General features: G+C 43.8%; 1 long non-coding RNA gene across 1 annotated transcript; it reads left to right on the forward strand.

Moving 5' to 3' along the window:
- Window positions 1–13,299: 13,299 nt before the first annotated feature.
- Window positions 13,300–37,248, forward strand: LOC125115158 (uncharacterized). The gene is made up of 3 exons (XR_007131992.1): window positions 13,300–13,762; window positions 27,988–28,184; window positions 35,609–37,248. It is a non-coding gene; the product is annotated as an uncharacterized LOC125115158 (long non-coding RNA).
- Window positions 37,249–72,089: the final 34,841 nt, after the last annotated feature.

Here is a 72,089-nt window from a genome sequence, read left to right on the forward strand (position 1 = left end):
ATTCTGAACCTTGCAATTTTCAGAATTGCTGTCCATAGACTGCCTATACTTCCTGCCATCAGCTGCATTCTTTTCAGTGCTTTCTGCAATTCTGAACACCCCTCCCTCTTCTCTGAGCAATATTCAGGCTACTTTGGATAAGTGTATCTGCAGGAGAACACAATCTAATTGGTTATCTCATGCACGAATTTCATCATGCTCTCACTAGCAACTCTATTAGCCTTTGGAAATGGAGTTTTTCTGTTTTTTTGTTTTGGTTTTTTTTTTTTTGCTTTTTTAGGGCGGCACCCATGGCATATGGAAGTTCCCAGGTTAGGGGTGGAAACAGAGCTATAGCTGTGGGCCGGAGACACAGCAATGTGGGATCTGAGCTGCATCTGCGACCTTCACCACAGCTCATGGCAATGCTGGATCCCCGACCCACTGAGCGAGGCCAAGGATCGGATCGAACCTGCATCCTTACAGATACTAGTCAGATTCACTACTGCTGCACCACGGTGGGAACTCCAAGATGGAGTTCTTGAAGAAAACATATGGCTTAGCTCACTTTTCCAGTAGTGGAGCCCTAGGTGTGATAATCCCCAGAGGAAGCAGACATTTCTGGCTATGAGCCTCTTTTATCTCTCTTCAAATTGTTGGGTACAGGCAGGCACCTACTCCTGATCGGTACTTTATCAATGTTAATATTCTGAGCAAGATATTATATAACCTTCCTTGGAAACACACCCGGATATTTAACAGGATGGAGTCCTCAAGACATCACCACACTTGCCTTCCTCCAAACCCTTGAATAGAATGAAGAGATTTCTTTTGGGGACTGACATGGAATATCCATGATTTAGGGCTGCTAAACCGCAAATTCATTGAGTCTCTTGGAACTGAATATGATCTACCTTCCTAGGTGCCTTCTTAGCATGCTTCCACCCCACTCTGATGTAGTCACAGGCTCTGCTGTGGCACCTTCCTTATTAGGGAATGGAACGTCTCAGGAGGTCCAAGAGTCTCTCGCCCCTTCTCCCCCAGTTCCCTAAGAAGAAGACTAGGGCTGGGATCCTCAGTGATGAACCACAGTCCGTTTTCCTCTCCCCAGACCTCTTTCCATCTTTTATGACTTTGTTTTAGAGAAAGAAAACCACCCTTCAAAAGCTCTGCTCCATCAATTTCCCCTACCTACCTCGTGTTTGTATTTAAAATGTTTATTTAAAATCCTTGCCCTCTTCAAGCTCTTTATCTCAGGATTATGACAGGAGGGGTGCCATCTTCCAACAAAGCACACGGTAAAGTATAACTTATCACTTCAATTATTTAAAAATATGGGCATAACACATACATGGCTCTAATCATTTTCGAAGACATGATAGTATCCTCGAAGTATTCTCGACATCCGGCAGGAATGTTCGAGGTCATGCTATTTTCAGACTAGAAATATATTGAATATATATGAGCTGATGTTAGGGTCACACTCCTTGTTTGTTACGAGAATGTGTGAACTATTTTCCAAGGCTGATAAGCTGCTGGCATATTTTAGATGTTTTCCAATTGTCTATAATTTGTCCTTGTTAGACACCTACGGCCACTTGAAATCCTTTGATGACGGTATTTTAGCAGAGGGGTGATGTGTATTCAGATATTAGCATGAAAAGCATATGGAAAATAAGCTATTTCCATGAAATGTTTTGGCTGCTTATTAAGGTAATTATTCTCGCTGTAAAAATTTGGGGAAATACTGGAAAGTGTGAAGAAGAGAAGTATCCCGTCGCCCACTTATAACAGTGCTGACTTTCTTATGTACATGCGGACACATGAACATATAACCCCATCACATACGCACACATGTAAACAAGGAAACCAGAAGTGCTCTGGTCCTTCCATTGCACGTGTGGTTTTGTATACTTCTATTAACATTGTACCCTGAGCACTGTCTCCTGTCCACACAGAATTGGTTATAAACAGTTTTAAGGGTCTGGTGGTAAAGCATGACATGAGCGCCGCATAATGTTACTTTCAGCCATTATACAAGAAGGCTGTTTCCAATTTTTCACTATTATAAACAATGCTACAATAAGCATCGTTGTCCCAGTCCTGTGGATTGTGTGAGGATGAAATGAGAGGATCCAAGTGCAGTTTCTAATATAATAGTGATAAACCTTCAAAATGTTGTCCTTTCCAACCCTCTTTCTGACTTCTCTCCTTCTCTATTTTTAATGCATTTTCCCCCTAAGAACAAGATCCTAGAAGTGAAGCTATTTAGTTAAAGCATATACACATTTTTGGAAAAGGTCTCAATGTGGGTCATGAGGTGATTGCACCAATTTTTTGTCCACACCGAGTGCTGTTATTTGAATCCAGTTCTTGGTCTCTTTGTGCCCCTTGGTTATCTTCTTTGCAGTCTCTGCCACTTTAAAATACAAAGGGGCGAGGGCAGGGTGTGCTCTGGAGTCAATCATCAGGGGGGTGGGAAGATGTGCGAGCTGGCTGCCATGTCAAATCCTTGCCCTCTTCAAGCTTCATCCACTGAAACCACTGGAGGGTGAGCCCAGCCGGTTCTTAGACCCATCTGGATGAGACTGGCTGTACATTAGCAGTTTCACTGGCTCTGGGGGGTCTGGAATTGGGTTCTTTGTGGGTGGTGACACCCAAACAGCTTCCTGTCCACAAAACCCACCTGAGTCCACCATATTTATTTGGTCCCCCAGTTCCTGACTGAACACTTCACTTTCCTCCTTGCAATGAAAACCCTGTCCTGAACATTAGCCCACTTCTCTGGGGCCCGGAGGCCCTGTCTGGTCCCTGCTGATCCCTGAGGATAAGGAGTCTGTGGCCAACGGGATGGGCCACATGCAAACGCTTTGCTGTCATTGTGTCACATCAACTTCGACATTTTTGCTCCTGTGCCCCACCCCAAAGAGCCAATCTCCTTGTGTATTTTCAGTATTCCAGATGGAGCTCAAAATTTCCGTTCCTCTTTGGAGTTTTGGCCACCTTCTCTCCCAAAGCACTGGCCGTGAGGCAGGAAGGATGCTCAGAATGGTGGGCTTAAGACCGATGGAGCAAATCAGACTCCTTTTCCTCAGGGATCAGCAGGGACCAGACTGGGCCTCCAGGCCCCAGAGAAGTAGGCTCAACCAATGCCCTCACGTTCTTCGTTTGCCCACGGCCAAGCTGGCTCACAAAACAACACCCTCTGGTGTACTTCTGGCTATTTCATGGCTAGGAGGGGAAAAACATGTTAAATAGGCCTGGCTCCTATGGGAATCACAGAGTTAAGCATTCCCACCCCTTGAAGCCACCTTTCACATTTGATTGATTTTTTTCGATTGGTTGTTTGCCTGACCTGATCAGAGAGTTTGGGCAGCAGTTTCTGTTGACACTTTATTTCACTTTGGGTAAAGTTTAAACATGACTTATCACAACTCTGACACATCTGGAAGGCCAGGTTTTGCCCCCCGTCTGTTCTCTATCTCTTTCAGTTATGAGAACATAGGGTATGAAGGCATTTTTAAAAAAATTATACACACACAAAAGCAAGTTCATGGCTTTACGCCTTTTTTGGAGAAAGGTCTTAGACATTCCATCGCTGCGAGACGATCCTTCTTTTTTGCCCTAGAGTTAAAAGCTTTCATATTTATTTCATTTCCCACAGGTGAAAACCATCCCTTTTCTTGGAGAAACACCACTGTGGGATGGCAAAGTCCCAGGGCCAAGACTTCTGGGTGTCTCTTTTCAGTGAAGTGGCTGAGGGTCTGGAAGGTCCGATAGTGTCCTTGAATCTCAAGTCCAGACCGAAAAATGTCCTAAAGGTGGTCTGGTTCAACCTTCTGCTTCATGTGGGAGTCCCTTCTACAACATCCTTGTATGGGAATCACAGGTCTCTGTACCTGTCCAGCATAGCCCGTTCGGGACTTATTCTCATAATTAAAATCTCTCTCTCTCTCTCTCACGAAACGGGATATGACCTCCAGTTACTTCTCACTCCTTCTTTGTTCAACACCTGTTTTGTGCCAGGCATGATGCCAGGCTCATGGGATAGAAAGTTGGGTAAATCCCAGGATTTGTCTTTAGGGGATTCAGAATGGAGCAGTGGAAACGGTTACAGAACATAAGGCACAATTTTCCTGGGGGCCATAGGTGGGAGAGGGCTTCGTTCTGCTGGGGAAGGTGGGAGAAGGCTTTGCAGATGATGGGACCACAGAACGGAGCCTTGAGAGGTGAGGTCAGAGTTCATTAGACTGAAGAAGTGGCAGAAGGTGGGAAGGAAAACGTGATCACTTGTCCCCACACCAGAGTCACGCATTGCCTAGCAGACCCGAGACGGAGAGCAGGGCTGCGAAGGAAGGGATGATTCTGGAAAGGTGGGCCGGGGTGAGGTCCGTGTGGACCTTGAATGCTGGGCTGAGGGTCTGAATTTTATGCTGCCGAGATGAGGAGCCATTAAAGCGAGGAATGTCCACGCGATAGTAGGGTAACTGAACCAGGAGAACTGGGAACAGGGGGCCAGGCAGCATTGAATCAAGAAAGATTTTGAGGCATTCCCGTTGTGGCGCAGTGGAAACGAATCCGACTAGGAACCATGAGGTTGCACATTCGATCCCTGGCCTCACTCAGTGGGTGAAGGATCCGGCGTTACTGTGAGCTGTGGTGTAGGTCACAGATGTGGCTCGGATCTGGCGTTGCTGTGGCTGTGGCAAAGACTAGCAGCTACAGCTCTGATTCGACCCCTGGCTTGGGAACTTCTGAGGGCTGCAAGTGCCGCCCTAAAAAACAAACAACAAAACAAAAGAAGATTTCGAGGTGCAGGGAACTATATTCGCTATCTTGTAATAATCTACCACGGAAAAGAATCTGAAAAAGAATATATATGTATATATATATATTCTTTTTTCAGATTCTTCTTGTAGATTATTACAAGATGTTCGGCTACATATACATACACATATATACACACACACGCGTATATCATATGTAATATATATGTAATTGAATCAGTTGTTCTATACCTAAAATCAACACAACACTGTAAAGCAACTACACTTCAGTAATTTAAATACATAAATTTGGAGGCACGACCCCGGAGTGGAGTGACCTGTATCGACAGGAAGATGGAGAACAGGGTTCCAAATTCCGCAGAGCCCTACGTATCTTTCTCCCGCTTCCCAGGAATCTCCTTTCCTCCGTCACACACTTAGCTGACCACACACGGACGGTCCAGAACCTTCAACATCCCCTCCCTCACGACACAACACTTTACTGGAGCCCCTCGGACCCGTGGTCTCCAGAGTCAAAAACATACAACAAAAGCTACGTAACCAAGCTGGGAGAATAGAGTCTCTTTTTATGCGAAGAGGAAATTTCTTCTCTTAATCCCATATCCTGTCATTCCCTCTCCTTCTGTTCAGGCAGAACCCTTCTCCCGAAATCTCTGTTCATCAGCACAATCCCTTAAACAGAGCACAGGGCTACTTAAAGGAAGAGTGAATAAAAGACATTTTTGAACACTCATTTGTCCACTCAGTAGGAATTTATGGTACTTGTAACGTGCCAGCCATCATAAGCATTGTAATGAAGCATTTACTGTGCACCAGACCCACTGCTGGACCTGTAGTGTGTAATGATGGGTAAATTATAGGATTTGTCTTTAACCAATTCAGGCTAACTAGGTAAATATATAAAAAAGATGTAAAACAAGCATCCTATGAACAACTTACAGTCTAGAAGGCAAAGAATGACAGCCACCCATGCTTTCATTTGTATTGTAACAATAATACGTGACTTGCATTGAGTTCTTTCTCTGTGCAGGTATTCTTCTCCGCGCTTGATGTGTTTGAACTCACCTGGCCCTCACAATAACCCCGTGAGGCAGGCAGCTACTCTTGCTAACCTTCCCATTTTACAGAGCAGGAAATGGAGGCACAGCTGCTCAAGGTCATATAACTAAGAATAAGGGGGAACTGGAATTCAGACACAAGAATTTCGCTTCCTGGGTCTGCACCCTTTATCTGTATGTGGCCATCACTTGCAAATAACTAGCCGAAAAGGTAGAAAGAGAGAAACAGGATGAGAGAGAGAGAGAGAGAGAGAGACAGCTCAGGCTCCTGTGCCTGGAAAAGGTGGCCTGATTTGATCTCTGTGTAAATGATTCATCCCAGGATGGGCTTCTCTGGAGCACGTTTCCAGGTTGGGGGAGGGGGAGCATAACTGCCTGACCTCGTGCATGTCTCTGCTGCCACCTGTAATTTACAGCGGGAGGGCTCACACCCAAGTGGATCTTGGTGTTAAAGTAATAATGTTTTATGTTTTTGCTTTTAGCAGGTGACAATAAAAAAAAATCAATGGTTTATAATGACAGGACCTTGAAGTTTAGTGTTGCCCTAGACTGTAATGAAAATTCATTTATGGTATGACAACCACGGATTAGCAATTTATCTCTCCCCAAATAGCAGGGCAGTTTATTATGTTGCAGGTTTGCTACCTCTTACAGAAGGGACCAGATCCTGTGCCAGGTTGCCCCAGTGAGTAAGAGCCTCGTTTTATTATATGGGATAAATCAATCTCCTAGACTTCTTGCGTTGGCTTAATGAGGTTAGATCAGCAAGTGCCAAGCTTGGGAAACAGTTGTTGTTCAACAGCCTCTGAGTGCTGAGGGAAAGCCCTGGAAGAGCTGAATTGGGAGTGAAAACTCAGCAGTTTGCCTGCAGGTGGGTGGGAAGAATCTGAGTTTGGTTGGGGAACGGGCTTTCAGGAGAGCAAGAGTTCTAAAACAGAGTTGAAGCTGCAGAGAATTTTGCACATTAGTAGATCAATAGTAGATCAGTAAATAAGTAAAACAAAAGTTACAATTTAAACAAAGAGAATTGGAGTTTCCTGGTGGTGCAGTGGGTTAAGGATCCAGTGTTGTCACTGCAGCTGCTTGGGTTGGCTGCTGTGTCAGTTCCATCCCTGGGCCGAGAACTTCCGCATGCCACAAGTGCAGCCAAAAACAAATAAATGAATAAAAATAAAAAAGAGTGGGTTTTTTTTTTGTTTTGTTTTAAGCTAGTAGTACTTGTCATTTCCCCATGCAACGATGGCTTTAAATTCCAGGAGGGGGAGTTGGGGAGCAATGCATAGAAGGGACTACAGAGCACCATAGTGATTTTCCAGAAGAAAGTACCCTACTTCACTACGGCTAACATGGGTCAGGGGGTGGGGAGTTGCTTTGGCACAACAGGTAGTGACTCCCTGCCTTCCTTCCAAGCTCTGAGATATCGCAAAAGCCAGCCTTCATTGCTTGTGCTAGGGTTATGGCCAGGGAAAGGCATTCAAGTTTTCCCTCTGCCCTTGTACCCTGGTTTAGCTCTAGGCGAGTAAGATTACTCTGAATATCTCACAGGCATTTGCCAACAGGGACAGACCATCAGGACCTTCCTCTCCCTTGGGTGAAACCTCTGGCCTAAATGTCCCATGAAGCTATTTCATCGCCTCCTTGTGTGTGTGCAATGAATGCAAACAGCATGCTCTAGAGACTAAACTGACCATAAGAGGCTGGGTTGAGGATGAGACGAGGGGAGTCAGAGGGAAGGTTCTGGTGATGGCCTCGTCGTGCGTTCTCTATTTCAGAGCCAATCATGCCATGCCTTTTGGAAGGCAGCCCTCATCCCTAAGGAAGTTACAGATGAGGATGTTGGAGATTTTCTGCCCCAGCAAATCCATTCCATGTTTCATTTCATGTTTCTAACTTTGTCCTTTTTGTTAAAAAGATGTTGACGTACCAGAAAAAAAAAAAGAAAGAAAAAAGAAAAGAAAAGAAAAACAAAGGTTTCAGCTCTCATGTCAGAAGATAAAAAGTTCTTGACATCTAAGCAGAAGGGGGATCACTGAGACATTCCGAAGCACTTGGCAACAGGGTCTATGATGGTGATTCAGTCAGGGCTGGCTGCACTGTATCAGTCAGGGCTGTTAGGGTGTGGTAACAAACAACCCCCAACGTTTTTTAACCTTTGTGAGTGTAAAATAAAAACAAAGATACAGAAACTCACTCAAAATAACTCTTTATCCTATTAATATAAAACCAACATCCTTCTAACTAGCACTCAAGCTAGGAAATGGAACTTAGGCTTCCTAGAAACCTCTTCACGTGTCCTCTTCTTCTGCTCCCTCCAAAACTAACCACCTTCCTCACTTTCATAATAACCCCCAAACCTTAATGGATTAAAAGAACTAACACATATTTCTTATTCATAGCACCTATCACCAGAAGCTGCTCCCTTATCTTCGTACTCTTTTTCTGGGACCCAGGCTGACAGAACTTTCTGGAACATTGCTGGTGAGCATGGCAGAGGAAACGACACATTCTGCATGGGCTCAGCCTTGCAGTGATCTGCATCATCTTTTTTCACCACTCATTGGCTAGTGCTGGTCACGAGGCCCCATCCAACATCAGAGCCCAGGACATGTAATCCCTCCATGTGCCCAGAAGGGGGAGCTGAGGAGGAAGAAGGAAGATTTGGCAAATAGCGCTCAAATCCATCATGGTTCTAGATTTGGACTGGGTTCGCTTGCTCCTACCAGTGGCTTAGTGATGTGCTGTGGACCAGCACCTTCTAAATACTCAGTGACCTCATTTATAAAATGAGGGACCTTCTGTAAGGTTCTTGTAGTGTTCGATGAAGTAATGCTTTAAAGTCTTAGGTCCCTGGCCTCACTCAGTGGGTTAAGGATCCAGTGCTGCTGTGGCCGTGGTGTAGGTCAATGGCTACAGCTCCAATTCGACCCCTAGCCTGGGAACTTCCAAGTGCCATGGGTGCGGGCCCTAAAAAGCCAAAAAAAAAAAAAAAGCCTTGAGGCAGTGCCTGGCAATCATAATCCAAACTTGGGGCTTATTATGAAAACGGTTTAAACATCCCTTATTCGGTTAAGAGCTTTAGGATTGAAAGAGATTCTCTCCTCCAACTACTTTCTCAGACAGGGTGGGGGGACAGGACCAGATGACTTTAGTGGCCTTAGTTGCTCCAACCCCATGTTTGGAAGCCCCTTGGAGTCTGTGTGTCTGTCTTCCACTCCATGACCTATTAGTTTGAGGCGGGGGATGGAGGGAGAGGAGGACAGGGAAGACGAGACAGCCCCCTTGCTAGATGCCTCTGGGGTTTCTGTTTTGTTGTTATTGCTTCAGGATGTTGCTCTTGCCCCCTCTTTGGGATGACAAGAAAGTGATTCATGTTCAGGGGAGGAACCCAGCCTCTCCTTCACTGACAGCAAAACTGTCAAAAAAGCCCATCCCTATAAACACTAACCTGGCAGAGGAGACCGAGCCTCCATATGGAAAATCAAAGTAAGGGACCTGGCAGGGAATTGCAAAGATGGTTTGAATCAGAGGCAGAGACAGCCCGTGGATATTGGGGGGAGGCTTGGGGGGGGGGGCGTCTGCACCCTTGTGCCAAGATGGCTGGGAACCGGGGCCAGTGAGTTTCCATTCGCTGGGGCAGGCAGGCCCTGTCTGCGCTGGAAGCCAGATCATGGCAGGTCTCTGGTTTAAATTCGGCTCATCGGAGGGTCCTCCGAGCTAATTGGGAAGGAGCCGGGCTGTGTTTTCTTTCCTGCTTAATAACAAGGGGAATTGCTTACAGCTCTGGACTTTATTAGGGGGGGAATTTGACATTGTTTTGTTGGACAGAGGCTCGGTCCAGGGAGCTAATCTCTCACACCTGTTTGGCTTTGTGATGGAGCCAAGGGGCCCTGGCCCCGCTTGCTATTGGTTCCTGCCGAGATGGATACAAGGGGAAGAAAGGACCAGGCAAGAGAGAGGATGGGGATTTTCCTCAGTCCTGGTGCTTAAAATCTAGTGCTAAAGAGGGTGCTGATGCCAGCAAGAGTCAATAAATAGATTAGATCCGTCCATCAGGACAAAGTCCCTAAATATTTATTAAGCACCTACATTCCGCAAGGCACTAGCAGCAGACAACACAGGCAGAGCGTCGCCCCTTGGTCATCCCAAGAAAAAACTGGAACATCTTTCTTGATCCTAGGAAGCTGAGGCACTGGGGGAGAGGGGTGCCTCTAGGAAATGCTGCTGGCTCCCTGCCCATGCTTTTGTTTCGCTGGGGAAACTTCAACATTACAGGCTATTTCATATGTCCCAACGAAACAGTAGGGCAGGTAGGAATAGCTCATACTGTGTCATTTTTCTAGCAATAGCTTTCTTTCACTGTTTTGTGCCTCCACTAAGCCAAAGCGAAGTGATTTGCCTCCAAGCATACGCACATATGCATCTACATCTATTTAATCACCATCCTGTAAGTCATTAGAATTATCCCCTTTCAGAGTTTTCCTGGTGGCTTAGTGGTTCAGGATCTTGTGTTGTCACTGTTGTGGCGCAGTCTGATCCCTGGCCTGGAAGCCCACGTGCAGCAGGGGCGGCAAAAAGAAAAAAAAAAAAAATCCCCTTTCCTTTCATGTAATTGTGCTATTGGATAGTAATGGGCTGATAAATAGATAACAACCAGCACTCTGAAGAAAACGTATTCATGAACATACATACATGAGTTGATTACAAGTCTTATTGATATAAAGGATGTGTAGCACAAAATTCCCAAATAATCGTAAAATATGCCACACCATTCATTGTGTATATTAGTCCGCGTAGCCAACTGTCTCTCGAGAAACATTTCACCGACTTTTCTTTTGCAGTTGACAAAGCAGTGTCATTGCAACACGAAGGCTGGTTGACATTTTCACTTCTGTTATGGATAAGATGAAAGAAGAGAGATGTATATTGGAACCTCATGTCTTAGTTGATAACGTGCTTTCTCCACTGGTCCAGAGAGTGGTTTTTGAATACTGAAAGAATATTGCCTTAATACATATTTGCTGGCTACTCGCAAGGGAAAAACTATAGACCTGATATATATATTTTTTTCTTTTTGTCCACAACCCGTGGCACGTGGAAGCTCCCGGGCCAAGGACTGAACTCATGCCACAGCAGTGACAATGCTGGATCCTTAAGCTGCTGAGCCACAAGGGAACTTCGACATGATATACCTTGGTGTTTAATCGGCATTTTTCACATTTTCTTCATCATTCTCAAGTGTAGACTGTTACATAAATCAAACCCTAATTTGGAGCAGTTTTAGATTTCTATGGTGTTCATGTTCCCACTGAGGCTAATTAAGCTAAAAATGTGACATCATTGCATAGAGTGGGGGACAGATGTGCAGTCATCAAGCATCATACAGTATTTCCACCTTATGGACACGATAGATGTAAATTACCTCAAGGGCATAGACAATAGTAACCACTGCAGAAGAAAAAGTAAGTGGGACCCTTATTTACCTTTGTTTTTGATATAATGTATTTAATTATACATTTATAGAATTCGACTTTTAATAGTGGCAGTTTTTAACAACGGCCTTGCAAGACTCTAGTAGATTTAACAATTGGCTCCCATGAATGGATACAGGCTGGTTTCCCCAGGACACCACAGGTTTATTTTTCTCTTCCTCATGAATCCAGTATTTTTCTCTTTTTTTCTTCTTTCTTCTTTTTTTTCTTTTTTGTCTTTCTTGCCATTTCTTGGGCCGCTCCCTCGGCATATGGAGGTTCCCAGATTAAGGGTCTAATCAGAGCTGTAGCCGCCGGCCTACATCAGAGCCATAGCAACGCAGGATCCAAGCAGTGTCTGCAACCTACACCACAGCTCACAGCAATGCCGGATCCTTAACCCACTGAGCAAGGGCAGGGATCGAACCCACAACCTCATGGTTCCTAGTTGGATTCGTTAACTACTGAGCCACGATGGGAACTCCCAGAATTTCTCAACATGCAAAAAGAGTTATTGAGGGAGTTCCCTGGTGGCCTAGTGGTTAGGATTTTGCTCTTGTGCCGTTGTGGCCCTGGTTTGATCCCCGGTCTGGGAACTGAGATCCCATGCTGTAGCCAGAAAAAAAAAGTTACTGAGCAGTTTTATATATGATAGATGCTGGGGATTCAGTGCTATAGTCCCTGTTCTCACGGAGTTTCCAGTCTTTTTGAAACAGCAAATGCAAAGAGCAGTGATTCAGAGCTGTCTTCTAAGTGTGTGTTTTTGAATTGCAAGATAGAAAGATCCTGTCTGGCGTTCAAACGCTTGCTCGTCCCACTATTTCCCAGTTACTCTGACTTTTTCTGTCTTTGTTCTCCCGGCTTCTGGCTAACCATTCTTTCTCTTAATGAAGAACTTTGGGAAAAGGCCATGGAGCTCAGGACTGGGAGGAGTTGTCTCTGGGTTGGCCTGTGAGGTCTGACTGTCATATGCGCAGGGCACCTGTCCCCTTGGGGGCGGGGGTCCTCTCAACACCTTGCCATCTGTTTACACCACACGAACCCCCTTTCCTTTACCCTCAGGACGTATTCCTGAGGCTACCACCTTCTTCCGTGGGCCAGAAAAAAATCTGGATCCCAAGTAGGAATAAACACAGGGATGAAAATGATAAAGTGCCCACCTACCCTTTGTTAAGAATAACAGAGTTCGCATTGAGAGGGTTTCCTTGTTTTGTAGATTCCCTTCAAATCGGGGACTTTCCAAGCCATGGTGACACCTCTGCTTTATGTGAGGAGGCGCAGAGTTCTCAGGGCACTGGTCATTTTGCTCAGGAATGGATGCACGTATGTGTGTGCATACACACACACACACACACACACACACACACAGAGAGAGACTCGCCTCACGCATGAGAAGAGGCTGCAGTGATTTCTCTGTCATCATTTGTAATAGCTCCTGAAATGACTTGGAAAACTTTAATTATGCGAGGGCTTTATTTTCAGCTCCTGTTATCTTTTGAACTCTTGCAGGGTGGGGGAGTGGGTTGCCCCGCAGCCTGGGGCTTTTTCTAAAGAGCCTTTGTCTCTGTGCCCAGGTATTAAGTTGGTGGCGCAACCATCCTAGGTAGATTCGGTTCCCTTTCCTCCCTGCCCCCGCCCCCCCTGCAAGCACCGTCCCGGGTCTGAATGTGGGCCTGTGTTCTCCTGGTCCACCATCCTCAGCCCTGCGCAGGGGACTGAAAGAGAATGGGCCACAGGAATGCACCCAGAACAGAGCCAAATTGTTCAAGCTGCGTGAAGAAGAAAGAAAAAACGGCTGGGGTGGGGGCTGGGGGGTGGCGGTCGGGAGTCAAAGAAAAGCTTTTCTTGTCGGTTCAATTTCTGGGCAGATATTTGGAGGATAACACAGCCATTTTTTTGGGGGGGGGCACCAGGGAGCAAAACACGAGAGAGCCGAGTTTTATCGGCACAGTGGCCCATACAGAAAGGTGACATTTGAGAGAACAATTGCTAGGTTGTTTGGCCACGTCTGCTGCTATGAATGAGGCTTAAGAAAAGCTGTCTTTGGATTTTGCTCCTAAGAGTCATCTTCATCACTCCTGCACGCGAGCACGCGCTCTCTCTCTCTCTCTCCTTTTCTCAGTTCCCTTATGAAATAAGGGCACACAGGTAATAAACAAAGCACTATAAAAGATCAGATTGAGGTATTCTGTCGGCTCATTCAATGTCGGGAGCGGGCACTCGGCACACCAGCGCTGGGTGCTTTTAGCTTCAGGAGCGGGTTGGAAAGTGAGGGAGAGATGGCACGTCTCGCCCCCTTTCTCTAACCTGGCTGAATTTATCAAGACCGTATCCTTGGTCCACCGCACCACACCCGCCGGCGCCTGAGGGACAGAGGGGAACATGGCAGAGCAGCTCCCCTTGGATGCTGCTCCGTTGGATTCTTGGAGCTTGACCTGACTTTCTCTGTCCATCCTCTTGCCAGATCCAGGTGAGTCGCTGCCTGGGTGAAAATACTGCTCGTCAGTGGAGTCTGATGTTTTTTCCCCACTGACTCGGGCAGATGATTCGAGGTGGTTCTGATTCCTCCCCCTTTTGCCACGGTTTAGGCACTGGTGGGCATGTCAGTCTTCCAGCTGAATCCCGGCTGGGGGCCTGCTGTGGGAGAAGCGTGCCAGACTCCGCACAGGAATCGTGCTGCTGTGGACTGGGCGGACTCACTCAAAGAGCTGGGTGGACTCATTGGATTTGAGGGGAAAATCAGCAGTGGGTGAATGGAGAGGCTCTGAAGAATCCTCCTCCTAGCAAGCAGGCTCTCCTGCCTTGGGTCCGGGCTGCCCCTCTACCCCTTAGCTTCGCCTCTTCCGTAATCCTCCTTTGCTTTCAATTTGCAAGATTCACCCGAAGTGAATAAAGGAACGCTTGGCCCTGTCTGGTTTCAAAGAGATGTAGCCTGGGCACCCATGAGCAGCAGGCACCAGTGGATCTGGTTTCCTCCTGTGAGTTGGTACCCAGTGAGCATCCCCTTCTAGAAAGTTCTTCCACACGCAGGTGCTGGTGAGCTGGCTCCTATAGGCTGGACCTCTGGGTTGACAAGTAACCCGGGGCCTCCACAGAGCCTCGATCTTCTTGGCTCCACTATTTGTTCTTTTCCTGAATCACAATCACCATTGCTGGGAACATGAGCTAGTAATAAACCAGGATGAAATTATATCAGGTCTACAGAGAGGACTATAAAGTCTGGAAGGATTTGTGTCTGTTGGTGTGTGGACAGGCACGACTGAGTCTGAGTGCGATGTGCATACTTCAGATATTTGCTGGATGAAGCCTCGAAAATGCCCGTCTTGCTTACGGACAGCGTTCTAATATCATGTTGTTCAGTGCTAGGCACCCTTAGGAGAAAACTGTTCTAGCAGGTGTGTGTTCACATCTGGCTCGTCATTACTGAATCGTACCAAAGAGTGGTTTGGTGTACATATTCTATAAGATCAGGCTGTTTTACGTTAACACGTTTAGGCTCAGAATTTCAGGTACTTTCTGAATGATCTGTTTATTATTATTATTTTTAAGCTCCATGTTGCGAGTTGACTGCGAAAGTGATTCATCAGAGATTTCTGATTATTGTATTCTGATTATTTCAAAAGGTGGCCTTCTGGAGTTTAACTAAAACCTTGGATTTCCAGGATGGGAACGGCTGTGTGTGTGTGTGTGTGTGTTATTATGCAGTTACTATGTAACTATGAAAGTTACAAACAGCTTGTTCTGTTCAGGTGTGTGCATATGAGAATTAATTAATCATACCGGAGAATAGTGAGTCTTTGTGATTTGGTAATTTAGATGTAGGCTCTAGATCTCATGCCTGCTGCATGGGAAATAAGGCCGAACACGGCCAAGATGTGGCATTAATTCGTAGGAGCGAGGTTATAGTCAACACTTTGTAAATGTATTTCATAGACATGTGCAGAGTTTAATGTCCCCAGGTCTTCTCAACAAGGAAGCACAGACACGTGCAAGCTTTCCCAATTTGCCACTGCGTAGAAAATGTCCTTTGTATTTGCTCAGAATTCAGGCTTTCTTTCCCAGGCCTGTGTTTTCCAAACGGTACTGATTTCTCTGGAAATAACAGGATTTTTAATGTGGTTGCTCTAAGAGAAACCTGCCTCCGGTAGGGGGGGAAATCAGTAAGCGTTGGGAGAATGAAGGAATCATTCCTTGAACCGTAGGTAGTGGTTACCTCTGCATTTATTTACACATATATGGGCTTTCTTGAGTAGAATATTCACAGTGATTGGACTAGTGGCCTGGACTCAATTGGCAAATTCTTTTAACGTTTCATTTAATATATCAGCGACTTGAATTCAATTAATCGACTGACTGCTTTGGCATTAAAGAGGTCACCAGTCTTTCCATCCTCCAACTTTCCTTCTTGGTACATCTCCATCATCTGTATTCCATCAGTATATATCGGGTAGGCTAACAATCAGTCCATATTTTCTGAGACTACGGTTTGAAGTATGTCTGCAGTATAAGAACAACTGAAGTTGAAACAATTTTTTTCCTTCCCGAAACACGCTCCGAACTCCTAACGGGAGATGAGCGTGGCCGGCAGAGTGGTAAGAGAGGGGCCAGTGGTGGTTGTAAGGTGAAAGGGGGAGAAAGCCTGTCGTTGCCCAACAGGTCTGCGCTTAACACGAACCACAAGCTGTACTCTAGCCGTGTTCCGTTCAGCATTTTGCCCAAAGGACATGGGGTGAAGCAGTCACTCCGGATGTCTGACCCCGGACATCTGCCTCTTACAGACTTATGGGGGCATGGGGACCTGAGGATCAGACACACTCATTAGTCACAGGTTTTTGTTTTTGTTTTTTTTCTCTGCTTATTGGCCTTGTGGGTAAGGGCGGCATTAAGCACTGGCCTAGTTGCCTTCTAGAACAACGTGCCACATGCAGGAGAACACACAGCCTTGTGTTTGGGGCTTTAGGAGACTCTGAGGTGACCTGGTGCTCGCGAGGATTTGCGAGCAGATTGGCTTGTAGCCATTACTGTTGGCTCATAATTGCACTAATCTTTTCGAGGGAAGTTTTGTGTGCAGGCACGTTCCCCCTTCCCTCCATCCTCAGGTCAGAGAACAATACAGGAACTGTATTGAGACAGGTCAGGGGACAGAGCAGATCTGGTCTGCAACGGACAACCCACCAGGCCTTAGCCCTGAGCCATTATGAAGGACCATGATAGGGCTTGGGCCACCTTACAGGGAAACATTTCGCCAGCTGAGCCATTTGAAGAGCTGCTGTTTTAGGGTTAGCCGATCCAGTGCCCTTTGGGGGGAACTCAGAGGCAATTAGAAAGGTTTGCTGGAGGAGAGAGGGGAGTTTGTGTGTGGGTGTGTGTGTGGGGGGTGTGTGTGTGGGGGGGGGTGGGTGTGGGTGTGTGGGTGTGTGTGAGGTGGTGGACAGACACATTTACCCTTGATGTTACTGTCGAGTTGTCTGCTCTGTGAGAAGTTAAAATAATCTCCAAGGTTGGGAGTTCTCATTGTGGCGCAGAAGAAACAAATCCGACTAGTATCCATGAGGATGCGGGTTTGATCCCTGGCCCTGTCCAGTGGGTTAAGGATCCAGCAATGCTGTGAGCTGTGGTGTAGGTTGCAGATGAGGCTCGGATCTAGTGTTGCTGTGGCTGTAGTGTAGGCCGGCAGCTCTAGCTCTGATTAGACCCCTAGCCTGGGAACTTCCATATGCTGCCGGTGCGGCCCTAAAAAAAGAACAGAAAAGATCTCCAAGGTTAATCTTGGAGGAGGACATGCCCTCTGATGTAGAAAGTGTTCATTTAAACGTTCAATGGTGGTGAAAATACTGCTAATCATCTAGACAGGGAGCGTTTAGTAAAGACTCATGCCTAGAAGGTCAGAACAAGAAGCCAAGGGTTCTAGGAGCCAAAGGGCAGGTAAACCTCCCAGGCCGTCTGCCACAGTGTGTGCTAACTTCCCCCACTCTCCCCGAACTGGGGCACAGGATCATGTCAAACACGCTGGGCTCACTGCTTCCTCTTTGTGAATTTCCCGGGGCTCCCTGCTCAAACGTTAGGCTTTGTGGTAGCGGGGTATTTGCCGATGTATCAGCTGGGACGAGCACAGAGGATATTAATTCTCCTCCGCCCCTCAGCCCTGGGTTTCCCTCCTGCCCACGTTGGGGGTGTTGCTCGTCTCTCTCCATCTCTGTGAAGCAGCTGCTGGGTTTAGTAGCAAGGAGGCTGGTGTGGCCGGTGGACGGAGCGTGCTTTTAGTGTAATTTGGCAGGGCTGGCAGGCTGCTGGCATGGGAAGGCGGTGAAAACGAGAGGTGAGGGTGTTTCCACAGGGCGGGTGGCTCGGCTAGGTAACCTAGCTGCCCCCGTTGGCTGAGGCCCCCAGGGAGCTGCTGATCTGAATTCTATGGAGAGCCAAGCAGAAACACAGCCTCTCCCGTCTCAGACCCCAGGAGTCCTCCAGCCTGCGTTTTCCGCTCCCCACCAACATTTCCAAATTAACAAAAATAAATAAAAATACGTGTGGAAAAATACAGTAAAAGTGACAGCGCCTTCCCAGTTTCCGACAGCTCTGTTTTGACTTTGCCATCAGCCAGACTGGAGCCCCACGACGAGCTGGCTTCACTGGTCACCTTGAGTTATTAACTGTCTCCCTGCCTCCCTTGGTGGGTGTCCTTCTGGCTCCTGGCCCCCTGCTGGCTCAGGGACCTGTTAATCCTGTGTCCTTTCCCTCGGGCTTATGGCTCTGCCTGAAGGGCCCGGTTTCTCTTTCTGGAGTCCAGTGTGAATTCACTTCATTGTCACCTCCCTGTGGGTTTTTGCCAAGTAGTGGCTGAAACAGAAGGGGGATGGGTCAGGGCAGCTGGGAGTGACTTCAGAGTCCGGTCTCAAATGGTCCAGAGTGCCCTTTAGACATCCAATAGCTTTGAGCATTTTTCCTGATTGAGGGTCAAAGCAGAGAAAGGCTCATTTTGGAGCTGGGGTGATAGAGAATATAGTCTATTGGGAAGCTGATGGAGAGCTAATCTTAGGTATGTTTCATGTCAGCCATGTTAGTATTGGTGACATCCCGTCACTGCCACTGGGCATCTTCTCTCTGTTCCCCGCCCTCCCTTTGGTGACCTGGGTGCTCAGAACCTTCCTGAGCCATATCCAACTTTCAGACCTTACCGAGGGCTTTCTTTTCCCTCAACGCTTCCGCATCTGCAATACCATTGTCCTTGAAGCCCTGTTCTTTCGGACTCTCCAACTTATCAATATGAGAAATTAACCCAAATCGGTTAATTCTTGCGGGGACTACTGATGGACTGGATTACTCAAAAAAGTGCATCTCCAAACCAACATGTCTTTTTTTCATTTTAAAAATTTTTATGAAAGTAGAGTTGATGTACAACGCGGTGAAATTTCTGCTGCACAACAAAGTGATTCAGTTATACACACATTCATTCTCTCTCTTCCTTTTAACGGCTGCACCTTCAGCTTATGGAAGTTCCTGCACCAGGGATTGAATCTGAACTGCACATGGGACCCACACTGCAGCACTGGCAATGCTGGACCCTCTTAATCCACTGCACAGGGCTGCGGATTGAACCCGTGCCTCCACAGAAACCCAAGCCACCGAAGTCGGATTCCTAATCCACTGTGCCACAGCAGAACTCTCTCTCTCTCTCTCACACACACACACACACACGCATTCTTTTTCAACTTCTTTTCCCATATAGATATTATCAGAGAATACTGGGTAGAGTTCCCTATACTATATAGCAGGTGCTCCTTGGCTAGTCATTCCATATGTCACAGTACACATAAACTAACATTTCTTTTAGAAATAACTTGGATTAAAAACTTGACTTTGTTTTTTACAAAATGTAAATTTAATTTTTTTTGGGGGGGGGGCACACCCGCAGCATACGGAAGTTCCCAGGCTAGGGGTCTAATCAGAGCTGTAGCTGCCAGCCTATGTTGGAGCCACAGCAACACCAGATCTGAGCTGCATCTTATATTACTGTGGCACATTTGTCACAGCTAATGAACCAACACTGGCACATTATCAATAACGGAATTCCACAGCTCATGGCAACGCCAGATCCTTTACCCACTGAGCAAGGCCAGATATTGAACCCACAACCTCACGGTTCCTCGTAGGATTTGTTTCCACTGCGCCATGACGGGAACTCCCAGTACATTTAATTTTTTTAAGTCGTGGTAAATTTGCATGATTCACCATTCCAAACATAAAAGTGCATATAGTGAAACTTCTCCAATAGCAGATCTTTCTTTGGAGGCAACTGAAATGGTTCATTTATGGCATATTCTTCCATAGATGTTTTATGGCCATTGTATAATCCCTACCTTTATTTTTTAATGTGTTTTATCTTATAAATGCTTTAAAGAAAAGTTGCAAAGCTATTACAGAGCTCCTACATATGCCATCATCCAGTGTCTCCTTTTGTTAACATATTACTGTGGCACATTTGTCACAGCTAATGAACAAACACTGGTACATTATCAATAACGGAATTCCATAGTTTATCAGATTTGATGTGTTTCATCCTGACATCCTTTCTCTGTTTGAGCATCTCAATCAGGATATTGACTTGCATTTAATCATCATGTTTTCTCCGGCCCTCCAGTCTGTAACAGTTTCTCAGACTTACCTTCCTTGATGACCTTGACCTTTGGAAGAGGGCTGATCAAGTATTTTGTAGGTGGTTCCTTAATTTGAGTTTGGCTCAAGAGTTTTCTCATGGTTTGCCAGGGTGTGGTGTTTTGGGGAGGATGACCTAAAAGATGAAATGCCATTCTCATCATCCTAGCAAAGGCACATGGTACCCACATGACTTACCACGGGTGGTGTGAACCTCATCACCTGGCTGAGGTAGTGTCTGCTAGGTCTCTACACTGTAAAGTTACTCCTTCTCCCTTCCACACTTCTTTGGCACTTCTTTGGAATATGGCACTAAGTTTAAGCCATACCCAGTGGGTAGGAAATTATGTTCTACTTCCTTGAAGCCCCTTTAATTTTGAACAATATGGTGGCATATTTTACAAGCTTTCTTGTGCCTTGATTTTTTTTTTAAACAACAGTTTAAAGATTGTTCTATACCAGTATTTAAAGAGCTTCTACACTCATTATTAATTTGTATTTATTCTATGAATTATTAATAGCATATCTGACTTAACTTATCCCCTTGTGGGCATTTAGGCTGCTTCAAAGTAGTTTGGTCTTATAAACAACGCTGGAGTAAATAGCCTGGTTCACGTTCAAGGATTCCCGCAGGATAAATTCCTGAAAGTTGAATGGCTCCTTGAAGAGAATGCAATTTGTAATTTCTCACGCTGTTGCCAAAGGCCTCTCAAAGACAGTGAACCGATTTATACTCCTCTAGGAATGTATTATCAAAATGATTCAGTGGATGGAATTTCAAGGTGGTTGAGGAAATGTTTTTAAATTGCTGGACCATTCAATGTTCTTGCAAATCTCCTTCAATCTTAGCGCAATAGAAAAACAATAATAAGAAATCCAATTATTTAAGTGCGACCTGTGAGTTAATTTACTGAATCCAGAGCCTAGTCTACGTGGTGAATTCTTCGCCTATCACCCACCTTGTTCTCAGCTAGGCTCCCCTCCATGCTGATTTTCTGGCAGCTCTTAAAACCTTCCTACCTTTGCATAGAATGTTCTTTATCCTTTCAAGATTCTCCCTTTCTTATGCAACCATACATGTGCCCATTGGAAGCTCACATGCAGCCCATTCTCTGTCATTTTGTCACAAAAGAATGCCATCTGCCTTACATTTATTTGCACCTGGATGTTGCTAGACTCAGCCTCTTAAGTCATTGCTGTATCGAAGAATGATGTTGCCTTCCAGGGGTTTTGCAAATATTCTGGAGTAGGGGACTACTGTATCTTCTCTTGATTGCATTGGTCCCCAAAGGCTTCTGAATCCAATGTGAAGTGAGTTCATATTGTTAGTAGAATTGCTGATGGAAACTCTTCCATATGCTTCCATTCCCTAGTACAGAAAAGAGTCATGGTTGGGGAGGGGGGGAAAACCATTGCTGGGAGGATGTGTGCCTATCCCTGGCCTCTTCATGCCCATACTCTTTCCTCAGAATAATATGAGAGGGGCAAATATTTTCTTTCTGGCTCAGTAATAATTTCCCGGAGATGATGAGAAATAGTTATAAAAGTCACTAGTGAGATGTGAAATTATCTGGGAATGCTGCCCATCATCAAAGACTAACTCTGGGCCCCCAAAGGCTTTGTGGATGGTGGGGACCCTGGCGTCTCTGCCATGTTGGCCCTGGCATGCTGTGAATTTAGTTACTGCCACCAGGTAGGTTGCCAACTGGGAGGGCTCCCCACTCAAGCTTCAACAAGGCTCCTTTCGGTGTAAATCCAAGTCGAGGCAGAAATACTCTGCTCTTTGCGGGTTTTCTTTTGTCTAAGTCTCCAAAACCCAGCCTTTGTGAGATCAGAGCCCCGAGGGGTCAGAGTCCTGCATTTTGGAACAGCCTCTTTTATTCGTCTGGTGAAACATCCTCCAGGGCACTTCTACTTTATCCCCTTCACACGTTTCCCCTGACTTGGTTTTTATTCCATTTGGTTCTCATCCATCCAGTCTACTTAAGTTGTGAGATTTTAGACTTGGAAGGAATCTTGAAACCCCAAGGAAAAGACAGGAGGACAAAGTCTCTCTCAAGGTCAGAGAGCTGGTGGAGAAAGCCCAGAGGTCCACTCGGGCAGGTCTCTGACAGCCAGGAGCTACTTTCTTTCCATCATATCCACTTATTTATAAAGTATCCAATAATAATAATAGCCATAACAATAGCTAACATTTATTGAGTACTTTTTCTGAGCCTAGGATACAGTAAAAGCTTTATCCCTACCGTTTCCTTGTACCCACTTTCTAAGGCAGGTATCTGTCATTTTTCCTACATAGTAGATGAGAAAATCAAGGAAACAATAACTTCACCACTTAATCAAGTGGTGAAGTTACTGGCCCAGGATCACGTGGCTCATAGTAGGTTAAGGCAGAATGGATCGCAAAGTGTGCGTTTATGCCAGTGATTATGCTTTTCTGTACTGCATTACATGGGCACCCTTAGGTTTTGCAGAGAATCCAGCAGAAAAGTATGTCCTTGAGGGTTTTCATTCTTTTTTCTTTTCTTTTTCCTTTTTTTTTTTTTTTTTTTGGTTTTTAAGGCTGCACCTGCAGCACATGGAAGTTCCCATGCCAGGGGTCAAATCGGTGCTGCATCTGCCAACCTATACCACAGCTCATGGCCATGCCGGATCCTTAACCCACTGAGCAAGGCCAGGGATCAAATCTGCATCTTCATAGATACTAGTCGGTTTCATAATCTGCTGAGCCGTATCGGGCACTCCGGGAGAGTTTTCATTCTGGTTGAGGAGGTTAGACATGGCTGTAGGTTTGCTGATAAAACACAGAACGCCCAGTTAACATTTCAGTTCCAGATAAACAACCAACATTTTTAGTATAAGTAGGTCTCAAATGCTGGATGAAACATTTATACTAATAATTATTTTTCGTCTCTCTAGAACTCATATTTAGCTGGATGTTAAATTTCCCATGAAAATGATTTTTTAAAAATCATAAGTATATGCAGATATTGCAGGTGGGACAGGCTTATCCTAACCCTATTCACTGTTGATCTGAAATTCAAATTTCACTGGGTATCTTGTATTTTTATTTGCTAAATCTGGCAACTTAACAGGTAGAGCACTTAGAAAACATTATGCTGATGAGGTGTATATACTGTGAAGTATATACTCTACGTGAACATGCTTCCTTGTTCTCACCCTGGACTAGCATCTCCTTCCTGTTCTTTGACTCCATCTCTTCCCGTTGAGCCGCCCGCCCCCTCCCTGGGTGCACGACTCCATCCGGAACACACAGCCTCGAGACACAGTCTCGAGTTCCACTGGCTGTCCCATGGTCAGTGTGGAGACATTTTTCTTTCTGCCCCATGCCCAGTCCGGGTTGTGTTCTGCAAATCCCCAAGCCCCCACTCTCCTGCAGGCAGACTCTTCGTCCAACCCTCCACCCCACGCCAGATGTATGTTTCACCGAGGTCCCCACCCCGCCCAGTGGTCGTGCCCTGGTTTGCATCAATCAGGTCACTCTGTGTTCATTAATATTCACCGAAGTCGTGGGGCTGGGGGCGGGGGCAAAGGGACCGAGGCAGCAAAGGCTACTCCTTTGTCCTCTGTCTGAGATAGGCTTTCGCCGGCCTGGGGCGGGGGTGGGTGCTCGGAGCACACTGGTTAACAGTCACTGCCTGTGTACTCTCTGGGATGGGGGCGTTCCGCCGGCTATTTTAAGGCCAGTCTGGTGAATGTTGGGTTCCCCTTCGTTTACCTAGGCTCTCAGTATTTTCCCTGGCACACTCCAAGGTGGTCACAGAATGTGGGAAACCAGGCAAGGGAAAAAATGAATGCTCTGTGATGACGCCCCTGGTAGCTGCTGCGAAGTTCCATGGAAAAGACAGGGGTTGGGGGGCTGGCCGGGGGGCTCACTATCTGTGTCTCTGGGTGTCTCCAAAAGCTTTTAGCTGTATTGGCACCTACTCAATGCTAGACTTGGTGGAAAAAGAAAATTGGCTGCAAACTTGGTCCTCGGACCGCCTGGCAGCCCCAACTCCACCCACTCCATGGAGTGCCTTTGCCCGCGGTGGTGAATGCCCCTTTATCATCAGTGAGCGATACTGACTTTTCAAAAATACTGTGTAGGCCTTGTGTCCCAGATGCCTGTGGCGGGCAGGCTCTGCTTCCCTTCAAGGGTGTTGGCTTAAAAACCCACCCAGAAACCTGAGAAAAATGTCTCTACTTGGCATCTTGGGAGGCTGACACTAACCGCCTTCTGTTTTTGAGCCCACTGGCCGCAAGCTACCTAGTGGACAGTTATTATGAGGGAAGGAAGCAACTTCAGTCCTGGGAATTAGGTGGTGGGCTGATGGCAGTTATTCACAAGTCCCACAGGGAGCATCCCCACCCGCCCACGGATCCCTTGGACTCCACGGCAAAGATTTAGTTCCTCACTGCCCGTGAGCTATAGATTGGCTTTGCCGGAATGTTCCTGTTGTCCTTCTGCGGGCCTGGCCCTCTTGGTTAGCCCTGTTTCATCACAGCCAATAGTGGAGACTAAGTCTGACAGTGTGGCTCTGCAGGCGGTGGGGTGTGTGGCTGGGTGTTCGTCTTTCCCATGCATCAAGCATTTGTACATGCTTGCTGCAGACGGAGCTCTTGCCAGGCACTGCCCATACATTATGTCATGGGACCGTTCCAGCAACACCATGAGGTGGGTATCATTGGGCGTGCTTTACAGGTGCCAGGTGAAGGGCCAGCTTGACTGTAAGCACCAGACAAGGCCAGCCTGGACTGCCTCCTATGCTGTGTCTTTCTTTATGCTAAACCTCACTAGTGGAAGAAATTTTCTCTTGAGTACTTGTCCACCGAATGGCAGCTTTGTGTCAGTCTTCCTGGAAAAACTGATCATGCCTGAAGTTGAGAGGCCCGCTGGAAGATTTTTCAGTCATTTATCACACATCTGTAACTGAGTGCTGTTCAGATTCAGGTGTCGTGTTCTCACTACTCTTTGGCCTAAGAGAGTAACAAATGCTCCACTCCGCAGCTGCTGTCTTTCTGTCAGACTGGGCGGGTCTGCAGACTGGAAGACCCACTTGTGTCTCACCTGGTCAGAAGAGAGACTGCTGTATGTGGCCTCCAGGTGACTCGCATTGGACTTCGAGGTGTCATAGGCAACTTAGCTGAGACTAGTAAGAGTGTGTCCACTGGGTCCATGGAACAACACTTCATGTGAACTCCTGTTCCTGTGATGTCTGGCATGGAAGCTCTAAGGTTGCTTTCTAATTTCCTAGTTAGAGTTGAGTGCTGCGAAAGTGCTCAAAGTCTTTGTATTTGACGAAGGCCAGGCAAAGTCATAATTCCAGTTCCTGTTGGAACTACGGTCCCATCATGATCTCATTCCCACTATTTCTTCTATCAACCAGCACACTCTGCCCACAGTCAATGCTATTACTTCTAATTGTGCTATTACTGCTGGCTTGTCTTCATTTTGAAAAACTCCTGAGAGCATCGACAAGTAAAAAAATCCACAGGTCACATGTATTATACACAAGTTAGGATTTTTTTTTTTCTTTCTTTTTCAGCTGTACCCATGGCATATGGACGTTCCTGGGCCAGGGATCGAATTTGAGCCAGAGCTGTGACCTACGCCACAGCTGCAGCTGTAGCAATGCTGGATCCTTAACCCAGTGGGCCAGACTGGGGATTGAACCAGCGTCTCTTCAGAGACAAGCTGGATCATTAACCCATTGCACCACAGCAGGAACGCCTATCAGTTATGATTTTTAATTAAGTTCTTAACAACCCAGAGGATCACAGCCTCCTCATAACAGACTGTCCCCTTGCTTGGAATACGGGAGTTAATAAAACACAAATATCAAGAAAAAATATCATCCTCTAGTTTCGTTTCGTTTTGTTTTTGGCCGCACGGGTGGCATGTGGAAGTTCCTGGGCCAAGGACTGAACCTGCACCATTAGCAGTAACCCGGGCCACAACAGTGACCACACTGGATCTTTAACCACTGGGCCACCAGGGAACTCCCATACCCCAGGTTCTTAACTCCAGAAAACATCAACCCAGCGCTGCAGAAAATAAGGAGGGCCGACAATATCTACAGAGCCAGTCTCGGTCCTGGTATCCTAATCCCCAGATGTGCCCATCATCCTTCCCCAGATGGTCTTCTCTCCCTTTATGAACGTTTAATCTAATCATATACATATTTGGGGGGACAAGTTGGCTGGTATTTACTTTCACTGATTACCCTTTCTCCAGTTCCTTTTTGCCTGAGCTCTTTGTGTTACGCTGCAAATGGCATTCATTCCATCATATTTCGAAAGTACCTACTATAGGCAAAACTCAATGCTTGGGGCTTTGAAGGACATGGGTGAGGTCAAGAATAAAAAGGGAAATTCAATGACCATGCCTAGGACCAGCCCATAACTGCCTGGCAACAAGCGAACCGTGTAAGATGAATACCAACAAGGTATCATAAATAGGTGCTTTTGCCAAAGTGTGCAGATCAACTAAAGTTCAGAGAAACGAATTTTCGAAATACAATCATTCATTCTTTCTTAGGTTTACTCAACATATCTTTTTTGAATGTCTTAAGGGTTCACACCTTTGAGTTAAACACTAGGAAGAAAACAGATGGAAAAGAGATAAGTTTCTTGCCCTCAAGGAAATCAGAATTAGGCCATAAGGAGAGATTATAAGTAGTTCCTGCTTATATTTTTATTAGAAAACACAAATGTGGAATCTGTTGTTTACTAGAAAATGTGTGATTTTTGAAACGCAAATTCACACAGACATTACTTTTCCTTAGATTAGAAAGTTACAAAAATATAAATTGAGGGAAGAAAGCTTGACTGGAAAGTAAGTTTTTTAAAGCATTCCTTTGTGGTGACATGATATGACTAATGTGCAGGAAGTGCAGTTGTCATGGAGTGTAATTTAATCAGGGAAATCCTCATTGGTGGTTTGGATTGAAGACACTTTTAGGAGCTCCCGTTGTGGCTCCATGGGTTAAGAACCTGACTTAGTCTCCATGAGAATGTGGGTTTGATCTGGCTCAGTGGGTTAAGGATCTGTTATTGGCACCAGCTGCAGTATAGGTCGCTGATGCTCGGATCTGGTGTTACTGTGGCTGTGGTGGAGACTGGCAGCTGCAGCTCCAATATGACCCCCTAGCCTGGAAACGTACACACGGGGCAGGTGCAGCTGTAAAAAGCAAAAAAAAAAAAAAAAAAAGACAGCTTTTGATGAACTTGAAGGTCACAGAGAGACAGGCCTCCAGAAAGGGGAAACCCCCAGGTTTGAGCAGATCGTAGAAAGAGTGTGGAAGCTGGCATGGAGACAGGTGGTGGGACTGAGAGAGAGAAAATGACCGACTTATCCTGGGAGGAGTCAGGCTTTGCGCTAAGGAAGAAAAAGAGTGCAGAAGAAGGGATAAATGCAGGATCTGAGTGTTGGCCATGCTGACAATTTTTTTTTTTTAAATAAAACAAGTTTTTGTGTAGGTCTCTCAGATTTCAAGGCCAAGATCTTTCTTCCTTTGCAAGTGCGTTGTGTATCCTTTCCAAAGGGGAGTAGGAAAAGCCACCAGATAGCCAGGGCCCGATGTGGAGAGGCCATTTACATATTTTGAAACAAATGAAAAAATATTTTCGCGTAAAAAGTAAAATATGCATGTGTTCTAAAGCTAAAACCAAGAGGTGAAGAGACAGTTCACATTTTCAACTGGCCATTCCCAGACTCCCCAGAGCTCTTTTTCACTTTTCTCTGCGACTAGCATTTATTTGGTTGAAAACTTTGAGGAATACTGCGCTCTATTCAGTCACCAACATTTACCTCTCAGTTTGTACACTTCGCACAAGACATGCCATGAAAAACATTAGTCCCTTCAAAACAGCATGGTATCAAAACACCTACAGCAAATACTGTTAGAATATGCAAGAACAATTTCGGCAAAAAAACACACTTGGAAACCCAAACAAGCACCAAACCACTAAAAGCAGCAAAGGGAGTTAAGTCCTGTCAGAGACGTCTCCTTCTGAGCATCTCTCTCCTTCCTTTCTCAGGGGGTGGCACTCTTGGAAACCTCCAAAAACAGCTTCAAGAGTCAAAACCCAGTGGTGCCTCCAGCTGGAAAATGTATGCCCAATGGAAGACTCCTGTAGCATCTCACACACTGTGAGCCTAAGACGGGTACCTAATTCTTAGAGTCGAATGGCATGGCAGCCCTTTTTCTCCATGAAAGAAAACACCCTGGGAGATGGTAGGTTTCCTCTTGGGTTGCTCTCAAATTAATGACCTTGCCCTTTTCCAGCACTTTCCCCACTGAAAGGATGCAAAAATGCAGCACTATTTAACAGATTCAGGGAGGGAGTTCCCTGGTGGTCTAGTGGTTAGGACTTGGCGCTTTCACTGCTATGGCCTGGGTCCAATCCCTGGCCAGGGAACTGAGATCCCACATCAAACCTCTGCCTGCTGCAGTGAATAAATAAATAAGTAAATAAATAAATAAATTTATTTTAAAGATTTTTAAAAATTAAAAAAATAGTTTTAAAAAATTAAAAACAAAATTTAAACTTCTAAAAATATTTTTAAAAATTTCAGTGAGCGAAGAGCTGTCCTCTTTGCAGGGTGATGTTGCTGTTAGAAAAAATTGCAATGATAATCAAAATAACATCTAATATTTATGGAGCAATTCCTATATGCCAAACACTAGAATACTGGTTCTCAAGCAGGGGAGATTTTGCTCCCTCCCCGCTCCCCGGGACATTTGGAAATGTTTGGAGATGTTTTTGATTGTGACAATGGAGGGGTGGTGGCAGGTGTGTGGGGGTACAACCAGCATCTAGCCGGTAGAAGCTAGGATGCTGGTAAACATCCTACGGTGCGTAGAACAGGCACCCGCAACAAAAAATTATCCCACCTGAAATGTCAACAGCATTAAAGGTGACAAATCTTGCAGTAGCCTGAGGCGTTTACACATATTTAACCTTCAAAATTACCCTATGAGACACATACTATTTATTTAGTCCCCACTGTACAGGTAAAAATTTTGAAACTTAACCAAAAATTCTAACAGATTGTTTTAACTTTGAACTCTTTTAGATTTCTTTCTTTTCTTTTTTTAGGGCAAACATAGTTTTATTTATCTTTTTTTTTTTTTTTTTTGCAACCAAGAACATTGTCTTATAAAGATTTAAACACCATTTACTGAGCTCTGATATTATGGGAGGCACGTGTAAGTATTAAATATTACTAAGTAGTAATAAGTGTGAAAATGTTTCTAGAACAAAAGTCAATGAGATCATTTTGGTGGTTAATAGTCACTGCCTTTCCCCTTCTCCCCCTTTTTGGCCACCTTGTGGCATATGGAGTTCTCAGGCCAGGGATCACATCTGAGCTGTGTGGCAGCAACGCTGGATCCTTTTAACCCACTGTGCCAGGCTGGGGATTGAACTTGCGTCCTGGTACTGCAGAGACACTGCCAATCCCGTTGTGCCACAGCTGGACCTCCAATAGTCACTGCTTTTTTAAAAGAAATCTTTGCTTTGTTTATTTACTACAACAAATGCTAAAAACTGGAGACACATTATCCTACAGAAAGTTCGCATCAGTTTACATTCTTATGAATCACAGCTCTGTCTCATAATGAACGAGACATATATTTCTTGAGGTCGATTTGGTTCTTTCTTTTTTTTTATAATTTATTTATTTTTCACTGTACAGCAAGGGGATAAAGTTATCCTTACATGTATACATTTTTCCCCCCACCCTTTGTTCTGCTGCAGTATGAGTTATCTAGACATAGTTCTCAATGCTACTCAGCAGGATCTCCTTGTAAATCTATTCTAAGTTGTGTCTGATAAGCCCAAACTCCCAATCCCTCCCACTCCCTCCCTTTCCCATCAGGCAGCCACAAGTCTATTTTCCAAGTCCATGATTTTCTTTTCTGTGGAGATGTGCATTTGTGCTGGATATTAGATTCCAGTTATAAGTGATATCATATGGTATTTGTCTTTGTCTTTCTGACTCATTTCACTCAGAATGAGATTCTCTAGTTCCATCCATGTTGCTGCAAATGGCATTATGTCATTCTTTTTTATGGCTGAGTAGTATTCCATTGTGTATATATACCACCTCTTCCGAATCCAATCATCTGTCGATGGACATTTGGGTTGTTTCCATGTCCTGGCTATTGTGAATAGTGCTGCAATGAACATGCGGGTGCATGTGTCTCTTTTAAGTAGAGTTTTGTCGGGATAGATGCCCAAGAGTGGGATTGCGGGGTCATGTGGAAGTTCTATGTATAGATTTCTAAGGTATCTCAAAACTGTTCTCCATAGTGGCTGTACCAGTTGACATTCCCACCAACTGTGCAGGAGGGTTCCTTTTTCTCCACAACCCCTCCAGCACTTGTTATTTGTGGATTTATTAATGATGGCCATTCTGACGGGTGTGAGGTGGTATCTCATGGTAGTTTTGATTTGCATTTCTCTTATAACCAGCGATGTTGAGCATTTTTTCATGTGTTTGCTGGCCGTCTGTATATCTTCCTTGGAGAAATGTCTATTCAGGTCTTTTGCCCATTTTTCCATTGGTTGATTGGCTTTTTTGCTGTTGAGTTGTATAAGTTGCTTATATATTCTAGAGATTAAGCCCTTGTCCGTTGCATCGTTTGAAACTATTTTCTCCCATTCTGAAAGTTGTCTTTTTGTTTTCTTTTGGGTTTCCTTTGCTGTGCAAAAGCTTTTCAGTTTGATGAGGTCCCATGGGTTTATTTTTGCTCTAATTTCGATTGCTTTGGGAGACTGACCTGAGGAAATATTCATGATGTTGATGTCAGAGAGTGTTTTGCCTATGTTTTCTTCTAGGAGTTTGATGGTGTCCTGTCGTATATTTAAGTCTTTCAGCCATTTTGAGTTTATTTTTGTGCATGGTGTGAGGGTGTGTTCTAATTTCAATTGCAGAAAATTTAGCTTTGCTCAGTAGCTGGGAACGGGTTGTCTCAATTGTCAGCGTGAAGGTTATTCTGCTGAAGCCGACCCAACCCCCACCCTGTTCTGGGATGAGACTGGCTAACAGCTGGTGACTGGAGCAAGGGAAGAAGATATTATATAATGTCTACAAAAGTAATGAAAAGTGGACTTAACTGCTAAGATAAGCAACCAGTAAGATAGAGCATGAGAATCTACAGGGATTTAAAAATATGTTTTCTAAGCCCAGTATCCAGACTTTCCCTCCCATCCTTTGTTCTTTACTCCTGACCTCTGATAGTGGTGTGGCCTGTGCTGTTGAGAAAACAGAGGTCCTGATGCCATGAAATTCAGACAAGAAAGGTAATCACTCCTTGCAACCTTATACCGAATTAGGTCATTGAATTCCAACAGCCTTGGGTCCCTGGAAGACAACTTCTGTTTTTCTTGTTTTCCTGTTTGATAAATGCCAAGCTCCTTGTCAAAATATTTAGGACGAGAGATGGGAAAATCAGACGTTTTTCTTTCGAATCCTTGCTCTGCATCTGGCTTGGGTGCTCTGACTCCTTCTCTTTCCTCTGCTCTTGTTTTTCCTTCCCTCGTCTTTGTTTTTTTCAACTTTTTCACAGTTCTAGTTCCATTTTTTTCCTCTCTCCTTGTAGCATTTTTCACTGACCATGTAATATGCGAAGCAAGAGAAGGGAGGAAAATTGCCTAAGTAGACCGACCATCCAATGGGGAACGTTAGTATGGCCGGCTACAAGGCAACAACTTCGAAGTCTTCTGGCTACAAGGCAACAACTTCGAAGTCGTCTGCAAAGGAATGACCTCCCCTCTCCCTGAGTCTGTGAAGCATAAACTGGGTACAAATCCAAACAATTTTTTTTTCTCACAACTTTCAAAAACATTCTGCCCTGAACTGCTGTTAGCTTTGTCCTACCACTGATGAATTAAATATCACTACTGTTGTTTGAATTAATTGAATTCAATGAAACCCCAAATGCAAGTCAATTTAACAAACTTTCTTTACCCGTGTATTCTGTATGGGGCAAAATAAGGATGATGTAACTAGCTCCTGCCCGAGAGGGATTTAACATTTTGGTGGGGAAGAAAACTACACATACATCCAGTTGTCATATACACTGATGTTATTAGTTATCTTCTGCTGCATAACAAAATAAAATAAAAAAATTAATAAAAGGTATTTTCTGACTACACTGATACTGGACTTGTTTTTGTTTGTTTTGTTTTGTTTTTTTTTTTTTTAGGGCCACACCTGCCCCGTATCGATTCCCAGGCGAGGGGTCGAACTGGAGCTGTAGCTGCCGGCAGCAACGCTAGATCCTTAACCCACTGAGTGAGGCCAAGAATCGAACCTGTGTCCTCATGGATCCTAGTCAGATTCATTTCCCCTGCGCCACGACGGAAACTCCTGGACTACTCTAGAAGGTTTCAGGCACCTACCCAGTGACTTTTGGAATCATCCTAGGCTTAGAGAAGGGTGACTGTAGCTTTGGCAGCTAACCACAGAGATGTCCCTAAACATGAAGAAACATGGAACCCGACCTATGTCCCCCAAGTCACAACTATGGTTGTTCTCATCAGTGTCTGTCTCAAGCAAACTGGTCACTTAGGCGTTTTTTTCACCCATTTTCTGTATAAGTAGGTACTCATTGGTGAAGCTCAAATAAAACTAGAGGAACTAGATAACAAAACTCAAAAATCCATAAGATTTACCTTTGAGAGCCTCTCTTCAGCTTAGACTAGGGGGTCAGCGACCTACGTCCTGTGGGTTAAGTCTGTCCTTTCCCTTCTCTGTTTTTGTTTAGCTCATGATATAGGGATGGTTTTTACATTAAAAAAAAAAATGTTGGACAAAAGAAACAAAAGGAACAGACTATCTTGTGCCACACGAAAATGATACAACGATCTAACTGCAATGTTTTGGAAGGGTTATCAGAACACAGCTATGCCCATTTATTTACATTGTCTAAGGCTGCTTTGGCTACAGTAGCAAAGTTGAGTAGATGCTACAGAGACCATGTGGCTCCCAGCCTGAAATATTTACTCTCTGGGCCTTTAAGAGAAAATGTGCCTACCCCTGGGCCAGTGGAAGATTGACATGCAAACAAATAATTACTGCCTTGTGGCCTGTGTGTAACATGCTAGACTTGCAGACAAGGGTAACTGGGAGCAGGGAGGCAGGACTTGTGCTTATAACTATTGCTGGGTTGGTCAGGGAAGGTTTGGTGGACAGGTCCCCTCGAGGGTAAGTAGGGGCTTTCCTGTGATGGGAGGTGCTCGAGAAAAACTGTTCACAGCACTTGTTAAAGACGGCAAGGAAGACTTTATTCAGGGGTGTCTACTCTGACAGAGTTTTGTAGTAGGGGCGACAGAGTGGGCTCGGCTCCAAATACAATAAGGATTAATGGAGATTTGTAGCTAAGGAACAAGACGGGGGTTAGTTGGTGGAAAATTACTCAGAAAAAAACATCAAGAATACGGGGATTCTGGCTAAACCAACGTGACAGGATTTTTGCTGAAGACTGGCCAGGGTGAGCACATATATCCAGGGTGCAGGATGAGAAATTTGATCCAATGTGAAGGGTGGGGGATTTTTGCAAAATGCATCCAGTAGGAGACTTGCTAAAACTAGACCACATCTGACGACAGAGCCCAAGGTCGGGACCTTGTCAGAAAGAGGGATCAGGACTCCAGTTGGGTCACAGGAGAGAGTCTCTGCGTCTTTATCAGAGGAGAAAAGAGAGCAGGCACAATCTTTCAAGGGTCCTTAAATTGGTGACCCTGGACTCCTTAGAGGGCCCAGGGGTTCCCTGAAATTGTTTGCCAAAATCTGTGTTTACATGCATATGTGCATCTTCTTCCTCCCTAGGGCGAGGGTCCATCTCTTTCAACAGGTTTTTTTTTTTTTTTAAACAATTTAAGAATTGTGGGCAGACAGGGCAGCCCACGCAAAACCACAGAGGAGAACAATAAAACAGCAAGAACACAACACAGGCGTGTTGGCGGACACCATAGGTGTCTATGGTGTGTGGCTGGAAATGAGGGTAAACACATATCCCCCACTGGCAGAAGGATGACCAAGGACCTTCATGCAGAAGCAGTCGGAGGCTGACTCAGTACAGGTTAAAAGACTCACCAAAACAAGGGTACTGAACCAAGTGCCTCTCAGGCGGCCATCTCCGTCAAAAACAGCTCATGGATAGGCAAGCAAAACCCAGCCAGCCTACAGAGAGGCTGTGAATTATTATACGTTTATTGTCCTTCTGCTCAGATCCATGTAAAGCTTGGCATTTTTACTTGAGACATGACTGTCCTGAGAATTTGTATGAAATATGAGAATTTATCTCTTATTTCTTTATGTGGGCATTTCTAAACAAAACCGTGATTGAAAAAGAAAATATCCACCTGGCTTGAAAAAGAAAAGGACATTTTTTCAGAGGAAAGAGACAGTAAGAACTTCTGAATACTTAGTATGTGCTAAGTAATTCAAAAGAGATGGGATGCTTGCCAATTCCTGTCCTTACGTTTTTTTAGGAATTTTGCACAATGGAGAAAACACCTTTCAACAGAAATAGTGGTTGTACACAGCTCAAAAACCATTATGTTGTTTTCAGTCAGTTTTTGGAATTATCCCCTCTTCCGAAAAATTGTTTTAAATAACGTTTTAGTTCTACTATTGTTTATTCCGTTTAAGTGTGATTTTTCCCTTATATTTCAAATAGTGACATTCTAGCCCATTCTGGAATACAGAATTCTTACTCAAGTTTAACTGCTCAATACTTATCTGCAGTCAGTTGGGGAAAGGGACTCCCATTGGAGGAGTTGTTAAAAAATATTTAAACAGTGTTTCATGATTTTTTTGTTTGTTTCTTTAACGACAAGATGGACTCCCAAACAACACAGGCTGCATCTGCCTCTGGCCCCGAGAATGTCTGGTCACCCAGCCGAAGGCCAGCACAAGCAGCACTAGACCCAGCTTTCTCTTTGAGAGTGGAGTCTTTTGGGGGGGGGCGGTATTTTTAGGGCTCCACCCAAAGCATATGGAGATTCTTAGGCTAGGGGTCCAATTGGAGCTGCAGCAGCATGGGATCTGAGCCGCCTATACCGAAGCTCATGGCAACACGGATGGATCCTTAATCCACTCAGCGAGTTCAGGGATAGAACTTGCATCCTCATGCATAGTAGTTGGGTTCCTTACCACTGAGCCACAGTGGGAACTCCCAAGAGCTGAGTCTTTATCCTTGACTGTATCCTGGACACACAGAACAACACAGAACTCCCCAGCGCTGGGAGGGAGCCTTCTTATTCTTAGGACGGGGCGGAGAGGAATGGAGGCTCGGGACCTGAGGTGTGTGGGGAGGAGGTAATGGTTTTCACTGAATTCCTTTTTATATTTTATTTAGATTAAGTTCTGCTCAGCAGGGTGATTTCTTAATTAGAGCCGCCCAGCCAGGCAGACCTCCAGCTCAGACCCTGTGCTGCCTTCTAAGGTTTCATGAGGGACCTTGTCCTGCCTTATTTCCTGAGTTCCAATATTTGAATAGTATGCCATGGATTTCAATGGGAGGAAAAGACATGTAATTTAATCATCTTTATTAGATTTTTGCCCACAGATGGGGAGAGGGGAAGGAAAGAGGAGGGACCCGTGTCCTCTCTTTGTTAACTTTCTTTTTCTCTACCTTGCTTGCAGTGGTCAAAGGAGGAGACTCGACGGCCTTTTCGTTTTCCTTCATTTTTTTCAAAGAAGCCAAACGAGAACCTTAAGCGGCTGCTCCAGACAACAGTGTTCATCGCAGGACTTGCCAAGACTGGGTGGAGAGGTTTTTACACCTAAGTCACTCAGCTCCTCCTTTGGCAGCCTCGGTCCCGAGCGTGAATGTGAGGATGCTGTGGCCTTTCGCCCTCGGCATCACTGGCATCACCACAGACGGTGCGGGGCGCTCTGTCCGCAGCAAGACCTCGCAAACGGAGGAAAAGTCAAGGGAGAGACGGTCCGCAGGGCCTTCTCTCGCCTGCCACAAACTGGCGTCATTTTGGCTGCCATCCCGGGGAGGAAAAGCCAGCCTCCAGAAACAGGGACGGACGATCGGGAGCTGATGTGAGAAAGCCGATGTTGCTGTCCTCAGAATGGGACAGGAAAACTGAGCAGGAATGAACACAAGCGAAGAGTCCGCGGGAGTGCTTTTAGAGGAAGTCAATCTATGGGTGTTTCCAAGAAAGGAAGACGGAATTCAGCGGGGCGCATCAGAAAGAAAAAGAATTATGTCCACCATTCTCCCAAATGATCTGCTAAATGCAAAGACGCACACACACCCCCTTCTTGTTTTATCGATTCCTGCATCAGTGGGCACGTTTGATGAGGGTTTGTGTTCTTTCATTTATGTTCTATTACCCCAACTCCAACCACGTGTGCACAGGCAGGCACACACGTGGACACACACTCTTGTGTGAGCATGTGCTGCCCCCCCCCACACCCTGCAGCCTATAATCCTCCCCTACGCCCCTATCCTGTTGATCTTTCTTCATTTAAAAATTATCAGCAAAGAATTTATTCATTTGGGAGAATTCCAGGCACTACACTTACGTTCAGTTCCAATGAAATGGGATCCAGACTTTGCAAACTCTGCTGTTTTGCAGATAAAACACAAAGGTGGGACCTCGTTGTTTGGAGACATGGCCTTTTGTTTCTAAGCCATTTTAAGCTTGCTTGGGAAGGCTCATTACTGGGCCGAACATTTTTCACCACATCTATTTCAGGAGGGTTTTTAGTTAAGAATAATGAATTTATCTCTAAACAGATGGAAGAGTTTTACAAAGCTAGAAAAGACACTTTTGCTAATATCCCCTATAGGCTGGTCTTAATCCTCTCATTGTTCAAAATGCTTGGTCTATGAGAGACTTATTTATGTGCCAAATGTCTTTATTAAATCATTATATTAACACAGAAAACAATCCTATTACAATGTTTCTCTGTGTGATCAAAAGTTATCCGCAGTCCTGTTGATAGCCTATTTATTCCAAAATTCAAAAAGGTAAAAATTCCAGTAGAGCCCAATATTTGGCCAAATGTTTCAAAATTCACTGTAATTTGGCTGGAGGGGTTACTAGGTCCTAGCCAGGGAAAGACTTAAGTTTTATCAAGGCAGTCATCCCCAACAAAAAGAAAACTGAAAAATAGGCCTTCCATTCACCCAGAGAAATGGATTCTTGGCAACAATGTACTATGATTTGACCTGTAGAGACACAATGAGTCTATGATATCCACTTTGATTAAAAAAACAAACAAAAAAACCCAAACAGGAGTTCCCATTGTGGATCAGTGGGTTATGAACCCAGCTAGTATCCATGAGAATGCAGGTCTGATCCCTGGCCTTGCTTAGGGGGTTAAGGAACCAGCATTGCCATGAGCTGTGGTGTAGGTCGCAGATGCAGCTGGGATCTTGCATTGCTGTGGCTGGAGTGTACATGGGCAGCTGCAGCTCTGATTCAACCTCTAGCCTGAGAACTTCCACATGCCACAGGTGCGGCCCTAAAAAACAAACAAACAAACAAAGTGGCAAATTCAAAGATAAATGGCACTAGTGAAGCCAGAGTCGTGGGATGGGAAGAAGGTCTAAAAAGTCAAGAGAAGCAAAGTTTCGCGTGTTCATATATTGAATTTTGGAAGTAAACTGAGAAAGACTTTAGTGTGCAAAATAAACGCGTGTTCATGGTAGAGGGAAAACCACTCCTAACTACACCACTGAGAAAGTGCATTTGCTGTGGATTCCTAGACCGGACTTCTGCCTTCAAGTGGAAGTGCATTTGAGAGACTCTGTACATATATTAAGACAACCTGAAAAGAGAGCAGACCAAACTCGAGAGGGTCCAAGGACGATGGCTGGTCAGCAGTTGGAGGGCTAGGTGGACCAGGTAAAGGAAGTTAGCAGGAGGGTTCAGATCAAGCAGTAGATACCCTTGGACCATGCAGACTGGAGATCTTGAGTAGCAACAAAAATGTAGCGACAGAGGTGGGATGGATGCGGCTACAGTCAGAAGAGAAAGGGAAGCATGCAAAGGGCTTGGCCCTGGAGATACATTCAAAATTCTTTAATCTTTCAAGGATGAGTAAACAAAATTGCCTTTCCTGTTTATTCCAGATGCCTTCCTATCTCATTGTGTTACTAAGTACCTGCCATGTGAAAAATACATTTTCGGCAACCAAGAGTGATTTTTCTCTTTCCTTTTTTTAATGGCCACACCCACGGCCTTTGGAGGTTCCCAGGCTAGGAGTCGAATCAGAGCTGTAGCTGCCAGCCTACTCCACAGCCACAGCAATGCCGGATCCTTAACCCACTGAGCAGGGCCAGGGATTGAACTCACGTCCTCATGGATACTATTTGGGTTTGTTAGTGCTGAGCCACAATGGGAACTCCCTCTTTTCTCTTTAATTGCGATTGTGGTGTACTCATGGCCTGGCATTGTATGAGGTCTGGTTTAGATTAGCCTCTGGCTGAGAGACCCATGCTAATTTAGTGACCGCAATCATGCCAACCTCTAACCACGGTCTGCTCTATGTAGGACATGTCCTTTGAGTTGTTTTTCTCCAGAAGTAGTGGTTCTGGCTGGGCCATCTATTTGTCTTTGCCCTGGGCCCCTTATGACATATATTGGTGAGACAACTGGCCAGGATTCGAGGTATGATCTCTGATCCTGAAACAGACTGAAACGAATCGGTAACGAGGGGTTTGATTCCACAAAAATCATAAGCATCGGAAGCATGTATTCTAATAAAAGATCTCAACTGCCACAGGTGTGCACCTGCCTCCCAGCCATAATAATTCTTCCAATAAAATGAGCAAAAGGGAAGGAACAACTTTTTCTACATACCAGTGCTTTTGCTGGGGGTGTGTCCTACCAGCCATGGGCTGCAGGTAGAGATGGGCACGTCAGCTGAGACCTGAGGAGGATCACCAGCCTTTGCTTTTCAGTCTGCAGAGATTCACAATGAAGAAACAGGATATAGCAACCAGCGCTGGCAAAACTGGTGAGTAGGGGAGTGAGTGGGTCCCCCATTCCTGCTGTATTTAAAAAAACTGCAGAAGCCTCAAGTTTGAGTTTAGACTGTTTGATCCCAGGGCAAGATAGAAGACAGTGGTATTAAAAACAAGCCACTTCTAAATTAGTTTTAAAATATACCTTAACAAACCCCTTCCCCTCAGCACACTTTGGTATCATACATAAACAGAGAGAAGAATAAGCCCCCTACTGTCTTTGAAATAGCCTCATGCTTCTAGATTCACATAGAATTCCAGGAAAGCAGTTCTTTGTGTCTGTGCATTTGGAGGTGAGGATAATGTGGGGTGAAGTGTGAAAGCTTACTGTTCCAGAGTTCTATCTCCTGCTTCCTGAGATGGGGAACTTGACCTTGGAGCCACAGGAGGCTGGAGGAGTACAGGTTGGGAGCAGGAAGAGGAGGAAGTGAGCAAGGGGACGATGCCTGGGAGGGCTCGGGACAGTAACCAATTCCTTTGCTGGGGGGCAGGTGGAAGACTGCGGGTTCATTATCGGGCAAACTGTGAGGGCAAGGGAGGAGGGAGACTTCCGGAAGTCTCCCCCTCTCCCTCCTGCCTGCTCCCCTCCTTTTCCTTGCAGTTGATTTTGCAGGGAGCAGCGGAAGGAAGGATGTATCAAACCCAGAGAAGAAAGGACCCCTGCCACTTGCCCCCACGACACCGACTCTGAACTGCAGCAATAGTGTGGCAGGGGGGCTCTGCAGAATAACTGCAGCCGGGGCAGGAGGCAAATCCGATTCCAAAAAAGGGCTGTTTTCTTTAGCACCAAGAGCCCTGAGTAGGTACAGGCTCCATATCAAAGGAAAAGGGATCAAGTCTGCGCCACCTCACATCAGGTCCTGGACTGGAGGTGGGGGGGGCTGGGTCCAAGCCCAGAAGATTTCAGCCAAACACCAGTTGAGTTTCTGGACCACATTTCTGTGGCTCTTCCGCGCACACAGGCAAATCAAAATACAATCTGACTCCATGGGGCTACAACTGGTAGAGAGGAGGGCTGAGCAACTGGGAGGGGCTGGCAATCCCCCGGGGTTATTTTCTAGGTCTTGAAAGGTAACTTTTGTTTTATTCTGCTAGCTTTCTACCAGTATGAACTCCTCCCTAGGGGAGAGATGGGTTTTAACTAGCATTACAATTAATTTCACCCCCTGAACACAGAATGTAAAAGATTCCAGGAGCCAGCATCAGAGCTTCTTTTTGGAGAAAGTATGGGCCTCCAAATTTGCATAGAATCCAGGGACAGCTGGTAGCACCAGGGACTGCCTGCTTTTTGTTTCTAGCCCCATTCACCTTCCAGAGCAAACCTTAGAAGGCAGGCAAGCATCTTGATCCTGAATTCTCAGCTGGAATGAGAGAAGCCTAGCTAAGGGGGAAATGATTTGCTTTCAATTACTTCGGATGGGAAGGAATAATTTTGCGGTAGGAATACCTACCTATACTGGGAAAGGAGTGTGAGAGACTATGTTGGAACTGGTCATTTCTTGTCCTATTCCCTGATAATATCTTCTCCAGTCCCTGGATCTCACTGAGAGGAACTGAAACTTTTTATCAGACATCCTAGCACCTCCATATTTTTCTGGGTCTGCTGGGTCCCGCGAAGCTGTGACTATTGTTGCTTTCTCTCTAAGTTATATTTTCTGTGAAAAACGTTGGGAGGAGTTCCCATGGTGGTTCAGCGGTTAACGAATCCAACTACTATCCATGAGGACACAGGTTCAATCCCTGGTCTCACAAAGTGGGGTAAAGATCTAGTGTTGCCTTGAGCTGTGGCGTAGGTTGCAGATGTGGCTTGGATCCTGAGTTGCTGTGGCTGTGGTGTGCAGCTCCGATTCGACCCCTAGCCTGGGAACTTCCATATGCTGCAGGTGCAGCACGCCCCCCCCCCCCCCCCAAATAGAGATACACAGAAAAAAAGCCTTATGAGCTTTTAAGAACTGGTGGCCACCAGAAAGGTGTACATAAAAAGACAAGAGAATCTTGTTTGCTATTTGGAGAGTGCTTCATTGCTCTCTAGCTTTGTAACCTACCTTTTTGAGTCAGATGCCAACGAAGGTCTTCCTGCCTGGTGTCTTGAGAGCCAGTAGAATGAGACCAGATTGGGTTCTGGAGCAAAGGGAAGCTTTACTCGTTGATCAAAGGAATGAGAGGTGCCAGGTCTCACTCTAGAGCACATGCTGCCCACACGGGCTCTGGGCTCAGCGGTCTTGTGGGGTTCGGGATGCTGCAGAGGGGGTGAGTTCTCACGGGAAGGGGTGAGTTCTCACGGGAAGGGGTGAGTTCTCACGGGAAGGGGTGAGTTCTCAAGGGAAGGGTAGAGTTCTCGCGAGACTGCACAGCCTCTCTGCACACAGCCCGCCACCGCCATCTTGGACTCAGAGGTCCTGCAGCAGATCTGCAGTAAAAGCTCTGGTCGGAAGGCGCTGGTTTCCAGGGTTGTGCGTGCTGCCCCGTATGAACCCAAGGAAAAGAAACAAAAGGTTAGACTTTGTTTTATTACCCAGATTCTGTTTATATTTCCCAAGAATTGTTAACAGGTTTTGCCAGTGACGGCTTTTCGCCTTTGCTGCAATGAAACCCTAATCAGCTTTCATAGGGAAGAGGGGCTGGTGGCGAGGGGACGGCTCTCGGAGATGGAGAGACTCTGCATTATGCCTGTCTCTAACCATCTTTTAACTTTTCATCGTCCATGCGCGTTTCCTGTGAAGGACTTATCATGTGCCGAGTCACTCACTCATTCATTCAACAAACATGTATCCAGCACATGCTTGGAGCGGAAGAGGGCTAAACACTGTCTCTGTTTTAAATTAGTAATTTTTATTGGGACCATTATCACTTTACCACGTACTTAGGTTAAATATATAAATAAATATTCTCTCCAACTCCAACTCAATCTTGAAATGAAGAACATAATTTTAAGATTTTTCTCCTGTGATGTTCTGCAGCTTTCAGTTACCACGGGTCACTATCTATTTAAATGGCATTAAATCCAGTCCTTTGACTCATAGAAGAGTCAAATTTTACTCAGTAATTCAAGGGTCCTTAACTTTTTTTTTTTTTTTTGAGAAAAATCAGTGAATAGTCTGACCCTACATTTCCTTTGTACTGGAAAGTCAGTGTTGCTATGTATGCCTATGGATTCTCTTGACATCAGGGTGTTTCACTGTTTTATACTTTGCTAATTTTACCTTCAAAAAAATTCTAGGACACTTTAAATTTTTTCTTAAGGAGAGATGAAATTTATTAAAATTATTTTTTCTTTTTTAAAATATATTTTTATTAGGATATAGGTGATTTACAGTGGTGAGTCAATTTCTGCTGTACAGCACAGTGACCCTGTCATACACACACACACACATATATACGTACATACATATGTACATATACACACATACAAATACACATACATACATATGTACATGTACACACATACATACATACATATTCTTTTTCTATTATCTTCCATTATGGTCTGTCCCAAGAGCCTGGATGTAGTTCCCGGTGCTATACAGTAGGACCTCATTGCTTATCCATTCCACATGTAATAATTTGTATCTACCAGCCCAAACTCCCCATCCATCCCACTTCTCCCCCCTCAGCAATCAAAAGTCTGTTGTTCTGTCTGTGAGTCTGTTTCTGTTTTGTAGATAGGTTCATTTTTATCATATTTAGATTCCACATATAAGTGATACCAGAATTGACTTACAATGGCAATGTTGTGGTAGTTTCAGGTGCACAGGAAAGTGAATCTGTTACATATATATTTATGTTACATGTATCTATGATATTGATATATATGTATCAATATCAATTCCTTTTCAGATTCTTTTCCCATATAGTCTATCACAGAACACTGAGTAGGTTTCCCTGTGCTATAAGTAGGTCTTTGTTACCGAATTGGTGGATCGTAGTGAGCACTGTCTTTAAAAGTTATGTTTCTCCAAATGTCACCCCCCCCCCCCCCCAATCCCTTGAGGCCCTGCGGAACTTTTGAGGGAGTGCTTCTTTGAGAGACGGTGAGGGAGGCACAGATACATGCCAAGCACACTCTCCCTCGCTTCTCCGTTCTTCCTGAGCTAGAGATCCCAGGCCTCTCTGCAACCCTGGGGACCAACTGCAATGTATCCTAAAAGAGGGTGGGTGTGAATTTTGAAAATAACATTAAAAAGGGCTTATGTGGAGATAGCTTATCAAGGTCCACAGATAGCCTGCTCAGAGTTAACAAGGATTTGTCAAGAGTGAGTGCTAAGCCAGGATCCCTCCTTGTTGGCCCCTGAGGCTAGTGCTGGGGATGAAGGTGCCTAAGGCAGGCCTCCTGAGTCCTTGGCACGGCCAGCATACTGGTGGAGGGTCAAGTATATGGCCCGGTTCACCAAAAATTAGCATTCGCTCCAGGTGGTGGCATCGGTCATTCAAGTCCCTAAATGACCAGATCACATCAGGATAGCGCTGAAATCTTGTTTGCCTTGGTGCGGTCTTCCTAGTCAGCTGCTCACCTTTTATGGGCATCCATTCACAAAACAAAAGTGAAAGAGATGGAAAACTCATCTAAACTAAAAAATTGGAAGAGCAGTGATTGTAGAAATCCGGTCTGGTTTCAGGATTTGGGATGATTTGTGTTTCTGTGGGGGTTTTCTTGGACCTGCAATGAGCATTTAAAAAAAAAGCAAAACTATACTGTGTTCTCAAATTTTGACCCTTGGGCCAGTTTATTATCTGAAGTCATGGGATCCACAATTGTAGGACCCAGGATCTTTGAGGGACCAATTGTGACACATTCTGTTTTCGAGGGCTGTTTCAAATCTAAATATCCTTTGTCAGTGATTTATGATCTTCCACGATTGTTTATTTAGTTTCCTTGGTTTGAAAGAAAAAAAAAAGACAGCTTTTAGGGTCAGCCTTTAGCGAACAGCAGCTGGACATCCCCACAGCCTTTGGCTTCTGCTCTGACTTGAGCATCATGACCAGCAATGTGACATGTCCCCAGCCGTCAGGGGACATCCAGAAATGCCACTCCCTCTGTTACAAGGAGGATTCTGCTGGTAGGGGTCGGGGGATGATCAGCAGACCTGGCTGATTCAGATGGAATTCCGCTCTTCATGTTCAGGCATTTTGGGTTTGAGAAAACCCCAAACACTTTGAGCCCCAGGCACTTTTTCCATTAATTTTTTAAACTGATGTGTATGTCCAGGGAAATTTAATACCCAGGTTTCTGATTCATTTACACTTAACTCATCAAAATATTGTTCTGTAAGAGGCATTCAGTGTCCAAGAAATCTTAAGAGCCTTTTTATAAGCTTTTAAACTTCTCTTAAACGTTAAGAAACAGAAGTTGCAGTCTCCCCAAAGTAAACAGGAGCGAATCCCTGGTGAGGGGGAGGGAAGGAGGTGGGGGGCAGGGAGAAAGAGGTGGAGAATAGGCGCCAAGACACACTGACCTCAGCCCTTGAGACACACCAACCCGGAGCCCAGGATTTTCCAGTCCCCTCCTGGCATTCACCATCTCACCCACAATCAGGGAAACAATGGGTGGTTCTACCTTTTTGAATTCTGAAGGCAAAGACAAGCTCTTTTAGGGGCCCTGTTGTTGGCAGAGAAAGCTCCCAAGGGTTCTCCAGAGAAGGGTAGAGACTCCAAAATTTTACTTCCAGGCAGGACCCTTTTTTTTCCCCCCTTCAAAGAAAGTCCTCATAATGTGTCCTTTCATTTATAATTTTATGAAGGTCTCAATTGAACATGTAAAGAAAGTGGAAAAATTCTAAGTTGCCATGGATGTTTGGCAATTTTCCCACTCCACTAAAATCCGCCCCCCCCCCCCAGTGAAATGGTTTCAGAGCTTCCAATAAAAGGGGGAGGAGGACCTTGAGGGCAGCTGTCTGGAATCAGAGTCTTCACAAAATACATTTGTACTTTAATTATTTGGGTGTGAGCTACTTCGCTTTTCGCCTGATTTCACTGGGCTTCCTAGGGTAAAAGGGGACGTTCTTGCATTCCCTAATGCCAGTAATGGCATTGTAAATAAAACTGGGAACTCAGGTATTTTATCTTATTTTACCAATTAATCTGCAGCGTAGTAAATGTCACAGAATCTAGCATCTTATTTGTTTATTGTGCAATTGTTCTCATGTTTCCAGAAAGAGGAGGAAACGAGAATAAATGAAATCATCAGTGATAAAAATTTTGTTCTTTTTTTTTTTTTTTAATTCTCATAGTCTTGAGCAAATACAGAAAGCATTTACATTCAGAAAAGAAGCCAAGGAAAAATGTTATACAATGCTTTTCAAATTTATCGACTATATTATTTATTAAGTGGAGGCTTTTTTTCTTGGTCTAAGTTTCAAGTTATCTGTATTCGCAATATCTATTTTTCTCCTGCTGTGTTTTAAACAGATTCAGTCCTTCTAAAAACTGGTATTTTACTCAGGTCAAAATATATTTTCTGTTCTTCCATGATTTCAGGTGCAGAGATCAAGATCTTTTACACACTGTAAAAGCTGGTGATTACAGAACAGATCAAGAAATAAGAAAAGTTGGAGGCTAAGCCAGGCAAGACCCTTGTCATAAGAGTGCAAGGGAAAATGTGTTTTGTGAATCCTGTGCCGTATTTGTGGATCCAGTGCCAGTGTGGGCTATAGATGTTCTTCCTTTGCAAGGACCTTTCCAGCAGAGTTTCTTGAGACACGTTTTTTGGTAACGTGGTCCAATGTTGCTGTAGTGTTAGCCTATTTGGTAAGGAATGCTTGATATCTCTAGGTTGTCTGGTATAGCGGTAGAGATTTTTGAGGAATTGGCTTTAGAATTTCTTCCAGGAGTTGTAAGAGAAGATGAAAGCCATCTTTCTGAATAACAGAGTAGACCTCTGAGTACTTTACGATACTCATCTTTTACTTACTATTGAAATGTCTCCCATTTTTAGTTATGCTGCGAGCCGCACGGCAAGTCCAATGTCTCCCTTTTTTAAAAGTCGAATTTCAAATAGCATTATTATCATATTCCCCAAAATATTGTAGTTTACTGTTAAATTCTTGGTATTTTAAAACTGTTTTCTTGTTGATAAAAAGTTAAAATGATTTGGGAGTTCCCGTCGTGGCTCAGTGGTTAACGAATCCGACTAGGAACCATGAGGTTGTGGGTTCGGTCCCTGCCCTTGCTCAGTGGGTTAATGATCCGGCGTTGCCGTGAGCTGTGGTGTAGGTTGGAGGTGGCTCGGATCCCGTGTTGCTGTGGCTCTGGCATAGGCCAGTGGCTGCAGCTCCAATTCGACCCCTAGCCTGGGAACCTCCATGTGCTGCGGGAGCGGCCCAAAGAAATAGCAAAAAGACCAAAAAAAAAAAGTTAATATGATTTGTATCTTTATATCTGCTTTTGCTTTTTTTTTTTTTTAAAAAAAAGAAACCTCCTTTAGAATGTTTAATTTTTAGCATTCCCCAAACCTTAGGTGCAGGATGTGTTCCAATACTGCTTTTGTGCTTTTTTCTTCCACTTAATTTTTTAAAGAGCCCTATCAAATTACAGTTGATTTACAATGCTGTGAGCTGTACAACAAAGTGATTCAGTTATACATATACACATATCCATTTTTTTCAGATTATTTTCCCATATTGGTTATGGCAGAATATTGGGTAGTGTTCCCTGTGCTACACAGCAGGTCCCTGTTGACCGTCCGTTCCAAATACAGTAGTGTGCATATGCCAATCCTAAATACAATGGAATATTATTCAGCCACAAAAAGAATGAAGTAATGCCATTTGCAGAAACATGGAAGGAACTAGAGATGATCATACTAAGTGAAGTAAATCAGAGAAAGACGGACATGATGTGATATCACTTATAAGTGGAATCTTAGAAGATGACACAAATGAACTTATTTACAAAACAGAAACAGACTCACAGAGTTCAGTAACGAATTTATGGTTACCAAAGGGGACAGGTATGGGGAAGGGATGAACTGGGGATTTGGGATTGCTTTTGTGCTATTTAAATTATCAGTTGGCAAAGGAAATTCTTGTCACTGGAGGGTAAGTCCACTCTTATTTTCAGCTAGTTTAAAATGTTCCTTTTTTTTTTTTTTTTTTTTGCCACCCACAGCATTTGGAAGTTCTGGGGCCAGGGATGAAACCCTTGCCACGGCAGTGACAGGTCCTTAGCCCACTGAGCCACCAGAGAACTCCAAAGTTTTCTTCTCGAATCAAAGTTCCTATAAAAAGAAAACAGCTTCTGTGAATGCAGCTGATACTTATTAGATAATTTCGTTCTGTGAGGTTTATGATCACTCTGTTTACTGTGACAAGGGCCCCATCTCATAACTGAGAATATTGTGCCGTAAAGTAGTCACCTGATACAGACATTGATTCGACAAACCAGTACAGCTGCTTGCAGTGCCAGGTTGCTTGAGAATGTTGTCTGAACAGCCCTCCTAACCCCCCCTTTTTCCTTTCTTGGCAAGTTCCTGGGCCAGGGATCCAATCTGAGCTGTAGCTCTGACCTACGCCACAGCTGCGGCAATGCCAGATCTTTAACCCACTCTTCTGGGGCTGGGGATTGAACCCGGCACAGCCACAGAGACAAGCCAGATCATTAACTCACTGCACCACAGCAAGAACTCCCTGGACGGTCCCCTTGTGATGAAGTTGGGTTAATGACCTAGTATGAAAACCGTGACTTCTGGGTTGAGAACATGTGATAGAGCTGGTCACATTTTCTTTTAAGTTCATAAGAACAGTTCTTGTCCCCAGAGGCATATTTGCTCATCTTAGTTGTATATGTATATTTCTAGTAATTATTTGCTCATTGGTTCACTTAATGAATATTGTCTATTGGGTGGATAAGGCTGGAAATAGAAGCAGAAATGTCATATACCTGGCTGTAGGTGAAATGTAGGGAGAAATAGTTGGAAATCCATGTCAGGAGGTTTCATGCAGGTACTTTGCAAAACACTTAGCTTTTTCTGATGACTTTCAGCTTGGCCATGATTTCCCATTTAGGAAACTTGTATTCTATTTTGCTAAGAAGACAGGAACATGTACAAACACCCCAGAGTTAACATCTTTTCTGCTCTATAAACTTCACCTCAGGTAGGTCTTTGGATTTGTCATGAAACATCAGATTAGCCTGATTGAAACTGTGATTCGTAGTTCTGGAAATAGGCTAATGATGCCAAAAGCTCTGCTTCCTTTTTTGTTGCCGTATGGCTCTTAGTCACCAGGAAAGGAGAGAGTGAATTTCCAACTTATTTCCAATTTTAAAACCTTTATTTGAACATTAAACATTGTTTTCTATTCTAGTTAGATTCTAAACCTTTCTTACAGTAATAGTAGAACCCACCCCCCCATTGCCTTTTTCTTTATGGGCCATCAAACCAGAAGAAAACACTAATTAAATGATCATTAGCTTGAGGAGGAATAATTATACGTAGATTTACATGTTGCCTTTTATGTTCAAAGAACTGCTTAGGCATCAACTAATTAATCTATAAATGAAGAATACTTCCAGCATTACTCTGTAATTAGACAATCTCAGGGGACGCAAGAGGATTGCCAAGGGGGAGTTCAACAGTTTTGCAGGCCTCTGTGGCATTTGTTTTTTTCATTGCTCAGGTAAAATGGCCAGACCTGAATTCAACTGTCAGCTCATTACTCTTATTTACAAATAAATTCTTTTTAGAAAGGCCGAAGTTACGTAACTGATGAGGAATTGGAAATGAAAACAAATGAATAACCAAAAGTATTGCCTTTAATCTTAAACTTTTTATTTTTTAAAAACTTTATTCCCCGTGAACAGTGAACTTAAGTGAGTCTGTTTCATGATTTTTGGTAGAGTGAACTTTCTTTTCTGTACGGGTGTACTCATTTGCAAAAGCTGTTGCTCTGTGTGTGTGTGTGTGTGTGTGTGTGTGTGTGTGTGTGTGTGGTGGAGGGGTAGAGAATTAATAATTCTTTCAGGCCTTGGTTTTCTCAGTGTTAAGGATATGAGAGAGAATGGATCCTAAATATATATTGAGAAAAATGACAAACAATTTTGCAAGTGTTTTTGGCAAACCAATGTTTGTGACCGTAAAGTTGTTTCTTTCTTTATTAGATGTTGGAAATCCCTGCCCTGTAATGATGGATACAATAAAGTGTGGTGTGTCTTTACAAACTCATGACCAAATTGCAAAAAATCAGGGATCATTACTAGTAACAAAAGGTGGTTTTTAGTGTTCTTAGCTATATGTTGGGTTAGAAGGTATGTGATATTAAAATGTTCAGCCTCTGTGACCAGACGGTCACCAGCTTTCCCTGAAATACTGTTAGTCTTCTTGGCTTCAAGAAATAGAGGGATGTGACAATAAGAGAATTCAAGTTTCTGGATTTGTTTGTTTCAAATGAGCTTGTATGGAATACTGATCTTTCTCCAATTCACTAACTAACTTGTATGTGAAAATTACACGTTTGGGGGAAAGTAGCCTCCATCAGTTTTGAAACTTGTAACTCAGCACTTATTTATATTAACTTCTCTTTTCCCCCTCATCACTTACTTGCAGTAACTTAAAAGTGATGATCCGCTTTTAAATTACAGTGTGCAAAGTGGGTGTCTTTGGAAGTTGTAACTTAATTTCCTCACTATGAACATGCAGGTTCCAACCTGTCAAGACAAGCATAGATTTACCATGCCACACAGGCATTTGATATGAAATTCAGAAAGTTAGGATTGTTAGAAGAACTAGAAAGCACAGATTGCACTCAATTTGGGCAAAGATAAACAGAAAACATGCTTTTTTTTTTTTTTAAATGAAATCAGAGATTAAATGAGCTGATGGAATCAAGCCTAGACATTCACATAAGCCAGAGTGGAAAATTATAGACTAAAATACATCTGATATCAAAGTGAATGACTCTCTCCAAAAGCCCTCACTTTTTATTGGGATCAAGGGTTTTTTTTTTTAATAAGCTCAGCAACTCCTAGGATTTTAAAAAGAAAAATAATATCTTCCAAACAGTATGGCTTTTATCCAACACTTTTGTGATTTTCAAATGACCAGATTTGAGACTTTTAATCATCTCACACCTAGGGATTTTTTAATGTGTGTTTTAATTTGTGAGGCATGTCCTCAGACAAAATGACTCATGAAAAACAGAATCAGCCTAATCTCCCAGTTGGCCCTATTCCTCTATTAAATCAAGAAAGCCAATTTTGCCTTGGGATTTTAGAGTGTCCCCAAGTAGCCTTTAAATTTATGCAGTGTTCATCTTGCAGCTATGATCACTGGTTTCTTTTGAAATGCACTTAAGCTCTGCTTAAGTAAATCCATTCATGGACAATTATTTGGGAAATGGGAAAATCCTTTTCCAGGTGGAACCTTTCTTCCCGGGCCTCCTTATAACTTGAGTTGATACTCTTTTGGTTCATACAACCCATAGGTCCCACTCTGAGCCTGTTTTATAGAGGCCATATATTTGGTGATATGTAGTTGAAATACAGTTGGAAAGCATGGAGGAGCTAACATAATAGCCTTTGAGGGTTACTGGTGGCCTCTGAAATTATATTTCATAGAAAGTCCCAGCTGGCTAAGATCTCCCTTAAAGGGGAAATAGATGAATTCTATTGCATATGTCCTCCCCCCCGCCCCCAGGAAATCAAGCCTCAGTTCTCTTGGAGTTGACAATGTGAATGTCCCTGTAATTTTCCCTCAAAGATAAAATGACACTGGTTAAAAAAACAAAAGCCTTCTGTATCAGGAGTCACTTTAGGAGTTTGAATTACCTGATCACAAAACTTACTTGTGCCTCTAAATGCTCCCATTTATTTATATTTTGTTATATTTTATTTGCATTGATAATAGGATGCTTGCTCTGCTTTCCCAGTGCTATGCTTTTATGGGTCGGGTAAGCACAATTCATGATGTAAGCTCAGGTCACTTGATGTCCTGAGGTATCCACCATGTTTTTTCAAAAGAAGGTACTGATCTTTGGAAGTCAGCATAGATTTGCTCCAAAATCCTGGAGAAGTGTGCAGTCTTCCTTGATGATGCTGTCTTGGCAGATGCTAACATGACAGGGGAGGCAAAGCAGCAGTGTGGTTTAAGGAGTTCTAGCTCTAGCATCATAAAACAGTTACCGAAGGGCAGGTTTGGAGCTGAGAGACAGTACCTTGATAATTGGCCATATATGTTAAGTCCATAGCAATCTCAGGTATATTAAATGTGACACAAAGTAAAGGTATGTGTTTACTTATTTAAAATCAAAAGCAAAACCAGAAGTCTGTTAACATTTCCGATTGTGCCGGAAATCACGTGGAAGTCTTAACGACAACAGAAAGGAAGACAGCGTCATCGGCAGAGAAAGTCTAGGAGAATAGTGAACCCAGTCTCATAAGGAGAGCGACAGCTCATTTCACTCGTTCGCTGGCGTGCTACAGCTTTGCCCCGCAGGGAGAGGCTCTTTCTACTAGTATCTTATCATGTTTTGAAAGCAGAGGCTTAAAAATCCCAGCTAGGCTGGCTCACTGTGTGGCCTTGGGACCTTGCAAGCTTACCTTGTTTTCATCTTGCAAAGTAGGATGGATAGAGTTCCTGCCCTGTGTTGGGTGACCAGCTGCCCTGGTTTGCTTAGGCTTCTCCCAGTTTTATTTTTTTATTTTTTAATTTTTTTGTCTTTTGTCTTTTTGTTGTTGTTGTTGTTGCTATTTCTTGGGCCGCTCCCGCGGCATATGGAGGTTCCCAGGCTAGGGGTCGAATCGGAGCTGTAGCCACCGGCCTACGCCAGAGCCACAGCAACTCGGGATCCGAGCCACCTCCAACCTACACCACAGCTCACGGCAACGCCGGATCGTTAACCCACTGAGCAAGGGCAGGGACCGAACCCGCAACCTCATGGTTCCCAGTCGGATCCGTTAACCACTGCGCCACGACGGGAACTCCGCTTCTCCCAGTTTTAATTCTGAAAACCCCAGGTTTTAGGTAACTCCTCAGTCCTGCACAGATCGGTACAGTTGGTCATTTTCTGAGAAGCAAATAAGAAAATGTGTGCAATATATGTGGCATGGTACCTGGCACATACAATATTTTATTTTAGTCCATGGATTGGAAGGGGTCAAACATTATCAGTTTTTCCTTCCATGCATCTTGGATGTGCTTTTGTAAAATAAGAGGGAAATACAACTTTCCGTAACCAGCTGTCAGATTTGGTCAGAGTCTTCCTGGAGACCGAAAGGAACTCGTGTCCTCTCGGAGGACATCCCAGGGTAGGAAGGTTCCCATCCCAGGGGTAGAGATGGCTCACGTATTGAATAGCTCTGTGAATAAGGGCATTTTGCAGTTTTTGTTTCCTTTGTGCTGCAATGATGTGGGTTTCATTTCAGCCCTAGTCTTATTCCCACAGACATTTTCAGCCTGAAAAGCCTGTTGAGTCCCAAAACTTCAACCTTATACCCTTCCTCCTAATCACAACAACCAACGTATATGAAACACTTTCTATGTCACAAATGACCTTTAAGCACTTTTACATCTATTAACTCATTAAACCTAATAGCAACTCAAGAAGTAGCAACTGTTGTCCCCCCCCCCCCATTCTTCTTCACAGGGGAAGACACCCAGACACAGCTGGAGAAACGAGTGCGGAGCGTAAGAGTCAGGTGGAGCTGTGGTACAAATTGGGTGGGCTCTCCTCCTTCAGTCTTAACTTTCCTCACTTATAAAATGGGCTAACAGTAGCTGCTCGCCTAACTTGCAGGGCTGTTAACACAGTCTCATGATTTGGTATCTGTGAAAACACATCAGCTTCCGAATATTAGATAAACCTGCTTGCATGCTTTCCTCGCACTCTTATTTGCTCACCCTTACCGCACACTCCGAAACTGCAGATGTTCTCAGAGATAACAGGGCTACCCTAAGCAGATCCCCTCTTTAATCAAGGGAATGACTCCAAGGAAATACGGGTGAGATTTAGAACAAAGAATTGTCCCACGTCCTCAGGCCAGTGATGCCCCCACTATTTTCTCCCCTTTCCAACAACACTTGTTGCTATGAGACAACAAAATCCAAAACGAGGTCCCTGGCATCCCAGTTGCACAGGACAAAAGTGGACCATGCAGCTTTGGAGATGGGAAACAGACGATAAACTTTAGTCGAGGGTTGAGTTACCATTGTGCAGCCTCTAACTGCAAACTAATTAGAATTCAGGCCTGTTTCTAAGAAGCCAGTGGAACAATGATGTCCTTGGAGCACAAAATAAAAGGGTCACTACATTGGAGCTTGGGTTTGCTTTGGATTACGAAGCTCAGCAGAGACGGTGTGGTGAACACGGTGCAAATTATTCACAATTCCCTGGCCCCTGTTTAGCACCCACCCACACAACACTCATTCTGATTAATGGAGCCTATATATGCATGGTGACATCAGCATCGGAGCGCCAGAGCATTAGAAATCTCACCAGGTGTGGCTAGTTTATTTTCAGGTGTGGACAGGATGGTCATTAAACACAGAGCCAGATTTGGTCTCCTACCTAAACTCAACACCTCTGCCACTCCACCCCTGGCAGCATTTTCATGCCTGCAGAGCCTGCCTTTTCCTTGTTGGGCATGCAAACCTTTCACTCATCGGAGGCCCAGAGGACTTTGGAAGCCTCGGATGTGTCAGTATCAGTCAACTAATGGAAGCCATGTGTTTGCAGAATGGAAAAAACCTGGCATCTTAAGGATCCAGACATGTCTCACTGTAAATGAGTCTAAAGCAGAGACTTTTTGAGCCCTGTTTTCTTCTTAGGTGGTAGATCCGTGGCCATCTTGCTGATCAACTATTGCTAATGCTATTCCAGGAGTTCCCTGGTGGTGCGGCAGGTTAAAAGGATCCAGCATTGTCACTGCTGTGGCTTGGGTCGCAGCTGTGGTATGGGTTTGATCCCTGGTCCCAGAACTTCCACATGCTGTGGGTGTGGCCAAAAAAAAAAAAAAAAGAAGAAAAGAAAAAAAAGGATAGTGCTATTCCAAATGATCCCACTCGGAAACAGGAAGGGCCCTTTCTCCAACGCAGGGGGAAGCAGCTGAGATTTATTGAGTACGTATTAGATCCTATGCCATTTATTACTCTAATGGTCACAGTGGTCACATCCACTGCTGTGTTCTCAGTGCATCTACTTGCTCAGAGCTCTGTCTTGACAGATTTATTTAATCCTGACCCTAGTGGGGGAGATAGGTGTCATCATCCTCCTTTTATGGAGTGGAAACATCCTCCGGAGACCTGAGTAACATTTCTGCTGATGGAGAGGAATGGGGGTAGGGGTGGGAGCCCACTACAACTTGTATGCTTTTTGCCCCTCATGGCACAATACATTGGAAAGATAGAAATTATGGTGCTAACTTTATAGCTAAGAAAGCTAAGTTTAGGGAGTTTGAGTAAACTGTCCAGGGACATGTGGCTGGTAAATGACAGTGAGAGAATCTTAGCACAGTATTTAAAATAGTCTGTAGAGTTCCTGTCGTGGCTCAGTGGTAAGGAACCCGACTAGTGAGGACCCAGGTTCGATCCCTGGCCTCAATCAGTGGGATTAAGAATCAGGCATTGCTCTGGCTTTGATGTAGGCTGGCAGATATAATTCCAATTCGACCCCTAGCTGGGAACTTCCATATGCCTCGGTGCAGTCCTAAAAAGACAAAAAATAAAAATTAAATTGTGTCGTCTTCTGTGCTTGACCGCAGGGCAGACTGTGACGAGAAGGATAAGATTTCCTGATAGACAGATGAAGTGCACGATGAGGGCAACAGTGTAACAGCATCAAAAGAGGGAGAGTTTTTTTATAGAGACTTCAGCCATCTTGTGGAAATGCCAAATAATCAAAGCTGTCATTAGGAAAACAATACAATCTTTTGGACTTCTTATGATTTTATGTTTTTGTATTTTCAGTTAAAAAAAAAAAAGGTCAAAATCTCAGTGGGTGGAAATAACCAAGGCATATCATTTATTTGTGCTGCACAGTCATGGGTCAGCCAGCCCTCCGTCTTCACTCAGGGAAGCAGGTTTCCACCAACTGGAACAGCCCTGGCCTCACTGCCATAGGGAGGTGGCCCGGGCCACTGTCCACTGTCTCTTAAAATCAGTCTTCCACTGGAAAGTGTCTTTCTCCTGTGGTCCCATGCTGTTGGGCAAAGCAGGCTTCACAGCACACTGGACTTCAAGGAGGTAAGGCTGGACAGTTCCACCACAGGTGTGGGGGGAGAAAACCCAGCCTCCTGGGGGATAAACAATGATAGGTAGATAGATAGGTAGGTAGGTAGATGGATGGATAAGATGGATAGATAAGATAGATAGGTGATAGGTGGAGGGATGTGGAGGACAGTAAGCTTTTCAGTGTTTGGGGCTCCCAAATTGCTTAATTCTTTCCAGAAGGGAAGAAGCAAAGGCTGGATGCTCTTTCCTCTATTTGAACAAATTGAAGCAGTAAGATTCCACCATCCCGTTTTCTCTCCTAGCCCCTGCAGTTTGCTACTCCTCCTCTTCTGCCTTCCACCTCTGCCCCAACTGATGAGGACCTGCTTTCTCTCTGGAGGGATAATGAGGCCGATGACTTCTTTCATTGATGGTCTCCGAGCTGCTTTCTTGGGCGGTTTCATGACAGCCTTGACATCTGAATCACCTTCAATTCAGAGCAGAGCTAGGCAGCCTTGCTGCTCTTGGTGAGAATGAGGCTACAAGCATGCTCTGCAGGGGTTCCCTGGCTTCCCTTTTTCTCATCTCATCCGAAGTTCTTCCTGTTGACCCTCTCTTTTCACGTTAGCATCTGAACCCTGGAGAGCGAGATGAAGGTCACCAGTGAAGAGGTCAAGTGAACCTTGGGAGTCTTCTGTGGTTTCACTCTTTCCTCCTAACCTGTGGGGCATCCCCCTTCCTGCAGATGTGTAATTTCAGAAAACAATCTGCCTTGTCAAGAAGCAGCCACCCCCACCATGTTCACCCCAACACAGTTACCTGTGCAGTGCACTCCGGCACCAAGGCTCCAAGTCCCCTCTGTTTGCTCTTACCGGTTTCATCGTTTCTGGAGATGAAAGGCTGTGTCTGAAAGGTCAGTTCTGATGATTCTGGGCCATTTAATTAAAGTCACCTGAATGGCTCACATCTCTATTGCAGTCATCCTAAGGCCTGGTTTAGCTCTGACAAAGCTCCCAAAGGAATACATTTTGACATTTCTTCGAAAATTGCTTGCAAACTGAGATGTTTTCAAAAGTAAGTTCTCATTAAAAAAAAAACAACAACAAAAAACAAACAAAACAAAACTTCCTTCTTTTTCTTTTGTGGTTCATTAGCATCTTCTAAAAATTTTTTTCTCTCTCTTTCTACTGGAAACTAGAAGTATTTCACCCTGGCTTGCCAAATGATTTCTATCTCAGTAGAAAAAGAACTTGCTATTTCCTGAAAATCTACTACCATTACCTTTCCCTTTTAAAAAATACATTTTGTGCTGGGAATCAAAGTAACTTGATAACGAGTTAATGAAAACAAATTAATTCTGTCTGCAGTTAAGAGAGTCAGCTTGGCCTCACAGTTATTGTATTCACTTCTCTGGACTTGGCACTTTCTGGGTGTAACACTGTTAGGGAGTCTGGGTATTTTGGGGAAATAAACAAGGGCATACTATTTTCCCACTGGAGGAAGGTGATTATGTATGTGTAAATTATTTCAGATAATTCTGCAGGGGTGGGTGGGAGAAGTTTCATTCTAACACATCTGGCTAATTGCATCTAAATTATCATTGTGACCCTCTATTATGTGGACAATTGGCATTGAATCCTGGGATGCAGAATAGGAATTTTAAAAAGCGTTTGTGTGACAGCTGCAAAAACAGTGTTTTAATCATCCTGGGTCTGTCTTTCCGGAACGGGATTGTATCGCAGTTGGAGAGGTGTTCTGACCTCCACTCCCTCCTCCCCTTCCTACGAGCCTTTATGCTCCCAAAGACAGAACATGCTCAATCCATAACCTTTCTGTACTTGGAGAAAGACCCCCCAGTTTAAGTAAATACGTATCGTGCAAAGCTGGTAGGTTTCCGTACTCTTGTAGAGCCACTGGAAAAGGTTGCCGTAAAAGTGACATAAAGGAAGTTCTAGGGAGCTAGAGGCTACACTTTTTGTTTCCAGTTGTCCAGTCATATAGCCACGTGTCGATGAGACAGGCAGGATGCTGGTGATGCACGGAGGTAACGACAGTGTGGTGTGTGATGGGGAGTGAGGGCTGGACATCTAAGCTGCCAGTATCACTGTCTGCGGGTTTGTGCTTGCTCTTGCTTTCCAGAGAATATCAAATCATACTGTAGAGGGAATCAAAGGTAATAAACGGTGGCATCCCAGTAGCCTGGTGTGGCCTCTTCTGAACAAAAATAAAATGTCAAGAAACCTTTCTTCTTCTCCCGTTGACCTAGCAGCTCTTTCTAACTGACAGTGAGTGATGTTCAGATCTGACAGTGTAAGGGAAGTAAGTTCTGAAATGTCTCTGAATCTACACCTCTTTGTTTCTGTGCATTCTCTCTCTTCCTTATAAAAATCTCCAATGAGGCTATACCTTTTCATTCATTAGTTTAAGGATTCATCTTAAGTCCAGCCAGAGATTTAAGGCTCTCCTAGCCGAGATGCATTTCTTAGGCTAACGCTTAAATATTTATAGAAATGCCGAAAGCAGACATTTCATATCCGTTTTTATCTGAAGGATGCTTTCCAGATCATTTTACTTCTTTATGGATCTAATTCCAAAAAGTAGAGGGAGGGGCATTCCATTTCTTCATTATTTCAGCCAAGATGTTAGGGTTCCATCTATGGGCTGGAGAGCTTTTAGCCAGGAGGTTTATAAGCCACTCCAGCACAAGCCACCTGAATCTTCCTCCCCTCTGGATGTTTTGATGAGGTGACTTGGAATAGGGATGGATCTGTGGTCTGGTCCTGAAACTTGCAGACAGCAAATGTTATTTGCCTCAGGATTCTGGGGATTGAGGTGTTTTGCTGTTGGTGGAGAAGGGCAGAAAGGGAGAAACCCAGGAGACCAAAGGGAGGATGCTAGTGATGGCAGTGGAATTCAGACGGGTGGGGAGGGGGTGAGAACTAACATTCTCCAAATAAGCCTCCCTGCAAATAACCGGGCATTTGCATTGGGTTTCTGGATTCCATTCTCAATATGCAGGCTGAGTCATTCCATTTTCTTCCTCCAGCTTTTCAACTTGCCTTCCAGGATTACAAATGGATATGATCCGCTAATGCAAAACTCAGGCTTGTGAGTACCAGGGCTATTTAATGTTGAGAGTGGCCATGAGATCTTGGGGAAAGTTCAGTAGAGAATTGTTGAGGCATCAGTTTAGGTAATCTAAGCTAAATCCACCTTATCCCAAGTATTTGGATATTTTTGGTAATTTTTTTTTTTTCATTCTGAGTTATCAGTGAGTCAGACAACCAGCATTGCATTTTGATGATGTGACTTGGGCTGCAAATGATCCAGGTAAATGCTTATGTTCCCTTTCCAGGTATTAACACAACTTACTTTCTTGTGGCCTATTAAATGTGTTCTTTTAAAAAGGTCAGCCAGTTTTCATAATAAGTAGGGATTAGGGAAATGATATGGGAAACTTAAAGTAAGACATGAGAGGACTTGAACTCAAGTTTCTGATTTACTCCTAACTAGCTATATGATCTTACTAAAGCCATTTAACTTCTCTCATGGTCAGAGATCTTTAATAGGAAATGAACTGGCTAAGATGCTGTGAGCAAATATCTAGGGAAACCAGTGGGGAAGTACCACTGATTCCTTACCTCTCTGTCACACTTTTATAGTTCTTTTTGCCAATACTTTATTTAAAAAAATACTTAACTGCACTCTAGCCGGAATATCGAGGTAAAGGTGGATCGTTTCTTTTTTTTTTAAATTGAAGTGTAGTTGATTTTACAATATTGTGTTAGTTCCAGTATAGTTTCTTAAAGGCAATTGTAAATACGGGTAGACTAGAGGTGGAATTTAGGAACGCCCTACCTACAGTTACGTTTTTCTGCCCCCAGCACTTACTCCCTTCCCCAGTGAAGCTGGGGCTCACTTGAGATTTATTTATTTGCATTAAGAACGTTTTCTCTCAAGAGTCTTTGTTGGCTGCCTATATTAGTTTTCTATTCCTGACATAAAAAATTTACCATTAATCAAGGCAAGACTAACTTATTAGTGTTTTTCATAGTCTCCATAGGTCAAAAGTCCAACATGAGTCTCACTAGGTCAACATCCCTTACCAGAGGCTCTGGGGAAGAATCACTTTGAAGTTCACGCAGCTCTTGTCTGATTTACTTCCTAGCCGTCATGGGACTGAGGCGCGTTTCCTTGCAGGCTGTGGGCATGGGGTGGCTGGCATTCCTTGGCTCGTGGCTCCCTTCCTCCCCTCAAACCCAGCAACAGCAAGTCAGGTCAAAAATTCAAGTTTTGACTTCCCCTTTGACCTCCTTTCTTGTTCTTGCTTCTCCCACTGCCTCCTTTCTGTTTGGTCTGCCTTCCTCCTCTTTCAGGCTCACAGGATTAGACTGGGCCCAACTGAATAGTCCGGCCTCTCCTCCTCACATTAAGGTCAGCTGGTTAGTCACCTTCATGTTCTCTTCAAAGTCACTTCACAGCAGTACCTAGATTCGTGTTTGCTTGAGTAATCAAGACACAGATACCATGAGAGTGGGAAGAAATCATCTTTAGAATTTCTGCCTAAGAAATTGTCCTACAAGGTAACCTAAAACTATCATGAGTCATCTGTCCCTTTATGGAATTGGCCTAAAGGGTGGATTTCTAGAATCACTACCAGTTAAAGGAAGTAGATTTCTTTTTGTTATTAAAATAAATGTCCTTTGACTGGTTAATAAATGGACATCATGGGGAGTTTACTTTAGTGTTTGAGACCAAAAGTTAGAATTTTTTTGGCAGAGAGCACATGAGGCAGTGGAGATCTAGGCTAGGTGGTATAGGCAGAGGAGGGGTCACTATTGGAAAAATGAAGGAGAGAGATCACAAAGGGGGGAAATAATTAACACTGCTCTGATATCTTTGAGGTGAGAGGTACCTGCTGACTTATAAATAACACAACATCATAGAAAGATTCACTGCTCTCATTTGAAGTATTGCCGTGAGAATGAGTGAAAGAAATATTTGAATATTTGAGAAAAAATTTGAAGAGCTTTGCATGAGCTGGGTATGAAAGAAATCCTTTCCTCTCCCTTTTCATCCTCCTTAGATTTTTAAATTGAGCCCATTGCCCATTACGCCTAGCCACCTGAAATACATTATTTATAGCCTGAGAAATACTTTTAGAGAGCTAGACATTTAATGTTTAAATATAACACATATTGTTTTCAGGAGATAAGAATTCATTGCCTTCTTTGGTGACAGCATGGACTATATGTGTATTTCTATTTGTTGATCCATATATATGTATAGATAGCTATGGATTTATATAGATAGATGTGGATGCATAAAAAATTGACATAAACATGCCATGTTATCATTAAATAGACATAAACATAAGACTTTGTATTCTCAAATGAAAACAATGGCAATATTTGCATAAGTAAAAAAGGAGTCTTACAGGTTTGATTTTCACCCAGATTCTATTATTACACGACTCTTCCTTTTCCTAATCCTCCTTGGGGTAGATGTACATATCATCCAAATATCCAAACAGACGTACTCCCCAGTTGCAAGTCCTTTCCGGGGCAATGGGAAATGTATTCCTTTTACATGTTCCTTTTGTGGTCACCAGGGTTTCCTGTCCACGGTCTTTCTCTGAATTCCCTTTGGGCTGCATGTGGCCTGTGTTTGAAGGAGTGACTGGAAGACAGCCTTGCTTTTGATAAAGGCATGTCATTTCGTCAGGTCCCACACATTCACAGAGTCTGACCTACCCATGGTACCGAGGGCTTTTCAAATCCTACATTTGTCTGGGTGAAGTTGACTATTGTCCGCTGTTGGGTCCTTGAGTGGAAGTAACAGGGCTGAGGGAGAAAAGAAATCGTATCCTGTCAATAAGCGCCGAAAATATTTAGTGTGGCAGGCTCTGTGTTTTCTTTCTTATGAAAAGCTGATTAATATTCAGTGGTTGAAGGTTAATACCCCCTTCTTTTTATTCACTTTACATCCTGCACACAGCAGTGACTGTTCCAATTTCAGCTCCTAATTCATACAAATCTGGTTCCAATCAGGAGATTAGAAACTTACTACCTAAGCAGAAACAAATCACACAATTGCTAAGCTTATCTCTCTACCCATGCACAGACACATATATGCACTTGAAATGGACTCACTCACAGACGGATGCAAATGCATGTGGACCAGCAACGTCCAATCACTGTGGCTATATCTAGGAAGAATTATTTACTTACACAGGGATGTGATAGGGATGGATGAAACTGACACCAAGAAAGCATCGTCTAAGTATATTCATGTATGCAAAGGTCTTTAACCTTACTCAATAATTGTGTCTCTGTGAAATTGTCTATAGCACAAATATTCCTGTATTGAGTCTATTTTAAAGATGTTAGAATGAGCCATCACTTAAAACCTCTCTATGCTACGTCCTCTTTGATAAGTTACCCACAGCAACTCAGTCAGTTTTGCTCCAACTTCATTTTTATGTTGCGAGGTTTTTGCAAAGTTGGATACGCCACTTGTTTAGACGGTGAACTGGCAGCGGGATGAACTTGGGAGTCATGATAATGAAGGTTTTTCAGACCCTGTGAGTAAAGCTTCAAAACAGGTCACCAAAGAGGGAGGAGATTTGTATTTCCTGAAGATCTTTTGAAATTGTATCTCATTTGTCTGGAAAGGATTAAGAGCAGACCTGCAGGGGTCTGTTTTTAGGCTCCCTCCGGCTCCGCCGTGTGTCTGTGACTTGGGACTCTCTGTCCTGTTTCACGCCGGAGGAAAGAGAAGTTGAGGTGGACATCTGCACGCAGGATGGAAAGGGAAAGAGGGGAGGTACATCATGGTTGCCTGTTTCGGGCAGTGGCACATGATGCTTGACCTTAAAGATTTAACCATTACTGCGCATGAACGCATGACCATCCGATGGTGAGAATAATGGGTGCTGAGCTTTTAAATATGTTTTGTTGCATTTATTTCTGCCCAGCATAACATAACCTTTACACTGCTAAAGAAATGATATAGTGGGACTAGGAAGAACATCTTAGTATTCCATACCCTGAGTACTTTATCTGGGGGCCTTGATTTGGGCTGTGATTTTTTTTTTTTTTTTTTACTGAAAGAATATTTCCCAAAGCCTTGGAGAGATGGGAGTCCATGAGATGGTATTCCAGCTTTTTTGAAGGCCTAAAATCCATCTATCACCTAGAGAGTCTAAGGAATCTATCCTTCTTTTCTTTCTTCGTTGACTCTTATATTAGGGAGAAAGGCAAAGGACAGAATTGGGGATGAAAAAGCATTACTTCCACAAGCAAGCCAACACTCCTCTCTTATGTGTCTCTTCCACGTACTAGGCCCAATGATCTTGGCCTCTCTAAACCTCTTCATCTAGGCCGAAGATGAAATAATGCAATAGATGAAGATGGCAGTTGGTACATTGCAGGCCTTGAGTGGTGGTCATTAACCATGGGTTTGGGGGAGTTCCCTGGTGGTCTAGTGGTTAGGACTCAGTGCTTTCACCCATGCGGCCTGGGTTCAATCCCTGGTCTGGGGGACTGAAATCCCACATTAAGCTGCTATATCTCATGGCCAAAATAATAATAGTAATAATGGTTTTGTTGTGGTGATTATGCGACTTGTTTGTGAAAATATTTGGAAATCTGTACATTGCTAAACAAATTATGCATCATTATTATTTCTTGGTGCAGTTACTATCAGTAAGAACTGCACTTCTAATAAAATTTATAACATCCCTGTCAAGATGCTTGATTAGTTCCCTGGTGGCTCAGTGGGTAAGGATCTGGCATTGTCACTTCTGTGGCTCATTATCACTGCCATGGCACGGGTTCAATTCTTGGCCCGGGAACTTCTGGATGGCCATGGGTGTGGCCAAAAAGAAGTCTGAGAACATGGAGGCCCAGACCTCAGGTGGATCTTCCAATCCAATCCTAAATGTAAATGTTTAATATAAACCTGATGTTAACGTGACATATGTGAAAACCGTAGTTCTTTTGTGGATGCTAGTTCACACTTATCTGGGGAAGAACTGGGGGTCTTACCTGGGACTCTCCTAAGCACTTTGAGACCTGCATCATCCTTGTGAACTGTGGTCAGGTACACACGACTTCAGACTTACGGTCTTAACCGTTTCCGAGTGTACGGTTCAGTGGCGTTGAATATATCCACATTGCTGTGAGACCATCACCACTGTCTGTCTCGAGAACTCTTTTCACCTTGCGAAACTACAGCTCCCTTCCCTTGAACGAAAACTATTCCTCTCACTCCCAGCCCCTGGCAACCACCAATCTGCCTTCTCTCTCTTTGGTTTTGGCTCAAGTGAGGTGCCTCTGCTGGGTGGAGGTCCTCATATCTGTACTTCCTTTTGTGACTGGCTTATTAATTCCCTTCACATCATGTCCTCAGGGTTCATCCACAAGGTAGGCGTCCTCTTTTCGCGTGAGGGGGGAGTGGTAGCTCTGACCCCCAGAGACGTGTGTGGAGGGGTACCAAAGACCCAGCCTGTTTAGAGGCTCGATGACCTCCCCGGATACTGACCGGGATCCAGGATGTGTTGGCAACATTAGCCTCACTCCTAATTGGTGATGATAAACCACAATCTATCGGTAGCTTCAGACTTTCTGGGGGTTCTGAAAAGAATTCTAGAAGACAAGGACTCCCCATGGAAAAGCACACGCTCTTTAGGAGGCGGAGGAGGCAGTCACGTGCAGACTTGGAGGTCGGTTGCACCGGGGCTTCTTCCTGCAGAGGGGCAGTTCCATTGAGCACTTGCTTCTAACTTCATGCCATCAGGAGGAACTCTTTGGCTGGTGGAAATCCTATGTTCTCTTCCTGCCTTCGGGCGACTGTACAAACTTACATAAAAAAGAAAAAAGAAAAGAAAAAGCTCCAGCTCCAGCATAGCTCCACACAGGGTGTCTAGCCAAAATGCAAAGTTTTACCACAGCGCACAAGCAGACAGTGTTTTTCAAGTGCGGGAACAGAGTGAGGTGCCTTTCAGCACCTTTTCCGGCACTTCTTTAAAAATGATTTAAATTGGAGGCAATAGCATCGAATGCTGAACATCTGACACTCAGACAAGACTTAATGAATCATCGCTTTAACAACATCACTCCTCTCCAGCCACTTCACTTGGCATCCGTGGCGGTTGTTTTTTTTCCCACAAAAACATTTGTTCTGCAGACCATTTGCTTGTTAGAGTAACCTGGGCAACTCTTGGTCCACGGCAGGGAGAACTGGCCCAGGGGAGACTGCAGAGCCCAGTTCCTCTGGCGTCCAGTCTCTCTGGGTCTGAATTTCAGAGTTAAAACCACAGTGTTCCTTAGGAGCCTGACTTAGAACCACTCTGGGTCTCTTCTCAATTCAAAACCTCTTGCCAAAAATATAAGCTACACAATCAAATGTCGATCTTAACCCCACAGTATCCCAGCATTGCCATTTGACTGTTTTGAATCAAAAAACAACAACAACAAAAAAAAACCTGAGTGATTTTGTGGGTAGGAGAATTCCAGGGCTGGGAAAAAGACACCCATTCTGAATCTTCGAGTTAGAGCAAGTTATCTTTGTTGTCATAAATGAAACCCCTCCCAGGGGAGTTGGGCAGTGTAACTCACAACTTGTCTGGCAGTTTGTTAAGGACACAGCAGAGTGGACAGAGGCTGCCCAGCTTCACTACGGACCAAGCATTAGTGTCTTATTCACCTTTCAGATGGGTCACTGTCTGATGGGGAGGCATTGGCAGGCAGAGTGGTGGGGCTGTTCCCTCTGTGGCTGGAATGTATGCAAACAATTTCATCTTCCAATCCAATCCTTAATGTAAATGTTTAATATAAACCTGATGTTAACACGATGTATGTGAATTTACTGGCAGGCAAAGCTGGGATTTACATCACTCTGAAAATCAGATGTTCTTTGCATCGGGGTTAGGCGAACCTTGAAAGATGGCAAGGTTTTCCTTCTCAATGGCAGGTGCATCCCGAAAGCACACACACACCCAGTGCAGCATTGGGGGACCAACCAGTCACAGATGCCAGATTCCAGAGTGTAATTATTTCTCTGCAGACGACTCCATGAATGGGGAGTCAGGCTGTAAACCAGCGGCTGGCAAACTAAAGTCTGTGGGCCAAATTGAGCCTACAGTCTCTGGGTTTTTTGTTTTTTATTTAAAAGCCTTAATGGGGTATAGTTGATATACAGAAATAGCACATATTTAGTGTACAATCATACCTCGTCTTAGTGAGTTTTGCTTAATTGTGCAAATAAAAATAATTTGTTTATTATTATTTTTTTTAACCAGTTGAGGATTCATAACAATCCTGTGTCAAGCAAGTTTTTTTTCCATCAATGTGTTACATTTTAGTAATTTTCACAATATTGCAGATGCTCCACCAGTGAAAAGATTATGACTCCCTGAAGCCTTGGGTTATGGGTTGCATTTTTAGCAGTAAAGCATTTTTAAAATAAGGTTTATGTATTATTTTTCTAGATCTACTGCTATTGCATAAGTTTTATATGTGCTGGGAAACAAAAAACTTTGACTCCCTTTATTGTGGTATTTGTCGTATTACAGTGTTCTAGAAACCAAACCCACAATGTCTTCCAGGTCTGCGTATTTACAGTTCGATGCATTTAGACATATGCAGATGCTTGGAAACCATCACCACAATCAAAGTACTAGATATGCCCATTACTTTCAGAAGTTTTCTTGTGTCCCTTTGGGGGTTTTTTTTTGGTGGTGTTGCTGTTTTTGCTGTTTTTGGTTTCTTTTGGAGTAAGGATGCCTAACATGAGATCTGCCCTTTTAACAAATATTTATGTGAAGAGGTTCCATTGATACAAAGTTTTGGTTACACAAGGTGAGTAATTTCTAGGGATGTGTTGTACCACAGAGAGTCTGTAGATAACAATCCTATATTGTCCACAGCCGGTTTTTGTATGGCCCACAAGCTGAGAATAATTTTTATGTTTTTCCATGGTTGAAAAGAAAAATAATATCTCATGGCATGTAAAAATCATATAAAACTCAAAATTCTGGTTGCCATGAATAAACATTTTATTGGAAGACGTCACGCTCATTTATTTATAGGCTGCGTGTGGTTGCTTTTGTGATCCAGCAGCAGAGCTGAATAGTTGTGCCAGTGACAGGATAGCCCACAGAACCTAAAATGTTTACTCCTTGGTTCTTTACGGAGAAAGCTGGCCACACCCTGCTTTAGAAGGTCCCTCGGTAGCGCTGATGGTGACCTTCGATGATGACAATGACGGTGATCAGTGGCTGATGGCGTCTTTCTACCGAGCACATGTGTGTTGCCTGCCCTTGTAGCATGTGGCATGTAGCATATTAATTTTCGCTTAAAAATTATATTTCTTAAGTGTTTATGGGCTTGTCACCTATGTGGACCCTACCCTTTGTCTACTCTAGATTTGGGCTTTTCTACATGTTAGTGATTATCTGGAAAGATTTTTTTTCTTGAACCTTTCAAATTTTACCAGCTCTCCAGATGTTTGACGCTTTATACATTAGGAAAACCATTCACAAAACTGGCTCATCCTCATTATTATCAGAGAAATGTAAAATGTCCTGGCTTAATGAAGCAGCATCCGGGGACGGAACTCAGAACTTTTCGTTTTTAAGTTCTGCCGGTGATGCTAAGAGTCAGCCTGATTTGGGAATAACTGGTCAAGATAATTATTTTATTTTATGCTTTTTCAAAGGGATGTGTGTTGTAGATACCACCTGACTTGGAACTCTTTGACAGTGAAACTGATTTCCCTAATTTTTTAATCTTTACCTCCCAATCCCTCAGAGCTCTACCGTCTCTACCATCGTCATGGGAACAGGACTTCGCTCCTAGGGGATGCTCAAACCTAGTCACTTGACTGACTAGATAGCACAGCTCCTGGTAACATATATTGACTTCCTTCCCCATCTTAGGAAAGAATTTTCCTATGAAAATAAAATTGCACTCACAGAACATTGGATTCTTATGTGCACATATTTAGAGCGGTCTGGGACTGGCCCAGGTTAGAGCAGTCCTTTTGTTCCTGGCCACATTTTCATGAAAGAGTCAGATCGACCTTCATTGGAAGTGAAAATGTCCACCTGGCCTTAATGTAACCTCCCAGGAAGATGAGGAGAAATTATCAGCAGATTTCATATCTGTGCTTTCATGCTAGCGTTCTAATTTTGTTCCTTCAAGCTTTTAGGATTAATTTCCCTAGTTTATAGGCTGAATGGAAATGTCCCAAGGTCCCTTTGGCTCCTCTGGATGAAATAATTAGCTGCACATGCTATTCAACACTCCTCTATGCCTCAGCCCCTCATTAGTTTCAAATCTCAATTTAATTTCCAGGAGAAATAGTTCAGTGTTTCCTGAGACTTAGCAATAGAATCTGACCAACTGCAGGGGGTCTCATACTCAGACTGCCTTTTCCTGGTCCCTCGTCCACCTCTCACCCTCCCACCCCCATCAGATCTCTGTAAGATTCAGTTTTGCTGCTCCGTGTTTGCAAATGGGACAGACCACAAATTGTTTCCTGAAAACCAAATGCTTCCATTTGCTCCCTTCCTAATTGCTCCCGGAGTTCGATTTGAAGCCAGTTGCTCTCTGGAACAGGTTTTCTCAAGTTGATCTGTGGAAACTGGATGCAGCCCTAGGGTTAAGCATCTGAGCTGTAAACATGGAGGGGGAAAACAAAAAAGGATTCTCGTTTGTGTCATTAATTCATTTGATGGTAACTGTGTGTAAACACCAGTGTTGTCCCTATTGCAGTATGACTCGTACTATCCCTCAAAGTCCACAGCTAGTCTTTTTTGGTTTCAGCTTTCAGATGTGAGCTATGGGGTTTGACCAGCCTGGAGGAACCTGACCGGTGAGATCTCATCCAGATGCTCTGAGTGTTGTGCGTAGCACCGAGTCAGGTAGTAGTAGATTTTTAAAAAGATGATGAAATGTTTGAAGATGAACTGCAGTGAAGTGTCAGATTGTATTTATCCATTTTTTTATTTCAGGATGTTTTAATATTAGAAAAATGAACATGAACAGATTATAGGAGAAGAGCCCATAGATCATTTTGAAGGATGACAAAAACCATTTAGTAAATTTCACCTCACTTTCATGATGGAGGAATTATGTCTGTGTGTGTGTGTGTGTGTGTGCGCACGCTCACAATGATGTTTATTTATTTTTTTTACAGTCTTTTTAATGTTCTTTTCCAGTACGGTTTATCAGAGGGTATTGAATATAGTTCCCCGTGCCATAGAGTAGGACCTTGTTGTTTATCCATTCTATGTATAATAGTTTGCACCTGCTAACCCCAACCTCCCACTCCACCCCTTCTCCAACCCCCTCTCCTTGGCAACCACAAGTCTTTTCTCTATGTTTGTGAATCCATTTCTGTTTCATAGATAGGTTGATTTATGCCATATTTTAGATTCCACGTATAAGTGATATCATATGGTGTTTGTCTTTATTTTTCTGACTTACTTCACTTAGTACGATAATCTCTAGGTACATCTGTGTTGTTGCAAATGGCATTATTTTATTACTTTCTGTGCCTGAGTCATATTCCATTGTATGTATGTACCACATCTTTTAAAAAATTTTATAATTTTAATTTTTAAACATGTTATTGGAATATAGTTGACTTACAATGTATTAGTTTCAGGTGTACAGCAGAGTGATTCGGTTATACATATATTCATTATATTTCCCATATAAGTTATTACAAACTATTGAGTAGATTCCCCTGTACTATACAGTAGGTCCTTGTTAATTATCACTTTTATACCATAGTATGTATGTGTTATTCTCTTCTTCTTAATTCATCCCTCCCCCTACGGTGTCCCCTAAGTTTGATTTTGAAATCTGTGAGTTTGTTTCTATTTGTTTGTTTGTTTACTTGTTTTTTTAAGGCCACTTCTGTGGCATATGGAAGTGCCCAGGCAAGTGGTCAAATTTAGGGCCAGACCTGCAGCATATGGAAGTTCCCAGGCTAGGGGTTGAGTCAGAGCTGCACCTGCCAGCCTACACCACAGCCACAGCAACACAGCATCCAAGCCATGTCTGCGACCTACACCACAGCTCACGCAATGCTGGATCCTTAACCCACTGAGCAAGGCCAGGGGTCGAACTCACATCCTCATGGATATTAGTTAGGTTCCTTACTGCTGGGTCACAGCAGGAACTCCATGTTTCTGTTTTGTAAATAAGTTCGTTTGTATCATTTTTTAGAGTTCACATATAAGTGATGTCATATGATATTTGTCTTTGTCTGACTTACTTCCCTTAGTATGATACTCTCTAGTTTCATCCATGTTGCTGCAAATGTCTTTTTTATGACTGAGTAGTATTCCACTGTGTATAGGTACCACATCTTCTTTATCCATTCATCTGTTGATGGACATTTAGGTGTTTTCCAAGTCTTGGTTATTGTGAGTAGAACTGCTATGAACATAGGGGTGCATGTTATCTTTTGAATTATACTTTTGTCTGGATATATGTTCAGATTTTATTTTTTAAATTTATTTTTAAAATGGAAGTGTAGTTGATGTATAACATTATATGAGTTATAAGTGTACAGTACAGTGATTCGTACCTTTTTTTTTTTTTTGTCTTTTTAGGGCTGCACCCAAGGCATATGGAAGTTCCCAGGTTAGGGGTCCAGTTGGAACTGCAGCTGCCAGGAATGTGGTATCCAAGCCATGTCTGTGACCTACACCACAGCTCATGGCAGCATTGAATCCTTAACTCACTGAGTGAGGCCAGAGATTGAACCCACATCTTCATGGATACTAGTTGGGTTTGTAACCCACTGAGCCATAGTGGGAACTCCTGATTCATAACTTTTAAAAGTTATGTTCCATTTATAGTTATTATTGTATAGCACAGATCAATTATTTTGTAATAACTGTAAATGAAGTATCAGGTTTTAAAGATTACTTTGGTAAATTCAGATATTATTCTTTTAGGAGATGGAATAGAATGAAAAGGAATATTCTGTATACTCTATATTACTCTGAGTAAAAGTGCTCAAAATATTTCTTTTGATGGTTTGCTGACTTTGATGTTAGGTTTTTGTCCATGACCTTGGGCAAGTTATTTAATCTCTTTGTTACTTATTTTTCTCATCTATAAAATGGGTGTAATAATACCATAACTAAAGGGTTCAAATAAGAAGGAAATTGGAGTTCCCATGGGGCACGTAGGGTTAAGGATATGAGGTTGGTCTCTGCAGTGGTGTGGGTTCAATCCCTGGCCCGGTGCTGTGGGTTAAGGACCTGGCATTGCTGCAGCTGTGTTATAGGTCTCAGTTACAGCTCAGATTGAATCTTTGAACTGGGAACTTCCATATGCTGCAGATGAGGTCCAAAAGATAAAAGTAAAAAAAAAAATTTTTTTAAATAATTGAGAAGGAAATGAGAAAGCCTTTTAAAGTACAGATATTAATCTCCACCCTTCTGTACCCCCCAGTTCCCTTCATCCATGTCTTCCTTCCAGAAAGACAAATACTTGTTTATTTTTTTATTTGTTTGGTTTTTTTGTCTTTTCCAGGGCCGCACCCATGGCATATAGAGGTTCCCAGGCTAGGAGTCTAATCCGAGCTGTAGCCTGTGGCCTGTGCCACAGCCACAGCAACACGGGATCCAAGCCACATCTTCTACCTACACCACAGCTCATGGCGACGCCAGATCCTTAACCCACTGAGCGAGGCCAGGGATCCATCCCGAAATCTCATGGTTTCTAGTCAGATTCGTTAACCACTGAGCCACGACGGGAACTCCGAGAAAGACAAATACTTGTAATGGGTAGGTTCTAGGCAACTTTATCTTTAAGTTGTGTGTTCCGTCCTTGGAATCAGCTTTCTTCCTGTTATTCCTATTTATTTCTGTATCCTGGCTTGAGGAGTTGGATTATAACAACTGTGCCTGGGCAGACAGCTCTTATTATTAGATGGACCAAGGCCAAAACTCAGGTAACCTGGGCTGAGTCCCCTACCTGTTTTCATCAGCCATGCTGTCTTAACGAACATACTAACAACTCTTTCTTTAAAAGTGTTGTCACAACTGATTCCAGATAGTGTTAAAATAACCTGCTTTTTTCTCTGGGCCTACTAAAAAAAAAAAAAATTTAAGTGAAAATTTTGAGTTATTCAGAAGCTAGGAGGAAGACACAGCCATCTGTCTGTCATGAAGCTAGGAGGAAACTGGCCATCTGTCTGTCATGTCTGGGGAAGTAGTAACACTCCTAAAGTCAATGCTTTGTGTATATAGTTCACATAGAAATGGTGAGGTGGGAGTTCCCATCGTGGCTCAGCAGAAACAAGTCTGACTGGCATCCTTGAGGTTGCAGGATGCAGGTTCGATCCCTGGCCTTGTTCAGTGGGTTAAGGATCCAGTGTTGCCGTGAGCTGTGGTGTAGGTCACAGATGAGGCTCAGATCTGGCGTTGCTGTGGCTGTGGCTGGCAGCTATAGCTCTGATTTCACCCCTAGCCCAGGAACTTCCATGTACCACAGGTGCTGACCTAAAAAGACAAAAGAAAAAAAAAATGGAGAGGCAAACTGGGTGCATACTCTGCACTATGTATTACTTCTGGAAATTTGGTATCTTTGATCAAATAGAGTTGTTATTTTTCTTCTTCCCTCCTGGCATTGGAGGCCCGTGATAACTTTGCAAGGCAGTAAGTACACATGCTTTGGAAAAAGCCCAGGTTTTTGTGTCAGAGAGAAATACGTTGGATTCTGAGGTTTAGCATTTATCAACAATACCTCAGCCTCATTAAGCCTAAATTTCCTCATGGCTGTATTTTTCCTGTGTGTTTCTATTGAGAGTTAATGAGATAATATAAATAGCGTACAGTATGCTAGAACATAGGAGTTCAAAATCACGACTCATCTTTCAGTTTTTCAGAATATGGCACTTTTGTTTTGGGCATGTATCTCCTCTTTATCATTCCCTGCAAGTATCACATTCTTTTTTTTACTTGTAGCTTTACT

Source organism: Phacochoerus africanus, chromosome 14 (genome assembly GCF_016906955.1).
Source record: "Phacochoerus africanus isolate WHEZ1 chromosome 14, ROS_Pafr_v1, whole genome shotgun sequence".
NCBI lineage: Eukaryota > Metazoa > Chordata > Mammalia > Artiodactyla > Suidae > Phacochoerus > Phacochoerus africanus.